Here is a 72,089-nt window from a genome sequence, read left to right on the forward strand (position 1 = left end):
AAGGGATTGGTTTCTTGGACAAGCAAAAAGCAAAATTGTACATCCCAATCTACTGCAGAGGTAGAGTATGTTGCTGCAGCACTAAATTGTTCTAATATTGTTTGGTTTAAGCAACTATTGCAAGGAATGAAGATGGAAATCAAAGAACTAGTTGTTATGTTCTGTGATAATACAAGTGCAATCAATATATCCAAGAATCCAATGATGCATTCTAAGACCAAGCATATTGCAATCAAATATCATTTTGTCAGAGAATTGGTGCAAGGCAAGGAGATCAGATTGGAATATGTCCACACAAAGGAACAAATTGCTGATATATTCACAAAGCCCTTGTCTAAGGACGCATTTTTATATCTTAGAGGTAAGTTAGGGGTTATTCCCCTATCTGAAGTTCACTAAAGGAAGCTTTAGTGATGCATCAACGCATACCAGATTGAAGATCTATCTGTTGATACAGTTAATCAAAAATCATTGCATATGAATTAGTACTATAGGTACATTGCAATTCACTTTACTTCTATTGTCTTTGGCATGTGTTGTCAAAGAGGGAGAGATTTACTGTCATATCCTTCTGAAATTTATGAGACTTAAAAAATCTGCTATGAAGCTCCTTAAAAGAAGGAGGCTAGTGAAAGAGGGAGAAGTCTGTTATCTTGTTTTCAAAATTTCATTCTGTTATGACATGTTGTGTTGCCATCAATGCCAAAGAGGGAGATTATTGGATAGTATTGTCCTTGATGTCACACAAAATTTCATATCAGTCTTTAATTTCAGTTAACCGAGTTCAAATAGTGATAACCGAGTCATCGAAGAAAATAAAATAGACAGTAATAACTGAGCTCACTCGGTCATCAAAGGAAAGATGGAAAAGTCAGTTTTCACCGAGCTCACTCGATCATTGAAGGAAAGATGGAGAAGTCAGTTTTCACTGAGCTCACTCAGTCATCGAAGGAAAGATGGAGAAGTTAGTTTTCATCGAGCTCACTCAGTCATCGAAGGACAGATGGAGAAGTATGTTTTCATCGAACTCACTCGGTCATCGAAGGAAAGATGGAGAAGTCAGTTTTCATTGAGCTCACTCGATCATCGAAGAAAAGATGGAGAAGTCAATTTTCACCGAGCTCACTCGTTCATCAAAGTTGATTCAGTTTCACCGAGCTCACTCAGTCATCATAGGGAACTCAGTGCTTACTAAGTTCACTCGACGATTGAAGGATTTCACCAAATTCTCTATATTAATCGAGCTTAGTCAGTTAACGCAGGAATTATTTTTGAACAGAGTTTACTATGCTGGGTCGGCCAATAAAGGGATTTGTTAAATCTTGCAATTCAGCTGACTGTTGGAATAATTATTTTCCAAGTTATTTGAGCCGACTTGATAATCTGAAATATATATATATATATATATAGAGTTATTCAAGTTGTAAAAGTGTGAAAAAAAAAGGTGCAAAAATAAGTGAAGAACAAGAGAAGCAAGGATGTGAAAGCAAATACTTGGATAAGAGGAGATTGAGCGAATCCTGATGAAGGATTAAAGGAGCTGTAAAGTTGTATTTGATTAGTAAGGATCCAATCAAGCTGAACAGAGATCTGTAATCAGCAAAAGATAAGTTGCATATTATTTAGGTCACTTCGTTGTTGCTTTATAACCTTTGTAGCAGTGAATCCAAATCTCTTATCAGAGTTGGTTTAATAGCCATTTTGTAAATCCTCTAACAAGGTGACAATTCAGTTGAATTGTTCTAAAGACCTCTAGCAAGGCCACTTCTAACAGAGTGTTTAAATCCTCTAACAGGGTCACACCTAATAGTGTGTTTTTGTAACCTTTAACAGGGTTGGCTCCTAATAGGGCTCACTTCAGAAGAGTGAAAAACAGTAACTAGTTACATTGGTGGTTTTTCCCATATTGGGTTTCTACGTTAAATCTGGTGTCTCTAGTGTTTGAGTTTGCTGAATTGTTTTGATATTAGTTCTTAATGATTGTTATTATTTGCTGCAATATCAAGTTTCAGTAATCTGTAAAATAGATCAAACTTTTAGACATCTAAGGGACTGTGAAATTTTTTTTGTAGTAACTGATTCACCCCCTCCCCCTCTCAGTTACTTCATTCTCATTTCCAACAATCTTTAGAACATAGCATTCCATATGCTACAATGTCAGATGTAAAGCCAAGTAAGTTGAAGAGTAAATTAGAGAGACTAGTGGAAGCTATGACTACCAAAACAAAAAGAGTCAAGCAACAAGCTACTAGAATAGGACAGAGACAAAAGACATTGTTGACAATTGTGGAATCCAGTGAAGAAGAAGAACAAGAAAAAGAAGTAGAAAAAGTAGAGAAAGTTATAATTTCTAAACAAATAGCAAGTAAAGAAAGGAAACCTTAGAATCCGAAGATTGAAAAGATAAATTTAGACATTGCTAATAAAGGAAACTTTGTTCAAATGAACAAATTTTATGATTTGTATAATGATATTGAGAAAGATCACATTGATATCTCTACTATGGGATATATAATTGCTAACAATATGAAACTTAAGGATATTGAAGGAACACTAAATTAGAAAGTACATGATAGACTTATGGAAAAGAAGACACCTACTTGAGAAGAAGACAAAGAACTTCAAAAGTCTATGATAAGGACAATATGCAAGGCTGATGATGAAGAAGTCAAAAGATTATTGAACAATCTGGCACCTTACTTGAGAAACAAGGTGAGACCATTTCTATTTATGATGAGTGAGACCATTTCTATTTATGATGGGTGAGAAGGATAAATTTAGAATTGAAACAACCACAACTATTAGTCAGACGATGACAGAGCCTAAGGTATCACCTACTCTAGCACCAAAAACCTCAGAAGTGTTAGTAAGTGGGAACATAATGCAAATTTATTAGACCAATGTTACTATTAACATTGATCATACTAACTCTTTTGAGAGTTTTGAATAGCCTAAATCTTAGGAAGAGGATATTCAAGATAAATTGAAACAAATTAAAGAGGAGAAGAGGCTATTAGAAGAAGAAAAGATAAAAATAGAAGAAGCCAAGAAGAAATAGAAGAGTTGAGGAAGAAAAGAAAAAGAAAATAGAGGAAGAAAGGAAGAAGAGAATAGTGTTGGAATACTTTACAATAACTAAGAGTGGGGGAGGTGGAATAGTTATCCAAGGTCTAGATGTATAAATAAAACATTTTATAGCTTTAGTGAACCCATAAAACATTTATCATCATCCTTGCATCCATAAGATTATGCAATCACTTAAATCTTGTAGGTTACTATTAAATCAAATTGTAGAAATGTAAACATGAAACATAACATATTCAACAATACAATTGCCACAATAATTAATGTGAAACCCCAATTTGGGAAAAACCACCAGTAACATGCTACTCTTTTTCACTCTTCCAAATTGATGCCCTATAAAAGGCCAACCGTGTTAAAGGTTACAATACACACTATTAAATGTGTCCCTGTTAAAAGATTTCAATGACCTTATTAGGAGTGAGCCTTGTTAAAGAGCTTTACACTATTAAATTGAAATGTCACCCAATTAAAGTATTTACAAATGACTATTAGGTCAACCTTAATCCAAAGGATTTATCCTAGACTAATATAATTATTAGAGAGTAACAATAACGCTTGATCTAATCAAAAATTCAACTACATCTATGAATTATAGATCTTTGTTTCAATCCTCCATTCTTCTTGGCCTTCGCAGATTTTAGCTTCGATAGCTTGTTCAACCCTCAAGCATTAATACCCTTAAGCCTTCTTTCTTAACATGCCAATGCAAACTCTTCTCTTAGGTTACTTGATGAAGGAAAAATCTTGACCCCTTTTCTTCCTTAGGTTCTCACACATGAAAAACCTTGCTTCTAGCCAACCATTCCTATAAATAGGAAATTAAGATCTTTTTGTTGCTCATTCTCCATCATCCAATTTAGGGTTAGGACAGATCAGGTAGGATACAATAAATCTACCCCATATTTCATATCTCCTCTAGAAACTTCTCCTTCAATCCTCTTTGAATTAGCCTTTAAATAATTTACCTTGAATTCTGTGCCCCTAGCTTGTCAATCTTATCTTCCACGTGGTTCACATAATTCAAGAAAACAAACTTTCCAACTTAGATCCATCATATTCATGATCTTTTAGATAATACAACCACTCAACATTAACTTTCTTTTGATGATCAACACATATTACGTTGCTCAACATCCTCTATAAAATCACTTAGCATGAACTAAAGTTTATTGGTGCTTGACATTAGCTAAACTTTACTTGACATCCATGGTTTTGCTTGACGTACACTAGAATATTTTTTTATTTAGTTCCAATTGATTTTCTACTTAGCTTACACTAACTTTTCTCTTCACCTACTATCCAGTTGGTCAAGCTTGGCAGACAAACTTTGTTTAACTTGTTCTTTTATACTTGATTAGTGTAACTAGCCTTTGTAACCATAATTAGATTATCAATAAATCATGTTATTATTGGAAATATAGAAGGAGTCATTAAGAGGGTGGGGCCAGGGGGGTGAATCAATTACTAGTAAAATAAATCCCAAATCCCTTAGATGTCAACCATAAAATTTAGACTAAGAAAATTAATTACTACTGATGCTTGGTAAACAAACAAAAATTGTTGTAACTCGATAAATGTAGAGAGTGAATTTCTTTTGTGAATCTTAAGATTTTATAATTAGTTACTTGCAAGAATGAAATAAATAACATGAACACATGAGACAACAAAATTTAATGTGGAAATCCAATTTGAGAAATATAACTAATGTAACTAGTTACTATTTTTAACTCTTCTGAAGTGACCCCTGTTAGGAGCCAACCCTATTAAAGGTTACAAAATATAGTGGTAGGTTTGAGCCTATTAGAGGATTTAATTACCCTACTTGGAGTGGCCTTGCTAGAGGTATTAAAACAATTCAATGAAATTGCCACCTTGTTAAAGGATTTATAACTGGCTATTAAACCAACTCTGTGAAGAGATTTTAGATCATTGCTACAATGGTTAGAGAGAAACAATAAAATGACATGATTGTGATGGAACTGATTGCTAAATCTAGATCTCTTTTCTTCTTAAGCTTGATCCTTCCTAATCAAATATTACTTTTCTACTCTACAAGGATACCTAATAATCCTTCAAGTTGGCTCCCTCTCTTTTTCTTTCAATTCAATCAATACTTGCATACACACTAGAAATCTCAACTTGACCTTTTATTTATACCTTCTAGATTGTTAAGTCAACCCAAATTCATATTATAATCACCAATATTCATCATCATAGTTAGCTAGAATCAATACATAAAGTAATTAGGCTTCATATGCCGAAATAAGAAAAATCCTTTGTAAGCCGACCTTGCTTAGTAGAAACTACCTTTGGAACAATTCTATATGTTAGCCAATAGAAGATTGATTAATACTATGAACTTTTAGAAATCCTTTAGCAACCAGGTGAACTTGGTGAATACTAACTCTATCCAACTTTCCCTTTTTTAACTGAGTGAGCTTAATTAACAATATTTTTTTCCTAAATTCCTTTGATGCCCAAGTGAGCTCAGTAGACACTATCATCTATTTAGAATAAACCTATGAATGCTCAGTAGACAAGGAAAACTATCTTCACTAACCAAGTGAGCTTGGTAAGCACTATTTGTCAATTGATATGAAATTTGTGTAACATCAAAGACAACACACAATTAATCAATTGTATCCAACAATGAACCTCTTTGGCATTGATAGCAACACAACATGTCATAGTATAATGAAATTTTGAGAAGAAGATTCCTTTTGATAGAAAGTTTCTTCCTCTTTGATCATACAAAAGAACTTCTTTATGTTGTATTCAAACTTCTCCTTCTACAAAATTTCAAATAGATAAAGATATGATACTAAACTTCTCCCTCTTTGACAACACATGCCAAAGACAACACATGCCAAATTTGTATTAATGTACCTTGAGTACTAGTTCATATGCAATATTCTCTTGACTATGTTGCATCAACTAATTAATCATTAGCTTTGTTCTTGTTGATGCATTGCTAAACTTTATTTAGTGAGCTTTAAATAGGGAAATGACCCCTAGCTTACCTCTTAGATACAAGAATGCATCCTTCAGTAATGTATTAGTGAATATTTCTATAATTTTTTCTTTTGTATGGACATATTCCAATCTAATTTATTTGTCCTGCACTAGTTCTCTGACAAAGTGGTATTTTATAGCAACATGCTTTGTTTCAGAATGCATCACTAGGTTCCTTGATATGTTAATTGCATTGGTGTTATCACAATACATGACTACTGGCTCTTTGATTTTGACCTTCATTCCTTCCAGCAATTATTTAAACCAAACAATGCTAGAATAATTTACTACTACTACTACATACTCTACTTCTACTATGAATTGTGATGTGCAATTTTGCTTCTTGCTTGTCCAAGATACCAACCTTTTACCAAGAAATAAAGCTACACCACTAGTTCTTTTTCTATCATCAAGATTTCCTACCCAATCAGCATCAGTAAGTACCTTTAGGTCTAGGGTTCCTCAAGTTTGTTTCATAAACCATAGTCTTCAGTACCTTTTAGATATTTGAAGATTCTTTTCATTGCCATCATATGATTTTCTTTGGGTTTAGCTAAGAATCTTGCCACTATCTCAATTGCTAAGGAAATATCAGGCATTGTGTGAACTACATACTGTAATTTTCCAATCATTGATCTGTATAAAGTCTGATCTACTTCTTTGGAGTCATCATCTTTGGTAAGCTTGAGTCCATTACACATAGGGGTACCAACTGGTTTAGAATCTTCCATATCAAACTTCTTGAGTACCTCTTTTATATACCTTGATTGGGTGATATAGATACCATTTTTGTTCTGTTGTATCTACAATCCAACAAAGAATTTTATTTCACCAAACATGGACATCTCAAACTCTTTGTTCATTTTTTCTAAAAGTGCTTTGCATATGTCATCATTTCTAGTAAATAGAGTATCATCCACAAATATCTCTACCAACACAGTTTTTTTATTTAGTCCTTCCTTGATGTATAGACTACTGTTATCATTCGTTCTCTAAAAACCAATCCGTATCATTTAGTTATGTAATCTTTCATACCAAGCTCTAAGATCTTGTTTGAGACCATAAAGTGTTTTGTGTAATTTATAGACCATGTTCCTTTCATTAGGATCAAAAAAACTTTTTGGCTATTCAATGCAGACTTCATGAAGAATTTCATTCAAGAATTCATATTTAACATCCATTTGATATACTTTGAATCCTCTATGAGCTGCATATGCAAGTAGGGTCCTGACACCTTCTAATCTTACAACAAGAGCAAAAGTCTCACCATAATCAATTCCTTCTTATTGAGAATAGCCTTTACACACTAACCCAGCTTTGTTTCTTGATACTTTTCCATCTTCATTCCACTTATTTTTGAATACCCATTTTGTTCCAATCACATTTTTATGTTTAGGCCTTTTTATGTTTAGGCCTAGGAATAAGAGTCCAAGTTTTGTTCTTTCCTATTTATTCTATTTCTTCATTCATTTCCTCGATCCAACTTTCATTTTCTAGAGCATCCTTAATACTTCTAGGTTCAAAATCAACAAGTAAACATGTACCTTTTAATTTTCTTCTTGTCATAGTACCTTCTAATTTATCTCCAATAATCTAATCATGTGAATGATGCCTTCTGACATACTTGGCCAATATAGGTTCTATGCCTTTTGAATGAATTTCATTGTCTTCATTTTGAATTTCAACTTTAGGCTCATGCCATTCAAACTTGATAGGCATTGACTTAGTAGCTTCAAAATGTGACTTGGGTCCCTATGACTCAATTTGTACTTCTCGCAACTCAATAACTATGGACAACTTAGGAGGTGAAGTCTCCTTGTTGTTAGATATGTGCTTAACAATGTATCAGGTTCAAAGAAAACAAATATTTTGTAATCTTTTTGTTCCTTTTTGCTTTCATCTTCAATCTCTTCTACAAATTGATCAATTCTCACATGTGCATTTTCTATAATTTAATGAGTAGACAAATTCAAACATTTATATGCCTTACTTCTGCAAGAATATTATAAGAGTATACCTTCATCACCTTCAACATCAAACCTTCCTTTTCTGAATCTTTTTTAGGTAACTTACATTGGGTTTGTAGACATACCATAATTCATAGGGAGTTTTATGGGAGTCCTTCTTCAATTGTACTTGGTTCAAACTATGAACTATAGTGTCGATGGCTTCCTTCCACTATATGATAGCAACATTCTTTTCAATCATTAGAGTCCTTGGACAATCCATGATGGATCTATTTCTTCTTTTAGCTATTCCATCCTACTCAATAGTGCCAGGGGCTACTACTTGCCTTTTGATTCCTCTTTCAATGTAGAAATTATTGAATTCATTAGAGATGAATTCGCAATCTCTATCTGATCTCAACCATTTCAATCTTTTTCCTATTTCTTTTTCTACTTTTTCTAGATACCATTTGAATTTCTCAAATGCTTCTATTTTTTCTCTAAGATACGTAACAATCATCATTCTAGAGTAGTCGTCAACAAAAAGAATAAAAAAAAATTCTCCACTATAACTTTCTATTCCAATTGGTCCACACAAATCAGTATGCATAATTTTAAAGACATCTTTAGATTGATAGTTTTTGCTCTTAAAACTAGTCTTCCCCATTTTACCAATCTGACAATTTTTTCATAATCCAACATCTAGGTTCTTCAAACTAGGGATACCTCTTACTTTTTTAAATTTCCTTATCTTGACCATATTATCAAAGTTTACATGACACAGTCTTCTGTGCCATAACTAACTTTCTTCCATTTGAGCAATAAAACATGAGGAATCACCAAGATCAAGATAAAATAGGTTACCTCTTGTTTGTTTGCCTGATCCAATTAGATTTCATTTATCATCTAGCAGTCTTTCCTTGCCATGCATGAATTTTACCTTGAATCCAATGTTGATTAGATGTGCCACACTTAGTAGGTTATATTTTAGTCCTTCAACCTAATATGCATTATCACATACAAGATCATTGGTTAATGATATGCAACTTTTCCCTTTTATGCAACAAGATTCATTGTTTCCAAACCTTACACTATCTCCATTATAGTGTTCTAAGTGTTCAAATTTTGTTTTGTCCCTAGTCATAAGTGCTATTTTATCTTCTTCTTCATTCGATTCATCTTTTACCACAATGTACACTGTTTCATCTTCATAGTTATCAAAATCTTTAGCCATAAAACAAGTCTTCTTACGTTTGTCTTTGAAGGATTTGTGACTATTGGATTCCTTCTTTCCTTTGTACTTGTGGTTATTCTTCTCATCCTTTCTTTCTCTATTTAGACACCTGGCAACAATATGAGCAATTTCTTCACATGAAAAACATATTAAAGGAACTTTATGTTCGTACTTTCCTCTAACTCTAGAATATTTATTTGTAAGTAAAGCTTCAACAACTTCAAGATCACTATCAGAACTTTCCTTTATTTCCTCTTCACTTTTTGACTAATTGTCCTTTATTTTCTTGCATTTTTCTTTGAGTGAAAGTTATGTTTCAAATGTCAAGGTTGTTTAGCTCAAAAGGTATCAATCTTCCTACTAAGGCATCCAAACTTAACTTGTGATTTGGGTCACATCTATTTTCTTGAAGAGTAGATACTCTAATTGCATAGATAGGAAGCAATGTTTTGAGAACTTTACTTACAACAACCTCTTCCTTGATTTCTCCTCTAAAAGCTCTAATTGCACTAGCTTTGATTCTTTCCACATATTTGGCAAAATTTTCATCTTCTCTCATTCTCATCTGATCAAATTTATCTCTAAGGCTTTCTTCTTTGGATGTCCTTACATTATCATCACCACAATAGATGTCCTTTAGCTTGTAGCACATATCAAAAGTAGTTTTACAGTCATTGATCTGATTAAATTCATCATAGCTAAGAGTAAATACAATATCAATCATCATGATGTTATGGCTCTATTTTTTTAGCAAGATCCCCAATAGATAATGTACCAATAGTAGTTTTGTATTCTTTATCAAGGTATTTACAACCTAAATCACTAATGGTGGCTAGAAGAAGTCTCATAAATCCTTTCCATGCTAAAAAATTGTCTCTATTTAGTGTTGGAATCTCTCTCTTGTAAGAATCATGATCTTTAGCTTAGGTCCTTGAAACCTTTTCTGCAAGCACCAAAGGCTCTAATACAAATTGTTGGAAATATAGGAGTAACTAATGTAGGAGCATCCAGTATTGTAAGGGCAATCCTATATCACCCAAAAAATATTCTTAGTTTCTATTTATAGCATTTTCATTTCTAGATACATATTTGGGTCAAATAAAGATTCCAGCTCTCATAGTTTCACTATTGGTTTTCTAGGTTAGAGTTTTTGAGCACCTTGTTATACATGTCAATGTAGAAAATGGGTTATTTTGTAATTGAGAAATAATTATGATGATTTAAAGAGTGTAGGTTTAATGGGTGAATACATTTTTAATTTAAAAGAATCCAAAAAAAGAATTAGGTCAAAAGGCTTTACGATTTGAAAGTTATTGCAGTTTTAAGTTGCCTGGAGACCTCCTAAGAGTGCTTTTGAGTCAAATTTTGAGGCATTAAATGACCTCATATGGGCCAAAAAATGAGGGAAAAGCTAAGCTGGTCCACAAGGCTATAAATCACTTTGAGAGATTTGCAAAAATGTAAATGGTTCGTCAATCGAAATCCCAGATCAAAAGTTAGGCTTCTAAGAAGTTGGACCACCATTTCTAGATTCTTCTAATTTTACATCAGCTTCTAATGTGATTTTAGAACCTTTTTTTTTGGTGGTGGATTCCAAATGGCATATTATAGAATGTATTCCTAATTCTAAACCTAATTGGAGTTTATTTAAGAACATTTCTAGCATTTTAAATGTAGTTCTTGGTGGAGTTTGAGAGAAAGTTCTGTAAGGAGGATTTTTCTCTAGGATCTGACCATTGTACTCCCATGGGGCACTTGGATCTATTTACATGTACTGAATGTAGTAGCATATTTTACTACTAATAATATTTCCCTTTTCCCTTGTTGTATTCATTTTAGTTGTAGTTTGTGTCTTCATCAAGTGGTATCAGAGTAGGTTTTCTTGAGTCTGTAAATAGAGTGCCGACTATTAGGCAATTTGCACCAAGACTATGTAGTTGTGGACTTGAGACAAGAATATTTCTCAATGAAGGGAGCATGGTGGAAGGGTTGGAGTTATTACTCCTGAGGTTAAAGCCCTCTAGAGACAAGTCCAAGCATTGCAGAAGGAGATGTATAGAGGGATGAATGTTGCTGCCAGTGATGAAAGTGAGGAAGAAAATGAAGAAGAAGGAAATATTGGGCTAGAAGGGGAAGGAGATAGAGAAGTCCTAAACTACGTAGAGGAGAGGCTTTTTAGGAACACTACTAAGCTTAGAAAAAGACCCAAAATTGACATGGATATGTTTTTCAGGAAGTTTAAACCCAAATGAGTTGATTGAATAGATAAATGAAGTAGAGGAATATTTTGAGTATGAGGATACTGGGGACCTAGATAGGGTTAAGTTTGTGAAGGCCAAAATGAAAGGTCATAGAAAAATCTTGTGGTAAGAGGTTCAAATAGAAAAAAATAGAAGAGGAAAGGAGAAAACCACAAGATGGGATTGCATGGTGGACAAACTAAAGAAGTAGTTCATTCTTGTTGATTATGAGCTTGATTTGTTCAAGAAAATGCAAGGGTTAAAGCAAGTAGGAAAATCTATCTAGGATTATATAGAGGAATTTGACCAAGTTCTTATTAAGGCAGGGCATGTAGAATCAAATAAGGAGAAGGTTGCTTGCTACCTTAGTGGGTTAAGACATAGCATTTAGGAGCAGTTAAGTCTAGTTAGAATGACCAGCATTAAAGAGGCATACCAGTTTTCCCTACAAGTTGAGGAGAACCTAAAAAAAGGTTTTGATGGAAGGTAAAGAGGGTGCAGTCAAGGAGGAAGGAGTGGTGGTACATCATTTGGAGGCCAAAATGAGAACCATAGGAAAAATGAAGATGTTAATACTAGCCAAAAATAGAGGAAGGAGGGTTTCAACCACTCCTATGATCAAAACATTGGAGATCATAGAGGAAGAGGTAGAGGACATGGACAAGGTTTCAAAAGAGGATACTTTTGTGGTACCTATTGTCATTGTAATGAAGAAGGTCATCATGCCTTTGAAAGCCTTCAACACCAAGGAAGGACATATAGGAGAGCTAATGGACAAGCAAGGGTTGCTCACATGGATAAGGATGCACATTAATCACATTCAGAGGATACAAAAAGAGGAGAGGTTCTAGTAAATGAAAGGGTCTTACTAAGTGGTGAGACTAAACCTAGACAAAGGAGGAGTTTGTTTCATACCAAGTGCAAGTGCAAGGGTAAATTTTGTGATGTAATTTTTTATGGTGGAAGCACTAACAACTTGGTGTTGTAAAGAAACTTAGGTGTGGAAATAGCTTCCTACACTAATCTCTTAAGAGAAGTATGATGCAAATCCTATTAAAATCTTTTATACTTGTAGATTCAAAATCATGTAAACAACAATATTACATCAAATCAAGCATAAAGAAAATAGATAGAGAAAGAAACACATAACACAAATATTTTTTGGTGGGGAAAAACCTTTCGGTAAAACAACCCCACCCCTCCAGAACCTATACAATGTATTATCTTCAACACAAGGTTACAATACACTTGCAATGCAAGTTCAACAGCGACAACAGAAGACTCTATTAGAAAATCATAGTACGAACAATACACTTTCTCTCATCTATCCTTTTTGTAACCCTAAAAATGCTTATAACATGCACTTCACTTTTAGGGTTTCTCCCAAAGATAACTGTATTAGGGTTTTACCATTCTCCAAGAAAATAGGAACCCTAAACAAAATTTTGGGCCGATACCCCTAACCCCACTATTGGGATAGAGTGTATAGTACTCATAATTATCAGTTGCCACATGTCTTCACCTATCATTGAATCTTCCTAACATAGCTCTTAAATGTCATAGGAATCCATCATAACCATTTTAGTGATGATCTCCTTATACACAATTCAAGATGCTAACACATCAACATTATTTGCAAAAAATACATTTTACAAAAAAGATAATAAGAATAGGAATTATCCAAGGTTGAGACACCTTATTCCTAACATTTTCCCACTTGTTGAACACCTTGTAAGAGCAACAAGAACATAACAGGAACTAATCGCTATCGGCAAAAAGGCCTATAGACTCCAAAAACCATCTAAACTTCTTAGTGCCCACTGGTTTCATTAATGCATCTGCAACATTCTTCACAGTATCTACCTTCTCCAAATTTACCTTTCCATCTTCCACCATATCTCTCACAAAGTGAAACTGCACATCAATGTGCTTCATTCTAGCATGGAAAGTTGGATTCTTTGCAAGGAAAATATCACTTTGACTATCACACCAAATAGTAATCTATTTTACATCAACACCAACATCAGAACACAATCTCTTAAGAAAAATGGCTTCCTTACAAGCATGAGTAGTAGCCATGTACTCAGCTTTTGTAGCAGACAAAGCAACCACAGGTTGTCACTTGCTCATCCAACTGATGGTACCACCAAACATAGTGAGCACATAAGGACTGGTGGATCTCCTACGGTCAATATCACCTGCCTAATTTGAATCCACAAATCCATGAATAAAAACTAAATGTGAAGATCCAGAAGAGTTACCATGATAACATATGGAGTAATCTGATGTACCCCTCAAATATCTGAATACTTGCTTAACTGCATCCCAATGTACCTGTCCAAGATTATCCATAAACCAACTCAGGAATCCCACTACTTGGGCAATGTCTGGTCTAGTACAGACCATAGAATAAGGTACTTTACTCATGTCCTCCATCTCAGTAGGAGATTTTGGACAATCATCTATAGATAACTTTGTTCCTACAGGAATAGGAACACATAGTGGTCTACAATATGCCATGTTGAACCTATCCAACACAGACTTCACATACTTACTCTGACTCAACCAAAGTTTTTTGTTAGACCTATCTCTACTGATCATGATACCCAAGATGTACCTAGCTGCCCCAAGATCTTTCATCTCAAACTATGCTGACAATTGAGATTTAAAATCAGAAATCATACCCTTACCCTTGCCAAAAAGAAACATATCATCAACATATAATGCAACAATAGGAAGGCGATTATTTTCAACTCTAAAATAAACACAATGATTTGATTTTGATCTTACAAATCCAATTGACAACAAAAAGGTGTCAAACTTAAGGTAACACATCCTAGGAGATTGCTTCAAACCATATAGAGATTTCTTTAATTTGCAAACAAAGGATTCTTTACCTTTAACAATGTAGCGCTTAGGCTATGACATATAAATCTCTTCCTCCAAATCACCATGAAGGAAAGTTGTCTTCACATCCATCTATTCTATCTCTAAATCATATGACGCAGCAAGAGATAACATAAATCTAATGGATGTCAACTTTGCAATAGGAGAGAATATTTCACCATAATCTATTCCCTCTATCTATGAAGACCCCTTTGCAACCAATCTAGCTTTGTACCTTTCAACACTGCCATCTGCATAGAATTTCTTCTTGAACACCCATTTATAGCCAATAGATTTTCTCCCTTTAGGAAAAGGTACAAGGTCCCAAGTTTTTTTTTTTCTCTAATGAAGCCATCTCATCATCCATAGCCTCAACCCAGGAACCTACACCTTCCATGCCCAAAGCCTCTTTCACAGATCTAGGCTCATCAGTGTTAGTAATCAAAGCAAAAGCACAACTGGAATCTAACATAGAATAACCAAACCTTTTTGGCTGGTTTATTTCTCTTGTGGATCTCCTCAAGGGCTTCAGTTGAGGTTGTTCTTCCCCTTCTTCTAAATTATCAGAGCTGGTAGAGTTCTCCTCATCATTAGACCAAACATGGTCTCTCTGTTCAGTCTTCTCAGGGGTAGGAGGGAACTAAACAACATCTTTTTCCTTTTCTTTTTCATCTGGTTGTAGCACAATAGGAGAAGATGTTATCTCTCTAAAAATAACATTTCTACTATACAACACCTTACTAGTCATAGGATCCAAAAGCTTGTATCCTTTCACACTAGCACTGTACTTGATGAAAATACATTTAATAACTTTATTTTCCAACTTAGATCTTTTCTCCTTTGGAACATGTACATAAGCTTCACAACCAAAAACAAAAAGATGTCTAATTGAAGGCTTCTTACCAGACCACACCTCCATGGGTGTCTTGCCAACAAGGGCTAATGTAGGAGATCTATTAACTAGATAGCAAGCAATGGCCATAGCTTCGGCCCAAAACCTTTGTTCTAAACTAGCTCCACTAAGCATACTCCTAGCCTTCTCCATCAGTGTCCTGTTCATTCTCTCTACAACTCCATTTTTCTTTGGGGTATAAGGAGTTTTCTTATACCTCTTGATACCTTATTCTTTATAGAATTGTTCAAACTCTGCCAAGCAAAACTCACCACCATTGTCAGTTCTCACACACTTAATCTTCTTACTAGTTTGATTCTCTACAAGGGCTTTAAATTCCTTGAATTGACTAAAGACTTGTGTCTTACTTATAAGGAAAAAAATCCATGTCCTTCTACTATAATCATCTATGAAAGATATAAAAAATACAGACCATGAGATTGAAGAAACTTTTACAGGACCAAATACATCAGAATGAATAAGATCCAAAACATTAGAAGATTTGTGAGACCTAGAGTAAAACTGAACACAATTTTGTTTACCATAGACATAGTGTTCATAGAAGTCAAAATCAAGATTTCAATCATTTAACCCCTCAATGAGATTTTTATTTTTTAGGTTTCCAAGACCCTTTTCACCAATGTGACCAAATCTCAAATGTCACAACATTGTCTTTTCTACAGGAAGCTTACCTTCCAAAGTGTTTGCATTGCCATCAAAACAAATAACCATAGTATGCTTCACTACTCGTTTAGATGGTGAGGATGAAGAACTATTACATAGAGGAATACATGCATCTAGCTGAAATAAGGTACCTCTCCTAGTACCCCTTGCAAGCACTATCAATCCTCTCATCATCTTGCATCCTTCTTTCGAAGAAACAACTTGCACACCTACATCATTTAGCATACTTAGAGATAATAGGTTTCATGCAAAACCTAGAATGTGCATAACTCCATTGATTCCCTTTACTTGTCCATCAAGAAATTTGATAGTGACCCTTCTGCGTCCAACTATCTTTAGGTGAGAATCATTACCCAAGTACACCTTTCGACCATCAAAATCTTCATATTTGAAGAACTAGTTTCGATGGGAGGTCATGTGAAAAGATGCACCTGAGTCAACTAACCACACATCATCAAATGCATGGGCTGCCAAAGCTATGATGAATGCATCACCATCTTCTTGAGATCTTTCTAATGTTGAATCTAAACCTTTCTTCTTCTTCTTCAGCTCTTTGCAATCTTTACGAAAGTGCCCAGGTTTATCACATATCCAATATTTTTTGTTGGACTTATTGGAAGTCTTTGACTTCCCATGGGATTTGAATCTACCCTTATTGTCAGAATTATTGTTATTTTTCTTCCCTGTTTTCGTGGATCTCCCATGAATAGTAAGGGCATCTTTTTTCAAAACAAAAGCCTTTCTCTGCATCTCCTCTGATAGCAGCAAAGACACCACAACATCCATTTTGAAAGTGACTAACATGCTTCTGGGAGCCATCATAAGATGGTCCCATGAATCTGGTAAAGAAAAGAAAAGTGTGTAGCAACAATCCTCCTCCTTTAACTTGACACCAGCTGATGTCAACTTTGTAGCCAGAAAATTAAATGTATTTAAATGATCTGTTAGGGATCCACCTTCCTCCATTCATAGAGAATATGACTTCTTCCTCAGGATCAACTTCATCACCAAAGATTTGGCCTGATACATGGCCCCAAGTCTTTCCCACGAACTATATGCGATTTTCTCATCTAGAACATTTAGAAGGACTACATCAGTTAAATAGAGTCTTATGAGACCCTTAGCTTTATGATCTTTGATATCCCAATCTGCTTAAGCTATAGTTTCTTGTCTCGTAGCATTTGAAGTCACTTCCCATAGGTCACAATCTTCCAACATTTCTTCCATCTTGAGTTTCCACAACTCAAAATTAGTGCCATTAAATTTTTCCACCTCCATTCTTCCATATGATGAACTCACCATTTCAATCTATAAATAAGATTTAGGATGTTCTACACAAGACTCCCACTCAACTTGATATTAGCTCAAAAAACCCTACCCAAAAACTAGGATCAAAAGTTGATCAAGCTCTGATAGTACTTGTAAGGAAACTTAGGTGCAGAAACAACTTTCTACACTAATCTCTTAAGAGAAGTATGATGCAAATCCTATTAAAATCTTTTACTCTTTTAAATTCAAAATTATATAAAAAATAGTATTACATCAAATCAAGCATAAAGAAAATAGATAGAGAAAGAAACACATAACACAAAGATTTGTCGGTGGGGAAAAACCTTTTGGTAAAACAACCCCACCCCTCCAGATCCTGCACAATGTATTATCTTCAATACAATGTTACAATACACTTGCAATGCAAGTTCAACAGTGACAATAGAAGACTCTAGTAGCAACTCACAATACCAACAATACACTTTCTCACATCTATCCTTTTCACAACCCTAAAAATTCTTATAACATGCACTTCACTTTTAGGGTTTCTCCCAAAGATAATAGTACTCATAATTATTAGTTGCCACATGTCTTCACCTTTCATTGAATCTTCCTAAAATAGCTCTTACATGTCATATGGATCCATCATAACTATTTTAGTGATGATCTCCTTATACAAAATTCAAGATGTCGACACATCAACATTATTTGCAAAAAATACATTTTACAAAACAAATAATAAGAATAGGAATTATCAAAGGTTGAGACACCTTATTCCTAATAGATGTCAGAAGAGATGGTTTCAAAGCTAAAGCTCAAGAGGGAGAAACAACCCCAACCCTATCAAAGTGGTTTAGTAAGGATGATCATAGTGAACAATATCTCATGAAGTTCAAGATTGTGAGTTACCATGATGAGGTTCTTTATGACATCATTCCAATGGATGTCTACCATTTATTCTTGGGAAGGTCATGGTAGTTTGATAAACATGCTATACATGATGGTCATGCAAATACATATTCTCCGACAAAGGATGAAGTTTTCCACAAACTAAAGCCCTCAATAAAGGAAGATGAAAAGGTATGCAATAGTGCTAGGGTATGTGTTATGTTTTGATTCCTAGAAAAAATAAGGAAGGAAGTAGTGAAATTCCATTTGAAGTTTTAGGCCTATTAAATGAGTATGGAGATGTCATCTCTAATGATGTTCTAGAAGGGTTGCCACCAATAAGAAAAATTAGTCATCAAATAGATTTAATCCATGGAGGAATTTTTTCTAACAAAGCTGCTCATATGATGACTCCTACTAAAATTGAGGAGCTAAATAGACAAGTTGAAGAGCTATTGAGGAAAGGTTTGATTTGAGAGAGCCTGAGTCCATGTGCAGTACTAGCAATGTTAGCACAAAAGAAGGATGAAGAGTGGAGAATGTGTACAAACTCTCATGTTGTAAATAGAATAACCATCAAGTATTAGTTCCCTTTGCCAAGAATGGATGATCTTATGGACTATTTGAATGGAGCTCAATACTTCATAAAGAAAGATCTCAAGAGTGGCTATCACCAGATACAAATATGAGAGGGAGATGAGTGGAATACTACATTCAAGACCAAGGAAGGTCTATATGAGTGGTTAGTCATGCCCTTTGGATTGAACAACATGCTAAGCACCTTCATGTAGCTTATGAATGAGGTACTAAAGAAATTCTTTGGAAATTTTTTTATTGTCTATCTAGATGATATTTTAATTTTTAGCAAGTCTTTGGATGAAAATTTATTGCACATTGTAGTGTCCTTGAAAGTTTGAGGGAAGAGAAATTATTGATTAATTTGAAGAAGTTATTAGAATTCTTTAGAATAATTGAGAGGGGTTTGAATCAGTTATCCAAGGTCCAATGATGTCCAATAAAACATTTTCTACAAATCATTAATAGTAAATAACTAAAATTATTATGTATGCAATTGAATCATTAAACAACCATGAAAATTAAACATGTATCACATCATAACACTAAGGATTTGATAACCCAGAAACCTGCCAAGAATAAGAAAGTAAAACTGGAGTGGGGATGATACCCACAAAATAACTGCGCAATTGATTTCAACCACTTCTGATGGTCTATCCTGTTAAAGGCCTGCCCTATTAAAGGCTATAGTACATTGTTAAATGTGACCTTGTTAAAGGATTTAAGAACATTCATTTTGGAATGTCACCTTGTTAAACGATTTACATAGAGCTGTTAGGCTCACCCAAGTTTTATGAGATTTACAGTCACCTTCACAAAAGAATATTTCATCCCTCTCTAAGGATCTCCTATCCTCCTCCTGAGGATCTCTTATCCTTCTCTTAAGGATCTCTTTATCCTTCTCTTGAGGATCTCTTTTTCCTTCTCCTAGGGATCTTCTATTCTTTTCCTGAGGCTTATCCACATAGTTGTTAAGCTAACCTAGCAATGTAGGGTTTCAGTATCTAATACAATGGTAAGAAAGTATTAGAAAGGTTTTGACCTGATATAGATTTACAAACCTTGTTGTGCCAATTTTAGATCACTCTTTTCTTTGCTTGGCTTCTCTTCCTTGCAGTGCTAACAGCTTGTTCACCCTTCAAGATCTGTCTCCTTGAGTTCTTCCATTCACTATGCCAATGCAATCTCTAGTCACTTGATCAACTTAGAGTCTTGATGCTCTATTATTACTCCTCTAGGCTTCTTTGCATGATCAAACTTATGAACAATTCCCTCTCTTGAATGCACACTTGATCTCTGACCTATAACTCCCTATAAAGAAGTTCAGTTCTTGATTTCCCACTCAAATCTTAATTTACTCTTGAGAAAATGGTATTGTTTTCCCTCCAAATTGTTTCTTCTGGAAACCTCATGATGAATCCATTAGCATTTGCCTTAGATTGGTTTGCATGGATTACATAGAATTCTATGACATTTACTCATCATTCGCAACTTCCAACTACTTCACAAAATTTGATGTAACAACCTTATCATTGCTGATTTGGTGAATCTTGTTTTAACAAATATTGCAGCAACTCGGCATTATTGGTTTACTGATGCTCGGTAGCTTCTATGTTACTCGACTATTATTTACTAATGCTTGGTACCTGAAGCATTTTGGTTTTGCTCGACACTTGAAAACTTACTTGGCATCCACTATCTTTTTCTACTACTCAGCACCTGAAGGATTCTATGTTACTCAGCATTTGAGTAATCACTCGACTTATACTGAAGTTGAACTTGCTTGGCTTCAACTAAGAATCTGTTTGGCTCTAACTAGCTTGCTTAGTTCTTTCTAATGAACTTAATTAATCCTTACATCTTTGATATATCTCAGTGTGTCCATCCTCTTAGAGTATGTTATCAATACATTATTTCATCAATGGCTTAGCTGATCCTTATACTTCATTACATCATCATAACTTCAACCTTTCTCTAGGTACTCTAGTTACATCTTATTGATTGCCACCTCCTTGTTAATCAACCAATTAATAGTATTTTGGATCACTAAAGCAATTGTCATTCCTGAAAGTAGCAAGTTTGACATCAATGAAAAAACAATGATTGAAAACATTCTTTATTAGTTCCATTATCCTTCATTCATTATCTTTTCAATCATTTCCAATAGAACTGTAGCTTTGTTAAAATGGAGTTAGTCTATTTGGAATTTGTTGTAATAGTTAAGGGTCTCAAAATGGATCTAGAGAAGGTAAAGTTCATCCTAGAATGGCCTACATCAAGGTCTGCTATTGAGGTGAGGTCACTCCATAGTCTTGTTAGTTTTCATAGGAGGTTCATTAGAAATTTCAGCGGCATATGTGCACCCTTGACTGAAACAATGAGGGGGGACAGAGGAGAGTTCAAGTGGACTACATGAGCTACAAGGAGTTTTGAATTGTTGAAGAAGAAGTTAATAAAGCAACTTTGTTGGTACTTTCTAATTTCAATAAAATGTTCTAAGTGGATTGCAATGCTAGTGGCAATGCTATTGGGGCTATATTGAGCAAATAAGGTAAGCCAATTGCCTATTTTAGTGAAAAACTAAATGATGCAAAGAAGTATTCTATTTATGATTAGGAGTTCTATGCAATAGTTCAAGCCTTAATGAAATGGAGGTATTATTTATTGCCAAAAGAATTTTTCTTGTATACTAATCATTAGGAATCGTAGTACCTAAATAGCCAAGGTAAATTGAATCAAAGACATTTAAAATGGGTAGAGTTCACCCAAAGCTATACATTTATGTTGAAACATAGAAGTGGAAGGTTTAATAGGGTAGCAGATCCAATGAGTAGGAGATAGTTGTTGTTAAAAGTAATGTAGGTTGAAGTTGTTGGGTTTGATGAAATCATGAATTTGTACCATAGGGATCTTGATTTTGCTGAAACATGGAAAGCTTGTAAATAAACTATTACTCTAGATAAGACTAGGTAACTAGGTTATTTGATTTAGGATGGTATGTTGTTCAAGGGAAGTCAATTATGTATTCCAAGGAGTTCTATGAGGGAGAACTTGATCAAGGAGAAACACAGTGGAGGAAAAGTAGGACAATTTGGTTGGGATAAGACTATTTCCATTATTAGAGAACATTACTTTTGGCCTCAATTTTCATAGGATGTGAAGAAGTTTGTATAGAGTTGTCAAGTATGTCAAGCAATCACAATACTAGACTTTATTAGCCATTCCCTATTTCATTGAAGCCTTGGGAGGACATAAGTATGGATTTTGTTAGTGGATTATTGAGGGAGAAAAGGGGTAATGACTCAGTATTTGTGGTGGTTGATAGGTTCTCCAAGATGGTTCATTTCATTCCATGCCATAAGAATCATCATGCAGTACATATTGTAGATTTGTTTTTCAAAGAAGTGGTCTCCCAAAGAGTGTTGTTTCTCACCTAGAGATACTAAATTTTTGGGATATTTTTGGAGTACTTTGTGCTAAAAGTTGAGGATGGAATTGAAGTTTATTTCTATGCATCATCCATAGGCTAATGCACAAATAAAAGTGGTGAATAGAAGTCTAGGAAATTTGCTGAGGTGTTTAGTGGGAGATAAACTAAAGTGATGGGATTTAATTCTACCACAAGAAAAATTTTCTTAAAATAATTTTGTAAATAGGAATACTGGTAGATCACCATTCCAAATTGTATATGGGAATAGTCCAAGGACTACACCAAAGTAGAGAATGATGGAGCAAGGGAAGAGGACAAGTGCTGAGGCAAAATAATTTGTTGAACATGTTAAGAATCTACATGAGGAGGTACATGCAAATATTCCTAAGATGTACCAATAGTATAAGGCTAGGGTAGATCAAAAGAGGAGACATAAAGAGTTCTAAGTAGGGAATCTAGTTATGGTATACTTAAGGAAGGAATGTTTTCCAGTGGGTACCTACAACAAGCTAAAGATGAAGAAATTTACGCCCTACAAAATTTTGAAGGAACGTGACTACGGAAATGCATATGAGGTGGATTTGCTAGATGGCATTCATATTTCTCCTATCCTAAGTATTATAGACTTAACAAAGTATCATGATGATGGTGCAGATGAGGGGTTGATGCTAGAGCCATGTCCAATTCCTACTTTGGTGAACGAAGAGATTGAAGACATTTTGGATAGTCGTGTGGGCTAGAGTACTAGAAATAAGTAATATAAAGAATACTTGATGAAGTGGAAAGGGAAACCAATGAAAGACTCAACTTGGATATCTACAATGGAGGTTGCCCATTTGGGTTTTCCTCTACCAGGCATAAAGTGATAGGGTCACTTTGCAATCTACCCTAGGTGTCTAATGCAAGAGCATCTAGTGGTGTAAGGATAATCTTGTATCACTCAAAAAATATGCTTAGTGTTAGTTTCTATTTAAAGTTTTTTCATTTCTGGATACCCATTTGGGTCAAATAAAGATTCCAACTCTCATACTTCCACTATTGGTTTTCTAGTTTAGAGTTTTTGAGCTCCTTGGGATATGTGTCAATCCAAAAAATGAGTTGTTTTGTAATTGAGCCATAATTATGATGATTTAGAGGGTGTAAGTTGGAGGGATCATTATATTTGTAATTCAAAACACTCTAGAAAAAGAATTAGGTCAAAAGGCTTTATGGTTTGAAAGCTATTATAGTTTTAAGTTGTCTAGAGACCTCCTAAGAGTGCTTCTAAGTTAGATTTGAGGCATTAAATTACCTTGTATATCTTGAAAAATGAGGAATAAGAAAAACTATTCCATAGGGCTATAGACCACTTTGAGAGCTTTCTGGAAATGTAAACAGTTCATCAATCAAAGTCCTAAATCAAAAGTTATGCCTCGCTGAAGTTGAACCACCATTTTTGGATTCTTCTATATTTACACTAGCTTCTGATGTGATTTCTAGAACCTTGTATTTTGACTGTGGATTCCAAATGGCATATTCTAGAATGTATTTCTAACTCTAAACCTAATTGGGGCTCTTTTAAGAACATTTTTAGCATTATAAAGGTAGTTCTCGGTGAAGTTTGAGAGAAGGTAGTATGAGGAGGATTTTTCTCTAGGATCTAACCATTGTAAGCCCATTGGGCATGTATTTGGGACTATTTATATCTATTGAATGTAGTAGCATATTTTACTAATAATAATATTTTCCCTTTCCCTTGTTGCATTCATTTTGGTTGTGGTTTGTGACATCATTAGTAACTAAGAGGGGGGATTAATCAGTTATTACTGAAATAAATCCCAGATGCCTTAGATGTCAACAATGAAATTTAGACTTAGAAAACTAATTACTGCTAATGCTCGGTAAACAATCAAAAACTTTTGTAACTTGGTAAATACAAAGAGTGAATTACTTTTGTGAAGCTTAAGATGTTATCATTAATTACTTGCAACCATGAAAGAAATAACATGAACACATGAGACACTAGGATCTAATGTGGAAACCTAATTTGAGAAAAACTATTAATGTAACTAGTTACTATATTTCACTCTTCTAAAGTGAGTCTTATTAGGAGCCAACCCTATTAAAGGTTACAAAACACACTGTTAGGTGTAACCCTATTACATGATTTAATCACCCTACTAGGAGTGGCCTTGCTAGAGGTCTTAAAACAATTCAATGAATTTTCCACCTTGTTAAAAGATTTACAATTGGATATTAAACCAACTTTGTTAAGAGATTTTAGATCACTGCTACAATGGTTAGAGAGTAATAATGAAGTGACCTAATTGTGATGCAATTCAATTGTTGAATCTAGATCAATTTATTGGTTAAACCTAATCTTTCCTGGTCGAATATTACTTTTTTCCTGTGCAAGGATACTTGTTGATCCTTTAAGTTTGCTCCCTCTCTTTTTCTTTTAATTCAATCAATACTTGCACACACACTAGAAATATCAACTTGACCTTTTATTTATATCTTCTAGATTGTCAAGTTGGCCCAAATTCAAATTACAATCACCAATATTCATCATCATAGTTGGCTAGAATCAATACATAAACTAATTAAGCTTCATATGCCAAAATAATAAACATCCTTTGTAAGCCAACCCTGCTTGGTAGAAACTAACTTTGGAATAATTATCTATGTTAGCCAATAGAAGCTTGTTTAATATTGCAAACGTGAAAAAATCCTTTTGCAACCAAGTGAAATCAGTGAATACTAACTCTATCCAACTTTCCCTTCATTAATTGAGTGAGCTTAGTTAACACTCTTTTCTACCTAGATTCCTTCAACACTCGAGTGAGCTCAATAGAAATTATCACCTATTCAGAGTAAACCTGTGAAAACTTGGTGTAGAAGGAAAGCTATCTTCACTAACCAAGTGAGCTTGATAACCATTGTCTATCAATTGATATGACATTAGTGTAACATCAAAGACAACACACAATTAATCAATTGTATCCAATAGTTATCACTATCTTAATTGATTCTTGTACTCCTTTACATAATCATAATTCAACCCTTGATCTCTATGCTATTGCTACATCTTTTGATCAAATCATCTTCATCAATGAAATAAGTGATAGTGCTTAAATCACATAAGTAGCTATCTTACTAGCAAATAGTAGGTTTGACAATAGTGAGAAAACAATGATTGAAACATATATATCATACTTGTATCAATCTATTCTCCACAGTCTCTTTCTTTAACAATCGTCCTCAATATATTCTCAACAATCTCCCTCTTTGATGGCCAAACTAATTAACCAAATTAACTAGGTTAAAATAGTAAGACCAACAAAATACCAAAAAAATAATTCCTTTTATTGAAATCTCTCCCTCTATCAACAACTTCCATCTTCTAAATAGGTTACCAAACTCTTCCTTATAACTCCCTTTGAATTCCTTCTTGTATCTCCCTCTTACTAGGTAGATGTTAGGATTTCTCTTTCTCTATTCTCCTAATTCCCATGATCAATAACTAATCTCTCTCTTTCTTGTATTTCCCTTGATCAAAAATTATCTCCCACTTTGATAATAATTCCAAAGACTTGTCATCTTAATATGCAGATATGAACTTCTATTTCTTTAGTTTCTTCCTTTCTCACCTTGCTTGTCACTAATTTGAACTTTCAACTCGTTGACTACCTTAGGAAACTCCTAAAATAAGATCCACTACATCAATTTATAACATATAAAAATTATCTTGTTTGATCTAGGGCACTCCTTTTGTTACTTAGATAAACCTTGATAAGAATACCATCCCTATTTTACCTCTTAGATACTCACGAGCATCCATAGGTAATGCTTTTGTGAAGATATTAGAACTTTGCTCTTTTCTGTTTACATATTCTATCTTCACCTCTTTATCTTGAATTAATACTCTCCAATAGTTATACTTGATTGCAATTGTCTTAGTCTTTTTGTGCATAACATGATTCTTTAATATTTTGAGAGAACTTTTATTATCAAAATCAAGTTTCACTAGTTCTCTAATATCTTCCTTCATACTTTTGAGTAACTATTTGATCCATATAATGTTTGTACAATTTATAGCAACGACTATTGGAAATATTCAAGATATGGCAGGTTACTGAGAGGGGAGGGGTGAATCAATAACCTTAAATCTTTTATTAATTTACCACACATCTATCTATGCTACTGCATGCATTAGTTCTGAAACATAATATAATCATTATACAAGTGAACATAATAATTTGGTGACCCAGAAACCTTCCAAATAGAAAGTAAAACTAGTGTGGGGATGATACCCACAAAACTTCAATATTGTAGTATAAAGTTGGCCTATTAAGGCTTACATTGACCACTTTTGGTGATCTGCCCTATTAAGAGCACAAAGGACTGCTAGGCCCACCTTGCTAGAGGATTTGCAAACTTACAATGAAGTATGCACTCTATTAGGAGATTTGCACAAAGACTATTAAATCTATCTTGTTAGAGGATTTGAAAATCTGATTCACCCTTTAGGATGAAACAATGGATTTTCTTGCAACTGATTACTGATAAGATCCCTTATGTACTGATCACCTCATGTGATGGATATTACTTTTCAGTCTTTGAATTGACCTTGCTATGTACCTTGAACTACTATTGATGATCTTTTGCATATACTTCACATTACTTCACAATTCTCTCTCATTACATGCATCGTACATTCATTGATTTTTCATATCTTACAATATATTTTACATATATACCTTTCAAAGTTACAAAATTACAAGTTTGGCCAAAATAAAAGTAAAAAAATACATTACTGAGTCAGCCCAGTAGTAACTAACTCAGGTTCATTGAACTGACTTGGTGACCTTTTGATACTCAACATCCACTGCATTACTCAGCATCATCATGCACTTGGTAGAAGTGAAGGCTTGTTCCATACTAATCACTCAATGTAGTTTTGAAATCGATAACCACTGGTGACTCAGTAGATGAAGTATCACTCAATAGATACTATTCACTAAGTTTACCTTACTTCACTCAATAAACACTGAATATTTCATTGCTTGGTAGACACTGAATCTTTCATGACACAAACTATCTACTCAGTAGATAATGTAAATCGCAGTAGATACTGAGAAGTTTGGTAAACAATTTCAGACTTCACATTGTCTATATTTGCTTTGTAGCCATTGTATGCTCAGTAAGTATACAGAATTGAGTAAGTGTTGTCACTAATGAAAAAATAATCATAATGCCAACAATCTCCCCCTTTGGCAATAGTTACAAAAACACTTATCAATCAAAACTTACATTCTAATTTATTCTGCTATTACATATCTTACATATCTCCCCCATACATACGGTATGCATAGCATTTATTTGTACAATGTCTTTCTTATTCCTTATTCATCTCATTTTCCTAATGAAAACAATCTTATCTCCCCTTGCCAACAATCTCATCACCCCCTTTTTGACAATAATGCCAAAGAATGTATATACAATAAATTTAAATTGAGGTACCAAAATGAGAAATAAAATTTGAGTGTACCTTGAGAATAAGAGACAATGTCTTATCCCAATTGTCTTGCAAAATCTTGTAGGTGGAGAGAGCCACTTGAACTTCTGCAAAAAGTTCAATCATATGATCTTCTATTGAAAAATTGCTATCATGAATCAATGTTTTTAAGTAGGCAATGTGTTTTTACATTTGATCCATGACTGGAAGAATCATATTTTGGATGCCAATCAGTGCAGACTAGATTTTGGCTTCTTCTCTGAGTAACTCTGTCTGCATTTCGAACAAAAAATTCACCTTTGTGTGATGAGATGAGCTTGAACTATGGTCAAGCTACAACCTTTGAGTGATATCTTTCATTTCCACATCTAATTTATTCAATTTTTCTTTGACTTCCTTTTTGAACTCGGTAACATCATAGAGCTTGCCAAAAAGTGATGTCAAATTTGTGAAAGCTTGCTCAAGATTGCTCAAAATTGAGGTTAATTCAACCTATTTTATTGCAATGTGCTAGGCAATGTGCTCAAGCACTTTGTTATCAAAATTGTTCTCTTCCTTTTTAATGAGTTTACCTTGCCCAAAGGTGTCCTCACTGAACTTATTTACAACCTCTTCTAATTGCAACAAAATATTTTGAGATGAATCAACATCAACACCAATAGCTTCAATAATTATGTTTTTAGCATTTTCTATTATAGTGTATTCTTTGTCTCTCTCTTCTATGAGTTGCTTCTACCTTGCCTTCTGCTCTAGAAGTTGACTAACCATTCTCATTTCCCTGGCTGAGGCATTGTCCAAGTCTATCTTTGGAAAAACAATTTCCATATCCAAGTCTATGTCCTCATCAATTTGTTTTCCAATAAACAAAAGTTTCAAAGGAGTCTTGAGTTTTACTTCTATGCTTACTTCCTTGGATTTTGAAATAGAAACAATAGTTGACAATGGATGGACTAGTAGAAAATGTTTGAATAGGTGCAACTAGAGGAGAGCCGAGAGAAGTATTGGTTGATTCCAAAATTGGTGTGCTTCCCAAAAATGATGTACAAATAGGTAGTGTACAGATTGGAATATTTACTATTTGAGTTGTAGACAAAATTGTAGAAAGAACTATAGAACTTACTATACATGTAATAGAGGAGGTAGACATAGTTGATGCTCCAATGACTGATTGCTCAAGTGTTAATGAAGAATGTTGTAGCTTAGTAGATGAAGTATTGGTTACCTCCATAGATGATGCTTAGAGTTGTGGGGAAGCAGGAGTAGATGATGATTCTGATGTGGTCAATCCTATTGAAGTTGTCTCCAACCCTGATGATGTTGTAGTCTTAGGTGGAGAGTGAGGAAGGGAAGAAATGACTTGAGTTGTAATCTTCATTGGATCATCTTCTTCACCTCTTCCTCCTTGTCTTTTTCTTCAGATTCTTCCTCCTTCTCCTCTTCTTCCTTCTCCTTCATCCATTCTTGCATGGCTTCATCAGTCACTGTGACCGAGGGAGTATTATCATCTTGCTCATCCTCTTGGTCACTATCATCATCCTTGATTTCTACGAGATCATCATTGGGATTTTCCAAATGATAGATGTTTTTCCACATGTTTTTTGCATCTCTTACGACATGCTCAATGTCCTTAATTAAATCAAACAAGTGTGGAATCTAATCATCATTCTTCCTTCATTGTTCTTCATTGCTGACTTCATTTTTGCCTCAATGAGACTCGATAGAAGATTCTTCAAGGATTTCTCATATATGTCCTTGGATGTTTGGGTGGATGACTCCCATCTTGATTGAAATTTTACTAATAGCTCTTTGGATATTTGAGGGGCAATCTGGTCTAGGGAGTACTTCCATTTTCCCATCTTAGTAAGTACCAGTTCCTCAATCTACATCTTCTCTACATCAGTTCTTGTTTCAAATTTTAGAACTTTGAAAATTGTAATGCCATCTCTCTCTTCCATCACTTCAATATTTCTTGGAAGGTCAGTTGGGGCTTGTTGAATACTACATCACCCTTATTCTTACCTTTACCTCTTCTTATGAAAACAACTATGGAGGCCTTGGGTGGCTTGGTAATGATTACCTTGCCCTTCTTCTTGACTAGTTCTTCTTTTTTTTTTATTTCTACCTCTTCATTTTCTAGTTCCTACTCCTCTTCTTCATCCTCACCTTTTCCCTCGATAATAATTAAAGGCTCAGTAGTAGTCTTCAAATTAGCAACCTTTCCCTTACCTTTACTAATTGCTTGGGGAAGTTTAATTTCCAATTCTATTCTGGCTTTACCCTCATCATATGTTCAAAAATTTGGTTGCTTGGGATCTACTAGTTCATTTACCAGTTCTTCAATAATATCCCTAGTTCCATCAATATTTACCTCATAAGGTAGAGGTTTTACCCATGCAACTCAGGGATTGACTGCCTAAATATATACTTTGTCACAGTCAACCATAAAACAAACATCATCTTTGTAATCTTCAACAAGTTTAGGAGGGATTTTGAACCTATTTTTCATTCTCTCCTTGAATTCCTCAAAATAGTTGTCCATTATACTATCAAAATTGACACCCACTTTTGCTATAAACTCATTAATCTAATATAGAATAGGGACATCCTTTCTCCATACAATAGAACCTTTGGAGGGAAAGAATTTTTGTACATAGAAGAATAAACATTTCAACAAGGAACCAAATTTATAGGGTTTATTCTTGAATGATCTAATACTATCCATGTTCTTGTTTAGTTATCTTAGAAATAGCTCAAACAAGTCATACTCCAAATTCTTCTTCACAACCTTAAATGCCAAGTCTACGGCCTCACACAACACACTGTTCAATCAGCTTGAACTATAGATTTTGTGAGCTATCATATGAATTCTATACCTAAGTTCAACATCAATAATAGTGCTAATCTTTAAGCCTCTACCATCCCACTCAGCTAGGGTTTTCTTTTGAAGTTCATCCTAACCTAGGGTTTTGGTGGTTTTTGCTTTTCTGAGTATGGGAAGCATAGTAATCTTGTGAATCATTTTCTTAGTGATCAATATGAGTTTCTCCAACCATAAATGACCATTGTAAACACATTTGAGAGTATACCTAATGCATTTTATTTGAAAGCTTCTTGGCATATGGGATATGTGGGTCAACCCTTTTGTCTCCATATGTTTGTGCTTGGGTTTTAGAGAGCCACTAATAGACATTTCTTCTAATGCACTATCCATTTCTAGGGTTCCTATTTCTTGAATAGAGCATTTGAAATGAGTTTGAATATCATTGATTAAAAGTACCTTTGGTGGAATTTGTGATTGTGCACCATTAGGGTCTAGTGCCTCTGCAACTACAGGAACTAAATTGAAGTTTGGTACTTTCCATTCTATGCCCTTGACCAACACTTATGATCCAAATTTTGCCTTACTAGTGCTTGTGCTTGTGGAAGCCATTGTTGCTTGGTAGGTGATGAAAATTAGCTCGAAATTGCTTTGAAATCACTTGAATGCACTTGAAAATCTTTTAGCACTAAGAATACAATGAAAATGAAGTTGAATTCTGCCCATTTTGATGAGGAGTTCACCATTAATGCTAGGTACCATGTTGTCATAATGCGTGACATACTATCACCCACTAACCTAACTTGGCATGAGTATCAACTTGGTAGATGAACAAAATTCCTTTTACTCTTGTCCTTGCTCTATAAAGTCTTTAACCACTTTTCTCGGTAGAGTTTGATGCACTCGATGAAAGATAACTTTTCTGTGATCTTGACATATCTGAATTACTGATTGGATCATTTGCTCTATTTCATTTGGAACTACTCTAGATATAGCTTGATGATACAGTTCCAAATCTTCCTTTATGAATCTAATTGGAAATGGTAGATTCACCCACTTCTTGAGTGATGTGGCCATCATTTGAACTGTTATGCTTGGTAGATTTAGGAATTCACTATTGTCTGACTTGCTTTTGAATGCTATCAGCTTTAGCTTTCTTTTCATCTTCAATTATTCCTATATTCATGCATTTTTTAGCTATATGACCGAGTTTTTTGCATGTATAACACCTTAGATTAGTGTCCTTCTTCCTTAGGTGATGTCTTGCAAAGTTTATACCAATGTGTCCATATTCTCCACAATAATGACATCTGCACTAGGTATTGTAGTCTCAGCCAAATATTGCTTTAACAAGTTTTTCAACTGTATTGAATGATTTGGATCTACATTAGAATGCCTTGTGACCACTCTTCTTGCATTTGTGACAATTACCTTCAAATTTTGGTTTCTCCTTGCATTCATTGGCTTTGTGACCATGTTGATTGTAGTTGTAGCATTTTCCATTGAATTTACCTTTTCCATTACTCTAGCATTTGTTTGATGTGTGACTAGTTTTTTCACAAGGACTGTATGAGGGTTTTTAATTCCTTTTTGCAGCTTCCTTATAAGATTCACCTTGTTCTTCATTATAGCCAAGTCCTACTTTATCTTTTTGCTTATGAAGATTCTACTCATTTTGCTGAGTCAGTTGATTCATGTCTTCTTGTGACTTCATCATTCTTTCACTAATTTTCTTTTTAGTATTTAAGTCACTATTTAATTTTTCAACAATTTTCTTTTCACATCTCAGTTCTCTTAGTATTCTTTCATTAATTTCCCTTTCACTATTTAGATCACTACTTATTCTTTCATTCTGTGCTTTGAGAATCCCAATTTCTTCATTTGCTCCAAAAATTTGATCCATGAGGTCTTCATGTTGATTGGATTGATTACTTCTTGCCTCCAAGTCTTCATTTGCCTTGGTTTTATGTTCCAAAAATTCACATAGCTTGATTGATTGGATTTCTTGTTCTCTTTTAAGTTTTCTCACTTCTTCCTATAGAGAGCCACTCTTTGCTAGGAGTTCCTTGATTGCCTCGTTAGCTTCATCTGAATTGCTTGATGGTAAATGGTCTTCAATCTTTTCTTCAACATACTAATGGTCATTCATTTGTCTTGCAAGTTCCTTCCTTCTTTTCAGGGATTGGGAAAGATGCTCTTTTGCTTCTTTGAGTTGAGCCATGGCCATCTCTAGATTAAGCTTTTCATTTTCAATTGCCTGTCATGTCTAAATATCTCCATTTTTCCTTTATATCTCTACTCAAGCTATCAAACTTTATCCTAAGAACCACAAAAGCTCTGATACAAATTGTTGGAAATATTCAAGATATGACAGGTCACTGAGAGGGGAGGGATGAATCAGTAACCTTAAATCTTTTATTAATTTTCCATACATCTATCTATGCTATTGCATGCATTAGTTCTGAAACATAAAACAATTATTACACAAGTGAACACAATAATTTGGTGACCAAGAAACCTTCCAAATAAAAAGAAAAATTGTGGTAGGGATGATACCCACAAAACTTCAATACTGCAATATAAAGTTGGCTTGTTAAGGCTTACATTGACCACTTCTAGTGATTTACCCTATTAGGAGCACAAAGGATTTCTAGGTCCACCTTGTTAGAGGATTTACATACATACAATGAAGTATGCACTCTGTTAGGAGATTTTTACAAAGACTATTAAATCTAGCTTGTTAGAGGATGTGAAAATATGATTCACTTGTTAGGATGAAATAGTGGATCTGCTTGCAACTGATTGCTAATAAGATCCCTTATGCACTAATCACCTCATGTGATGGATATTACTTATCAATATCTGAATTGACCTTGTTGTATACCTTGAATTATTGTTGATGATCTTTCACATATACTTCACATCACTTCATAATTCTCTCTCATTCCATGCATCATACATTCATTCATTTTTCATATCTTACAATACATCTTACACATATACCTTTCAAACTTACAAAATTGCACGGTCGGCCAAAATAAAAGTAAACAAATACATTATAGAGTTAGCCCAATAGTAAATAACTCAAGTTCACTGAACTGACTCAGTGACCTTTTGATACTCTGTGTCCATTGCATTACTTGACATTGTCATGCACTCAATAGAAGTGAAGGCTTAGTCCATACTAATCACTTGATGTAGTTCTAAACTTAGTAACCATTGGTGACTCGATAGATGAAGTGTCACTCGATAGATACTATTCACTGAATTTACCTTGCTTCACTCGATAAACACTGAATCTTTCATTGCTCAGTAGACACTGAATCTTTCATGACACAAACTATCTGCTCAGTAGATACTGTGAAGCATGGTAGATACTGAGAAGCTCAGTAAACACTACTAGACTTCACATTGTTTGTATTTTCTTGGTAGCCACTATCTACTTGGTGTAAACTATAGAATTGCTGAGTTTACAAGGTAACCACTTAATGCTCGGTAAGTATACAGAATTGAGTAAGTGTTGTCACTAATGACAAAATAATCATAATGCCAAAAACAACAACATCTTCAAATTTAGCAATAGATTATGAAGTGCAATTTTGTTTCTTGGTTGTCCATGTGACTAGCCTCTTGCCTAGGGAAAATACTCCTACACTTCTGCTCTTTCTATCATCAACATTTCCAGCCCAATCAAAATCAATATAGGCCCTTAATTCAATTTTTCCATTTTTCTTATGGTATAGACTATTTTTGATATCTCATTATTCTCTTTACCTCCATCAAATGATTCTCCCTGTGATTAGTAGAGAATCTTGCAACTATCCCTATAGATAATGAAATTCTAGGTTTTCTATGTACTACATATTATAATTTTCCAATCATAGACATGTATGATTTTTGATTCACCTTACCAAAATCATCATTCTTTGACAACTTGTGTGATGTCACCATAGGTGTACTTACTAATTTGGAATCCTCCAGTCCAAAAATTTTCAATATTTCCTTGACATATTTTGACTAAGTGATGTATATACAATATTTCATCTGATGTACTTGCAAACCCATAAAGAACTTGATCTCTCCAAACATAGACATCTCAAATTCTTCTTTTATTTCATTTGAAAAAGTCTTACATAAAGCATCTTGACCTCCAAATATGATATCATTAACAAAACATTTAGATAAAAAAATACATTTTTCTTTTGTTGTCTTCATGTATAGATTGTTGTTATCATCAATCCTCTCAAATCCATTCTTCATAAGATAATTATGAACTCTCTCATACCATGCTCTTGGTGCTTGTTTCAAACCATATAGAGCTTTGTGTGATCTACACACCATGTTCTTATTTTTAACATCAACAAAACCTTTTGGCTATTCTATGTAAAATTTTTCATCTAATATATCATTCAGAAATGTAGATTTAACATCCATTTGATAAACTTTGAAACCTTTATATGCATTGTAAGCAAGTAAAGTTCTTACTCCTTCTAATATAGCAATAGGAGAAAATGTCTCTCCATAGTCAACTCCTTCTTCTTGTGCATATCCTTTGCAAACTAATCTTTTCTAATTCCTTGTGACTTCACCATTTTCATCTAGCTTATTTTTGAGTAGTGAATACCCACTTGGTGTCAATCATATTTTTGTCTTCTGGTCTAGGAACTATAGTCCATGTTTTATTTTTCTCAATTTGTTCAATCTCTTCTTCCATGGATTTACTCTAATCCACATCTTCTAAGGTAACTCTCACTGATTTAGGTTCTTTCATGCTAAGTAAGCATGTATCATTTCTCAATTTGTTTCTTTTTATTGGTCTAGCATCTTTATTTCCAATAATTTGTGTAGTAGGATGATATCTCTTGAAATATTTAGATAATCTTGGTTCATCTCTAGTTTCTTTATTTTGTCTTCCAACTTAAGAGTCACTATGTACATATCTATTAGGTAGCTCAACATCTCTTTCATGTACACTAATCTCAAAATAAATATGTTCATCAACTTCATTTTATAACTCAACATTCATAGTATGTGACTCGACAGTCACTAAACCATTTTGTTGGTTTGTAGCTTAATTTGAAACATCTTCTTTAGTAGGCATACTTTCATAAGAGTATACAAATGACTTGTATTCTTCTAGTTATTTCATAGGTTCAACCTCATATATATTTTTATATTCATCAAAATTTACATTTGCACTCTCCACAACTTTGTTAGTGTTAGTATTTAAACATTTACAAGCTTTACTTCTTGTGGAATATCTTAGAGATATAACTTCTTCACTTTTTGCATCTAGTTTACCATTCCTAAAGTCTTTAAGAATGTAACATTTGCTTCCAAATACCTTAAAGTGTTTTACATTGGGTGAGTATCCATACCATAGTGCAAAAGCTATTGCATGAGTACCTTTCTTGAATTTAACCTCGTTCAAGGTATAGAAAACTATATTTATAGCTTCTCTCCATTATTTCAAAGTAATATGTTTCTCTATAATATTTTTCTACCATAGTCCATTATAGATATGTTCCTCCTTTTAGCTATTCCATTTTGTGAAGGGGTCTCATGTCCCTTTTCAAATAATTAAAAATAATCAAGAAGGTGAAGTTTCAAAAAAAGGGGGTTAATCTTTGGAACTGTTGGACTAATAAATAAAAATTATTATTAAAATATGTTTCATTAACCTCTCTTGGATGTGAGTTATGGTTATGCTCTCTTTTAAGGGGTTTGGAGGCATTTTGGGCTTATTCCAGAACTTGATTTTTGCTCATTTCTTTGTTGTTCTTCAGAGGCTGCCAAACCTATGGAGAAGGAGACCCAAGAATGGGAGTTTGTAGGTTTTCAGGAAGGCTAAGGATGGAATTTTGAAGAAATTCCATGTGCATGCTCATGCAGAGTTTGCCTTTGTGCTGAATAGTGCATATTTGTGGTTTTTCGGGTGTGTTTTTTGTAAGAGTTTGGTGTTTCCGGTTGAGTATTTCATATCAGTTTGGGTTGCTGCTATATTTAAAACTTATAGATATTAAAATAGATCTGAATATATGTATTTGGTCATGATTGTACTTCAGTGATAGATTATTAGTATTTTTGTGGTGTTTTCGGGCTATTCTATGTTGTTTTCGAGAGCTCGATGAGCATTGTTTTTATCCTTCATGTGGGAGCTGTTGTGTAAATGTTATATAGATCTAAAAATGTCATTTTTTAGGCTGTTATGCTGCTGAAATTTCTATAAAAATTTCCACTTTCAGATTTTCTAATAATATGTGAAGCTATGAAGTTTTTGGCACTATTTTCAGCATACCCGATTTGGGGTTTATTGAGAAATTGGTGGATCTTTGAAAGATTGGTTGTTTGATCTTAAAGATCTGATTTGAGGCTTGAAATATCATATAAAATTAGAAAAAGGAAATTTCAGTGGTATCAAAGCTATGATCTTTCCAACCTGAGGGTTTGTAGAAGTTTGCATGTCAGTTTTGACAACTACCCAAATCTTGCATGCCATAATTTATGGTTCCATGTTGCTTCTAATCAGCTGCATGTCAAAATCTATGGTTGCATGCTACTTCTAATCATTTTCATGTTAGTTCTTGGTGAATTTGGTGGTTGCATGTTGCTTCTAATCATCTGCATGTCAAAATCTATGGTTGCATGCTACTTCTAATCATTTGCGTGTTAGTTCTTGGTGTTTGAAGAAGTTATAACCTATTGGGGTTACACTCTACTTTATCTAGAATGGATAGGTATAGTACAAAGTCTTAGAGGACACGATCTTGGACATTCGATATCTAGAGTCAGAATAGTAGAAAGGATGCTTATTTAGACATTCGAGATAAACTTTGGAAAATAAGCCATGACATGTCTGAACAGTTGGTTGAGCACCACTGTATGATGAATGACATGTTGTCTGACCTAGCTAAGGTGGATAAGTTGACCAAATTTCTATTTGGTACATTTTCTCATAGGGCAGGTGACACAATTACCAAGAACTTGCATGAGTTTGAGAAACTAGCTTATAGTTAGGCAGAGGTCTCAGATTCTACTCTGCCACAAGAGGTAGTGAGAAAGGATATTACGCAGATTGATAGTAATGGTCAACTTGATACTCAAATTGAGACAATTGTATACAAGTCGTTAAAGGGTGATATCACAGGTATTCAGGATGGTATATTCATAATAGGTAGCGACTACAACATAGTGGGTTCAGATGATGATTATGAGGATGTTGTTGTGAATGATGGTGAGATACTTGGTAGAGATGAACAGACATTGAGCATTCATGACTTTGCTGAGAAAGAGTACCAGGCACAGTTAGATTCTTTGTCACATAAGGTTGAGGGTGGTAGTACTTCACACGATTTGTCCAGCTAGCTGAAAGTGAACAAAGATAGTATTATGACTTCATTATCTCATCATGACAGGTATGTGGAGTTAGTTGGTATTAGTCATGTTACTCAAGTGAGGATTTTTCTTGAGTTACCAGCTGATTCTATTGTATAGATATGGACTCAAGATTTTTATATTGGCATTTGGGATTCAGTTGACTGGAGATCGTTAACACTTTTTCATAGTAGTGTTTGTTTGGGTGCTATCATGGATTTGATTGGCAGATTGCACAGTGTTGTTTTTTATTGTACTAGCAGCTTGTCAGATGTTGGTATTAGTTTTTATACACTGATGTTGGGATTTTTTCATATATCCAATCGACCATACTTGCTAGAATGTGTTGATGATATTTTATATTTGGCAGTGTGTACAGATGAGTCCCAAGATCATATTGGCATTGATGACATCCAGGAGGATGCAATGGGCAGTTTTGAAGAATTAGTTTCCTTGGGTACAAAGGAGTTGGACAGTAGTTCTATAGTTTTTGATACTCTATTTGTTGATATGAGCTTTAGAGTTGATTCATAGGGTATGGATGGTAATATTCTAGAGACTAGTAACTTTGAGGATACTCCTTTAGACAGTGCATCAGAGGAGGTTTGTAGGAGATAGTCAAGCTAGTGCCATCATGTGTCTAATCGGTTGAGAGTTAGTGAGTGAGACATTGCTATCACTTGCCAACATTTTGATACCGCTCGTCAATTGTTAGCAATTTATGGATGGGGTTCTCCTACTAGTGATGAGCAGGGAGGTAGTTATCTTTCCTTGATAGAGTTCCACTCTTTATGGGAGGCTATCCAGATTCTGAGATAGGATTATATTTAGTTGGTAGCCGACAGAGATTATCTTATGGAGTGGGGTAGTACAACATATGATGCATTGTTGGCCAAGGAAGATGAGGTGAGTGAGATTACTTAGCAGCTTGAGGTGACCTCTAAGATTCTTGAGAGTACACAATTGGCTTTCAAGGAGTCGCAGTTTCATTTGGCTAAGATGACCATGGAGTTAGAGCAACTACAGTCTTTACTAGATTATGTACAGTCACAAGCTGTGGTGTCTGATGATTCGAGGATGTCCATGGTTGAGATTGTCAAAGATAGTGGAGATGGGGATGCATCCATCCTTGGTAGTAACATTGGCATATTGAGTTCATCCCCACTAGAGTCAAGTTCAGTTGAGTTGGGTGTTACAGCAGATTGTTGTGGTATGCCTGACATGGTGGTGACCTCTAGCACTAATGGCACGAAGACTAGAGATGTTGTATCAAAGATCATGTGTGATGTTGGTGAGCTAATAGTTGGCATGGTTCATGCTAGTAATACTACTCCCTTGGCGATGTCTTTAGAGGTAGTAGTCAGTTCCAACTTGGTTAGTGATCGATTGCAGTTAGTTACATCTGGATTGCGATCTGAGCCATTGACTAAGATTGGTGCATTCTATCAACATTACATTGTGAGGTATTCTCATAAATTTACCTTTGATGACCATGTTGATGAGATGATGATACAGAGATGTACTTTATTTCCTAGTGCTTATCATCAGTTATGGGATAGTTTGACACCTCAGGATGAGAGTTGTGATGGGCATGACATGGCGATAGGTTCTGTAGTTGACAGCTTGATAATACATGACTTAGAGCAGGATTTTGGGAGTGATGCTTCAGCAGTTGTTGTTATTGATTCTACTCCTTTGGCTATGACATCTCCTGACTTAGCTGGTGGTCAGTCACAGTGGGCTGTATCACTTGTTCATGGAAAATGTGGTTTGGGTTCTATTTCTTGCTATTTATCTTGTAATGTCTTTTCACCATCAGCAGTGCATGGGAGTTATGGTTATGAGACAATGGCTGGTGATTTGTAAAGTTGTGTTGACTACAAGAGTTGTACAGTATGTGGGTTCTCCATACTTGGTACAGTTTCATTCGGGAGCATTCACCATTGTTGCAGAGTTGGATTGTACATTCTGTATAGGCCAGTGGGATGTGTCGATAGTATTTACTATGTTGGCAGTTTGATTTGTCCACTTTACTTGGGTTCTAATGTTCTAAGAGTTTGTGTCTCATGGGTTTCTGACTGTGGTAGTGGTGATTTTTGAGTTTGGTTGAGCTGTAATTGTCAGTTTGGTTATGGATTCCTCTTGGTTATATTGTAGAGGATATTGTAGGAGCCTGTGTTAATTGATAGTAGTATAGTTCATGACTACATTTAGGATCTAGGTGGATTGATTGGTTTATCATTCAGCCATTTCTTGAGGACAAGCAATATTTGGGAGGGGAGGACTTGTCATGTCCCTTTTCAAATAATTAAAAATAATAATTTTTGCCAAGGCAGGCAGGCCCAAGAAGGTGAAGTTTCAGAAAAAGAGGGTTAATATTTGTAACCATTGGACTAATAAATGAAAATTATTATTAAAATATGTTTCATTAACCTCTCTTGGATGTGAGTTAGGGTTATGCCCTCTTTTAAGGGGTTTGGAGGCATTTTGGGCTTATTTCAAAACTTGATTTTTGCTCATTTCTTTGTTGTTCTTCAGAGGCTGCCAAACCTGTGGAGAAGGAGACCTAAGAATGGGAGTTTGTAGGTTTCTAGGAAGGCTAAATATGAGATTTTGAAGCCATTCAGTGTGCATGCTCATACAGAGTTTTCCTTTGTGCTAAACAGTGCAGATTTGTGGTTTTTCGGGTGTGTTTCTTTGTAAGAGTTTGGTGTTTCCAGTTGAGTATTTCATATCAGTTTGGGTTGCTGCTGTATTTCAGACTTCCAGATGTTAAAATAGAGCTGAATATATTTATTTGTCATGATTATACTTTTGTAATAGATTATTAGTATTTTTGTGGTGTTTTCGGGCTATTCTATGTTGTTTTACAGAGTTTTCCTTTGTGCTAAACAGTGCAGATTTGTGGTTTTTCGGGTGTGTTTCTTTGTAAGAGTTTGGTGTTTCCAGTTGAGTATTTCATATCAGTTTGGGTTGCTGCTGTATTTCAGACTTCTAGATGTTAAAATAGAGCTGAATATATTTATTTTGTCATGATTATACTTCTGTAATAGATTATTAGTATTTTTGTGGTGTTTTCAGGCTATTCTATGTTGTTTTCGGGCTATTCTATGTTGTTTTCGAGAGTGCGATGAGCATTGTTTTTATCCTCCGTGTGGGAGCTGTTGTGTAAATGTTATATAGATCTGAAAATGTCATTTTTTAGGCTGTTATTCTGCTAAAATTTCTATAAAAATTTCCACTTTTAGATTTACTAATAATATGTGAAGCTATGAAGTTTTCAGCACTATTTTCGGCATACCTGATTTGGGGTTTATTGAGAAATTGGTGGATCTTTGAAAGATTGGTTGTTTGATCTTAAAGATCTGATTTGAGGCTTGAAATATCATATAAAATCAGAAAAGGGACATTTCAAGGGGTTCTAGGCGTAGATTTCTATCTTTTAATTCCTCTATCATTATAGAAAATTTCAAAATTATTTGATGTAAATTATCCTCCTCTTTTAGATCTCAAACACTGCATACTTTGACCCATTTCCTTCTCAACTCTTGCTAAGTACCACTTAAAAATTTGGAAAGCATCAACTTTCTATTTTAGAAACATAACTATCATCATTCTAGAATAGCCATCAACAAGCAATATAATTTACTTATCTCCTATTAGCTTTGCACTTCAATTGGTCCACACAAATTAGTATGAACAATCTCTAGCATTCCTTTAGTGGTATGAGTTTTACTCTTAAAACTTGACCTTTTCATTTTTCCTAATTGATATTTTTTGCACATTATATTATCAAGATTCTTCAACTTAGGCCATAACATAACATAAACTATAGCATTTTACATGACATAACCTACGATACCATAGCCATATATCATCAAATTTTACAAATAGGCAAGTAGCATCCTTGATATCAAGATAGAATAGATTACTCCAAGTTTGATCACCCTTTCCAATTAGTTTCCCAATAGTGTCATATATCTTAGCAATCTTGTTTTTAAAATCAACCTTCCATCCAAAATTTTTTAGTTGTAACACACTCAAGAGATTATAGTTAAGTCCTTTAACATAGTAATCAAAGTCACATAAAATCTTATTTTTGATTTTGATAGAACCTTTTCCTTTTATCAAACATGGTGAATCATTACAAAATTTTACACTATTTTCATCATAACAAATCCAGGTAATGAGCTTACTTTTGTCTCCAATCATGTGATGTGAAGATCCACTATCAATGTGATGTAGTGCAATGTAAGAGTATCCACAAAGGTGACATCCTAACCCCTAGCAATACAACCACAAAGTAGAAACACAACAAGAAAAAATAATAATGCAATATCTGATACCAACTCTAAATAATTTGTTCATAAATATAACCAATTACATGCAATATGCCTAGTTGTTAGGCCTTCTAGATTAGGGCCAAATACAAATAATAATCACAAAATAAAATTAGTTCTAAAAAATCTAACAATATCCAACTTACAACCAATCTTAGCTAGTCTAGATACACAATTGGATAAGAACATTAAGAAGAATCCCCACTTGTACCCATAGGTCCACCAAGAGATCCTCTAGTTCCTAAGCCGCAACTCTAGCTCCTCAAATTTACATCTATCCTTTAGTCCATGCCAAAACACAATAAATAAAAGACTCAAAAAGATCCCTACTTATAGAAATATAAGCCACAAGTCATCCCAAAACACAAATTAAATACAAATACTTAAATTAAATGCTACAAGTAAACTTGCAACAACAATTAAATGTCTAGAAATTGATATCTGAGTAAAATCATGATATCTCCTACGTATAATTGAATGAGAACTAAAGCTTTGAACCAGAGATAAAAATATAGGTCCTAAAAAATTTATTAAATGTGCAAAAATTGATTCCCCAAGAAAAAGTGTGCATTTAGGTAAAAGCACAAACCTGTGTCACCTTTTATAAAAGAAAAGTGATATCAAAATTTAAAGTCTTCAACTTTAATGACATAAAAGTGGCATTTGTGCTTAGAATTTGAAGATGATGTAAACTAATGAAATGTGTAAAATTAGATGAAGTTTATGTCTATAATTTTTTTTTTTTTAAATCGAGTGAAAATTATATCTATTTTTTTTTTAAATGCTGAAAATATAGAGTTTTTTTCCGGTCAAACAAATATATGTAAATGTTCATATTTTGGTTTGATTTTGGAATATGTTAGAGTTGACATGTATTCCTAGTGCACCAAAAGACAAAAATTGAAATTTGGCTAGTATTTTTCAAGTTATATTTGGTCAAAGTCAAAGTTACTATCTAGAAATTGATAGATTTTTCTCCCATCAAATCTTTCCATCAAATCTACATATTTTTTAAAACAACTTACATATTCTTGAAGAAGTCTCTCTCATCTACCGCAGCATTAAAAAATAATAATTTTTGAACATGATTTACTATTTTTTTCTTATTTTTGAATAGACCTCTTGCTGAATCTTAAAATACCTACTTGTATTATTTTCAAATTATAACATATTATCCTTAATCAAAATAATAATAAAATTACATGATCATAATCTTGGCTCTGAGACCTACAAAACATTATTTTTAGTTTTTTTAAAAGCTTCAATTTAGTAATTCAAATTGGCCTTCAAAGTGAGAAGTTTGTAGAAGTTCTTATTTTTGATTGTGTGGCTACCACCTAGGATGCCACAAAGGTAGTTCTGGCTGAAACTATTTTGGACTTAATAGTTCCTGCTAGAAGGGTTACGACCAAAACACCCAAGCTTATAAAATTTTTATCAATCAATTTTTGGCTATTTTTTATGATATTTTGAGTTATTTGATACATGGGGATTATGGCTGGAACTATTTTGGCTAGAAGTGTTTCAATTGTAACCTTGCATGCCATGTCAATAGGGAAACTTGCCACATATGTATGGCTAGAATGTGTTCGGCCATAACCGTTATAGCTAGAACTATTTCAGCCATAACCCTTCCAAATATCAAAAATCATGACACAAGTTTTTTCTTTCACCCATCTATGCTAAAAGTCACAAATAATACATTGTCACACAAAACTACCAGAAATTGATACTTTGGGATAATTTCCATATCTCCCAACCTATAATAAATTAGAACTTATGCTCTTGATATAAGGAATTAATATATGCCCTCTTTAATATTTTAAGTGCATAAAATCTAATTAATTAAGGATAATTAGTTATATTCTTTGTAACAGGCACCCAAAAACTAGAGAAAACACAGTTTCAGCAACAAGGTTCAAACAACTAAAGCTTCAACTTAATCCATCCAATCTCTATGCAATCATGAGGAATGGTTCCAAAATGTGTCTCAAACACATCCTTAACCATGAGAACATGTCTCCATAAAATCCAAGCTTGATACTCCTCAACACTTAACTAAAATTCCTCCAAACATGCAAGATTGAATGCAAACCCAAGATGCTCCTACATCAAACTCCCTAGGTAGATAGAAAAGTGTTTCCCACACTTTGATGCCCAAAGAAATAAAAAAAACAATATTCATCTTCCCCAAGGGCTTCCACTCCAATAGGGACAAGAAAACCAATCTGCAAATCATCCACATCTGCATCATTCTATCAAACACTAGAATCTCAACCACCCAATCATCATGTTCACGCCTAGGAACAAACTGAACATAAGGTTTCATTAGAAAACCTTCATCCACATCAACAACTAGTGAATCCACACTAGTAGCAAAAAAATCCTTATTATTAGCAATATGTAGATCAACACATGTCAAACTCACAACACCAACAATCTCATTGCTCACAACAAGATTCTCTGCAACATACAACTCATCACCAACAACAACCAGATCATCTATGATCAAGTGTTCTTAAATTTTCATAATAGATCCAACTAACTGATCATGAAAAACAATGTCTATCCTAGCATCAACAAGGTTAGGAATATCTTTAGGAACAACCTCTAGTTGTTCTACAAGTTCTATATTAGAACTAACAAATTAATCAACAAAACTAACCTCTTCCACCTTAACCTTGTCATGTCATCTTCTCTAATGAATAAGTCTCTTAACTAGCCAAACAACTCTCTTTGGATTAGTATAATCTAGCTCCACAAACATGTACAAAATGCATTCCTCATCCTATCCTTATCTTCATCAGTTGAACTAGTTTCAAACTAACCAACCACTTTCTTAGTTTGATTAACCAAACTAACTTCAAACCAAGTAGACATCTTAGAAAAATTCTTCTCCACCACATCATGGAGATTTGCAATCATCTTAGGGTCCAGTCCTCTTAGAGCCATCTCCCAAGTTCTTCATAAACCCTCTATAACAAATCCTTCCCATGCTCCTTGTGACAACCTTGAATTTTTTGCATGTCATATCACAACTTTTTGCCCCACATGAACAATTAGGAACTACATCACAAGTCCAAGATGATGGATCTACAATTCACAAACTCTCTATTATCATGCCTTAACAAGATCAATCTTCTATATTTGCATCCATTTATCCATCTACAAGCCCTCTATAAGTGCAAGCTAGAACCATGATTTTTCACCTTGTAACCAAGATATCTAGCACTCCAGAAGGAAAATCCACCACTAGATTAAGATCAAACAAAATCTACTTCTCCAACCAAGTCCTGGTGCAAACTACCTCAACTTTAGCAATTTGTGTACACACTCAAGAACAACCTTTGCTCTGATACCACCTAATGCAATGCAAGGTAGGAGTATCCCCAAAGGAGATATCCTAGCCCCTAGCTATACAACCACACAATGAAAACACAATAGCAAGAAACAATAATGCAAGATCTGATACCAACTCACAATAATTTGTTCATAAATATAATTGATTACATGCAATATGTCCAGTTGTAAGGCCTTTTGGGTTAGCGCCAAATACAAAATGTAATTACAAAATACAATCAGTTCTACAAGATCTAACAAGATCCAACTTACAACCAATCTTAACTAGTTTAGATACTCAATTAGATAATAACACCAAGAAGAATCCACACTTGTACCTGTAGCTCCACCAAGGGATCCTCTACTTCCTAAGTCACAGCTCTAGCTCCTTAAATTTGCATCTATCCTTCCTTCCATCCCCAAAATCAATGATTAAAAGCTTCCAAAAGGCCCCTAATTATACTAATCTAAGCCACAAGCTGACCTAGAACATAAATTAAATAAAAATGGATAAATTAAATGCCACAAATCAGCCTACAACAACAATTAAATGTCTAGAAATTGATATTTGAGTAAAATCATAATATCTCCTAGCTCCAATTAAACTAGAACTCTAGCTTTGAAATGTAGGTAGAAATGTAGGTCTTATATAACTCCTTAAATTCACAAATTTTGATTCCTCAAATGAAAGTGTTCATCCATCTTGAAAGTCACACACAAAAAACTATCATGCAAAATTGCCAAAAATTGATACTCTAGGAGGATTTCCATATTTTCCATCCTATAATAAATTAGAACTTTTTCTCATGAAAAAAGGAAGTAAAATAGGCCTCCTTTGATCTCTCAAGTGTTTACCTTCTCTTTCTTTAATGATACTTAGTTATATGCTCTATAGCAGGCACCCAAAAACTTAGAAAACATAGTTTCAACAACAACATTCAAGCAACTCAACCTTCAACTTAATCCATCCAATCTTTATGCAATAATGAGGAATGGTTTTCCAATGTTTCTCCAACACATCCCTAACCATGAAAAAATAGGTCCAACAAAATAAAAGCTTGATTCTCCTCAACACTTAACCAAAATCTATCAAAACATGCAGGATTGCAAGAAAACCCAAGATGCTCCTACATTAGACTCCCTAGGTAAATAGAAAAGTATGGCCCACACTTTGATGCCCAAAGAAAGAGAAACAACCATCTTCATCTTCACCAAAGGCTTCCACTCCAATAGGGACAAGAAAAGAAATATGTACATCATCCACATCTTCATCATTCTATCAAACACTAGAATCTCAACCACCCAATTAGCATGTTCACACCTAGGAACAAACTGAACATAATGTTTCATCAACAAACCCTCATCCACATCAATAAATAATGAATCCACAAAAAAAAAATAAAAAATCCATATCAACAACTATATGTATATCAACACATGCCAAACTCACAACACCAACAACCTCATTGCTCATAATAAGATGCTCTACAACATACAACTAATCACCAACAACAACTAGATAATACATGACCAAGTTCTCTACAATTTCCATGTCAGATTCACCCAAATGATCATGAAAACCAATGTTTATCCTAGCATCAACAAGGTTATAAATATTTTAAACAACAATCTCCATCTATTCTACAAGTTTTGTATTTGAATACACAAATTTATCAACAAAACCAACCTCTTCCATCTCAAGCTTGTCATGCTATCTTCTCTCATGAACAAGTCTCTTAACTGGCCAAAAAACTCCCTTCTAGATTGGTAGACTCCAACTTGACAAACATATACAAAATTAATTCCTCATCCTATCCTTATCTTGATCAGCTGAACTAGTTTCAAACTAAGCAACCACCTTCTTAGTTTGATTAGCCAAACTAGCTTCAAATTGAGTAGACATCTTAGAAAAATTCCTGTACACCACATCATGGATATTTGCAATCATCTTAGGTTCAATCCTGTCAGAGCCATCTCCCAAGATCTTTGTAAACCCTCTACAACAAATTTTTCCCACACTCCTTATGACAACCTCAAACTATTTGGAAGTTATATCACAACCTACCACCTTGCATGAATAATGAGGAACCACATCACAAGTCTAGGATCATAGATCTACAATCCACAAGTTCTCAACTATCATGCCCTAACAAGATCAGTCTTCCATCTTTGCATCCATCAATCCATCTGCAAGCCCTCTACAATTTTAGTTGAGAGCCATAATCTTCCACCTTGAAATGAAGAGATCTAGGACTCTAGAAAGAAAATCTATCCCTAGATCAAGATCAAATCAGATCTACTTCTCCAACCAAGTCCTAGTGCAAACTGCCTCAACTTTGGTGATCTATCTACACACTCAGGAACAAACTCTACTCTAATATCACCAAATATAGCACAAGATAGGAGTATCCCAAATGGAGATGTCCTATCCCCAAGCTATACAACCACATACTCGAAACACAATAGAAATAAATAATAATACAAGATTTGATACCAATTCACAATAATTTATTCATAAATACAACTAATTACATACAATATGCTTGACTATAAGACCTTCTAGGTTAGGGCCAAATATAAATACTAATTAAAAAATACAATTATTTCTACAAGATCTAACAAGATCCAACTTATAGCCAATCTTATCTAGTCTAGATACACAACTAGATAAGAACACTAAGAAGAATCCACACTTGTACCCATAGATCCACGAAGTGATCCTCTAGTTCCTAAGTTGCAGCTCTAGCTCCTTAAATTTGCATTTATCCTTCATTCCATCATTAAAATAAATTACTAAAGGACTCCACAAGACACCTACTTATACCAATATAAGCCACAAGTTGGCCTAGAACATAAAATAAATATAATACATAAATTAAATGTCCAAAAAATGATATCCAAGTAAAATCATGATATCACCTAGCTCTAATTGAATTAGAACCCAAAATTCAAACCATAGGTATAAATATATTTCCTCTACAATAATTTAAATTTTTAAAGGCTGATTCACCAAGGAAAAGTGTGCATCCATCCTGAAAGTCACACACAATAGACTATCATGCAAAACTACCAAAAATTAATACTCTGGGAGAATTACCATATCTCCCAACTTGTAATGAATTAGAATTTTTTATCTTTATTAAATTAATTAATCTAGGCCCTCTTCAACACATAAAATTTTCATCATCTCATTCATTAACTATAATTAGTTATATGCTTGACAATAGGCACCTAGAAACCAGAAAAAAATAGTTTCAGCAACAAGGTTCAAACAACTCAAACTTCAACTTAATCCAACCAATCTATACAAAACCATGAGGAAAGGTTCCCAAATATGTCTCCAACACATCCATAATCATGAAAAAATAGCTCCACCAAAATCCAACCTTGATGCTCCTCAACACTTAACCAAAATCCATCCAAACATGCAGGATTGCAAGCAAATCCAAGATGCTCCTGCATCACAATGATACATTTTTCATTCTTGTTAACACAAGTCACAAGCGTAGTTGCCTCATCTTAATCATATTTTTCCTTGATTTCAAAATACACCACTTCATCATCATGTTCATCATATTAATCTTTTGTTTCCTCTTCAGCAATGTAAGATGAGCTTTTTGTTTTTTCTTTGTAGTTCTTCATCTCTAGGCATCTAGCATCAATATGATGAAACTCAATGCAATTGAAACAAATGATAGGTAATTTACCTTTGAAATTTCCTTTACCTTTGTCGAATATTCTTTCTAATAGTTCTTAAAGGTTTTCTACATCCTCCTCATTTGTATCATTGTTACTGGACACATACTTTATCTTTTTTGCCATTTTCTTATTGTTAGGTTCCTTCAATGACACTTTAGCTTTGAAAGAAGATTCAATATTCTTAGATTTTTAATTATCAATGTTAAGTAGTTAAAAAATAGTGATTCTACCCACTAGACCTCCAAGTCATAGATTATTCCCTGGTATATAGCATAGTTCTTGAATTGCAAAAAATCCAATAGCATATATAGGAAATAGTTTTCTTGAAATTTTTTTTACTACAGTATCATCATTTATTTTACCAGTGGCTCATCTTATTGCATTAAGAACTTCTTTTATCCTTCCACATATTTAGCAATATTTTTTCCTTCTTCCATTCTCATATCATCAAAATTACCTCTAATACTTTTAGCTTTGGCTCTCAAAACATTAGTGTCTCTTCCATAGATGGTGGTTAAGGCATCCAAAACTTTCTCTCCACTATCAAGACCTCTGATATCATCAAACTCAACATAGCTTATGGAAAAGATAATCTCCAACATTTCCTAGTTAGGTTCTTTCTTCTTTTTCATATCCTTGGTAGTTGGGGCTCTAGTAGGATCAACATGCTTAGTAGTACTAGTAGATTGTGCATGACCTCCAAGTCCTCCAAGGTGTAGCTTCATCAAACTTTTCCATTCAAGAAAGTCGTCTCTATTAAGCTTGGGTACTTCTCTTTTTGACATCTTGATCTTTGTGCTTCTAGTACCTTCAAACTAGTCCTCTTAAGTAGATGACTCTTACACCAATTGTTGGTATACTTTAGAATAACTTGGGGGGGGGGGGGGGGTGAATTAGTTATCCAAGGTCTTGATGTATAAATAACACTTTTTATAGCTTTAGTGAACCCATAAAACATTTTACATAATATCTTCATCCTTAAGATTATGCAATCACTTAAATCTTGTATGTTATTGTTAAATGAACTTGCAAAAATATAAACATGAAACATAATAGATTCATCAACACAATTGACACAATGATTTATGTGGAAACCCAATTTGGGAATAACCACCAGTAACATGCTACTCATTTTCACTCTTTTGAAGTGATAGCCTATAAAAAGCCAACCCTGTTAAATTTTACAATACAAACTATTAAATGTGACCCTATTAAAGGATTTCAATCACCTTGTTAGGAGTAAGCCATGTTAGAGGACTTTAGACCATTCACTTGGAATGCCACTTAGATAAAGAATTTACAAATGACTATTAGGTAAACCTTAATCCAAAGGATTTACCCTATAATGATATGATTATTAGAGTGTAACAGTTAGGCTTGATCTGATAATGACTTACAACTCCATTTGTAAATTTTAGATCTCTATTTCAATCCTCCATTTTCTTTGGCCTTCACACATTTCAGCTCTGATAATTTCACCCTTAAAGCATTCATACCCTTAATCCTTCTTTCTTAATATTCCAATGCAAATTATTCTCTTAGGTCACTTGATGAAGCATAACCCTTGACTTCTTGTCTTCCTTAGGTTCTTGCACATGAAAACCCTTGCTTCTAACTAGCCATTCCTATAAATAGGAAATTAAGATCTTTTTATTGCTCATTCTCCATCATCCAATTTAGAGTTAGGATACAATGAATCTACCTCATATTTCATATCTCTCCTAGAAACTTCTCCTTCAATCCTCTTTGAATTCATGTTAAAATGGTTTACCTTGAGTTTTGAGCCACCATCTCATCAATATTATCTTCCACCTAATTTAGACAATCCAAGAAAATAAACTTGTCAGCTTAGATCCATCAAATTTAGAATCTTTCAAATAATGCAACCACTCAACATTAACTTTCTTCTGATGGTTAGGACATACGATGTTGCTCAACATCCTCTATAAAATCACTCAGCATGAACTAAAATTTACTAGTGCTTGGCATTAGATAAACTTTACTTAGCATCCACTATTTTTCTCAGCATACACTAGAATAGACTTTTACTTGGTTCCAACTAATTTTCTACTGGACTTGCATTGACTTTGCTCGATACGCACTATTCATTTGGTCAAGTTTTGTAAAGAATTTTTTTTTTAACTTATTTTTGTATACTTTCTTAGTGTAACCAGCCTTTGTAACCTTAAGTAGATTATGAATACATCATGTTATCACTATCTTAACTAATTCTTGTACTCCTTTAGATAATCATAACTCAACCTTTCCTCTAGGTCCTATTATTACATCTTTTGATCAAACCCTCCTCATCAATTAAATAAGTGATTTTACTTAAATCATATAAGTATTTGTCTTACCAAAAAATAACAAGTTTGACATCAATGGTAAAATAATGATTGAAACATATTGATCATACTTCTATCAATCTATCCTCTGTAGTCTCTTTGTTCAACAATCTTCCTCAATCTATTCTCAACAAATAGAGGAGGAAGAAAAGAAAGAGAAAGAAAGAAAAGAAAAGGAAGATGAAGAAAAAGAAGAGAGAAGAGTCAAAGAGGTAGCAAAAAAGAAAAAAGGGAAGATGAATCTAAACCATTTAGTTCATTTACTCCATTTTTCTTGTTAGCCAAACAAGTGATGATGATGATCAAACTGACTTGATCTCATCTCTCTCAAAAATTATTGAGAATAATAGAACAGTAAAGAGCCTAAAAAATACCTTAATGGAGGTAATTAACAAATTACACAGTAGTTGGGAAGTCAAGCATACAGAGGAAGATCTAGAACAAAGGGTACAAGTAGTGTTGAAATTTTTTGATGAAGAATTTACAAATTTTTTTAATGCTGTAGAGTCAAAAGACTAGATTTCACATGATGCTAATCTATTTAGCACCATTTGTTAGGACATCACGAATGATTTGCTAAGTATTGAAACTTGTATCAAGAAACATTAAAAATGTCAACAAGATGGAAAGGTGTTGTACATCAAGTCTACCTTATCTCATAAGTTGACAAAGGATTTTGATAGTAAGATTGAAGGAAAGTTGAGTGAGCTAGAAGCTCTAACAACATAAACACATCAAGCTTCCAAAAAAGTTGATGACTTGGAAGGACAAGTAGCTAGTGTTCATAGTGATATCGTGAAATTGTAACTTTGGAAAGAACAAACTTTGAAGAGATTATCAAATTTTAAAGAGTCTATTTCTCTAAAGATATCTATTATTGAGAGACAATTGGAGTGTATCAATGTCAAGGGAACCTACTCAAACTTCTTATACTCTGATCCTAATGCATTTGAGATTACATCATATGCCCTATGTGTGATTCTCGCCTCTACTAAAACAACCAAGTATACATGGATAAAAGGTTAAAATAGTCTTAAGGCAATTTTTGATGACTATATGAAGATATTATCAACTTAAGGAAGATGATTACAATTTTTTTTTTATAGTAGATGGATAGTTTTTGACATTCTAACCTCTTTCATTGATGTCAAAGGTGGAGAAGATGCATAAGAAAATTGTAAATATGGTAAGGTATGAAATCATATTGAAAGGGGGAGCATATGTAAGATGGACAAGTTGTAAATGATGAGTAGTTTGTTGTTGTTGTATTGTTTTCGACTAAGTTTTTGATACTTAGCCAAATTTCCCTACTTTGTTTCCATCAATGCCAAAGGGGAGATTGCTGACAATTGGATAATGAAGATATATAATTATCATCATTTATGGAAACACATGGTGTAAATTCTTGTAGAAAACCTTAGAAATAAGGATACATAACTTTTGCTACTCAAAAAATTGTCTAAGTATGAATTTGATTACAACACTATATTTATTTGTATGTAACTTATTAGTGATTTCATATTATGACTAGTGAATTTAGATATATATAATATAAATGTTTATGATTATTTTTATAGCCTTAGACAATAATATAGATTGTGTGGCAAATAGATATTCAGGTTTTATTAGTGAAACAAGACAACAAAATTAAAGGGAAGGAATTATTTTGTTTACAAAATAATTACTTGAGCAATTAGGGCCAACAACTTAGATTTTTTCTCTAAGTTGGAAAAGTATATTATGTTCTTAGCCAACCTAGAAGGAATTTTTGAAATGGCATGGTATTTATGAAGACTACATCTTGTGAGTTCAAAGCATTTTTGTGCATTTTGTGTTTTGTATTATGACAAATGATATACATAATTTTTGTGAAGTGACATGTGAAAACTATTTGAGAACCTAATTTGGTGATCTAAGATCTAGCTAAGGTTATAGATCATTCAAGAAAGAAGTTACCAAACTTATATACCAGAGGACTATTTACTTATTTAGGCAGTGATCTCTTCTCATAATTAGAAGTGCATGTTTGGGCAGTGGGTTCATCTTGCATCTACTATACTACAACTCCTAATAGGGTTGGAATCTCCTAACAAGGATTCAAAGTCTCCTAATAGGGACTCTTTATAGTAAATTTTTCATTGACTCCTAATAGGGTCCATTCTCTAACAAGGAACATATATATTTGTATATTATCTAGTGGGTATCATCTCCACTGGGGTTTAACTTTCTCAAGGTTTCCTTGGTTAACAAAATATGGCATTATGAGTTATCTTTGTGCATGGTTACTATTACAATGTAGCATTAATTTTTTGTTTTCTTATGCATGGTTCAAATTAATAAATAATATTTAGTTAGAAACTAAACTTTGTAGATTACTAATTCAACCCCCTAATAATTCCTATTTCTAAGAACTATAATGGTATAAGTGGGATAAATTTAACCTTCTAGTTAGATAATCAACTAGGATTCATATAATAATAATAAAAATATCTTGATTTTTAGGTATTTGTACTTATGTACATTAATTTCACCAATAATGAATGATTCACTAGGACTTTATAGAATTTTCATACTCTTGGAAAAAATTGCCAATAAAATTAATTTTTTTCCTCCTCAAAAATATTAATTCACCAATAGAAATTAATTTTCCCTTGAAATAATGTTTAATTTGCCAAAATTTTAAAATGATACAAGGAAATTTCTAGAATATTTGAGATCTAATAGAGGAGGAGAATTTATAACAGTAAATGAGTTTGAGATGTTTTGTAATGATAGAGGAATCAAAAGACAAACATTTACCTGTAAGACCTCTCCACAAAATAGAATTGCTGAAAGGAGGAAGAGATCTATAATGGACTATGATAAGACACTCATGATGGAGAAAAATGTTTCTTTGAAATACTGGAGAGATCTTCTAAGTACAATAGTCTATACCTTGAATCGTGTGCAAGTCAAGAAAGGTTCTCATTCAACACCTTTTGAACTATGGTATGGATACTCACCCAATGTAAAATATCTTAAGGTATTTTGAAGCAAGTTCTATATTCTCAAATATTTCATGAATGATAATATAAATACAAAAATTGAAGAAGGTATATTCGTTGGCTATTCCACAAGAGGTAAAGCTTATAAGTGTTTAAATACTAACACTGACAAAGTTGTGGAAAGTGCAAATGTGAAATTTGATGAATATCTAGAAATACATGAGGTGAACCTATGAAGGAACTAGAGGAATAAAAATCATTTATATACTTTTATAAAGGTATTCCTATTGATGAAGATGTTGTAAATCAAGTTGCAAATCAACAAGTTTTAGTGACTATTGAATCATATACTATGAATGTCAAGTTGCATTCAGGAACCGAGCTACAATCTAGCACTAAGTTATAACATGAAGTTGAGACACATTTTAATTTTGAGATTAGTGTACATGAAATATATGTTGAATTAACTTATAGAGAAGTAAATAATGATTCAAAAGTTGATATACTAAATGAGGAAAATGGAGCAAAACCAAGATTCTCTAAGTATGTCAAAAGTCATCACCCTGCTACACAAATTATTGGAGATAAAAATGCAAGAACAATCTAAAGAAATAGGTTGAGAAATGATAAATATTTTCTTAGAATTCATAAACCTAAGTCACTAAAAGATTCCCTACAAGATGTGGATTGGAGTAATGTCATGAAAGAAGAGATTGAATAGATTTCAAAAAGAATAATACATGGACTTTAGTTTCTAGACTAGAAGATAAAAATGTGATTAGAATTAGGTGGGTATATAGCAACAAGTTAGATGAAATTTGTGAAGTCACAAGGAATAAGGTAAGATTAGTTTGCAAAGAATATACACAAGAAGAGGGGATAGACTATGGAGAAATATTTGCTCCTGTTGCAAGATTGGAAGGAGTAAGAACTCTACTTGCTTACTCTACATAGAAAGGGTTCAATGTTTATCAAATGGATGTTAAATCTACATTTTTGAATGACATATTGGAAAAAGAGGTTTATATAGAAAAACTAGATGGATTTTTTGATGCTAAAAAAAAAACATGGAATATACACTATACAATGCTTGATATGTTTGAAGAAAACACCAAGAGCATGGTATGAAAGGCTTCATAGTTATATTGTGAAGATTGGATTTGAAAGGATTGATGATAATAGAAATCTATACTTAAAGATAGAGAAATGAAAAGGTATTTTACTATCTACTTTTATTTTTTATGGTATCATATTTGGAGGTCAGGATACTTTATGTAAAGCTTTTGCAAATGAAATGAAGAAACAATTTGAGATGTCTATGTTAGGAGAGATCTACCTATTTTTGGATTTTCATGTACATTATATGAAATATGGTATATGCATCACTTACTCCAAATTTGTAAAGGAGATACTAAATTTTTTTGGATTGGAAGATTCCAAGCTAGTAAGCACACCTCTGGTGACATGACACAAATTATCAAAGAATGATGATTTAGTTGAAGTTAATCAAACATTTTACATTTCTATAATTTGTAAATTGCAATATGTAATATATAGTAGACCTAATATTTCATTATCTATTGCGATAGTTGCAAGATTCTCTACTAGTCCCATGGAGAATCATTTGATGGCTATTAAGAGAATAATGATATGGGTATGTGCAGGATCATGGTGTGCCAAAAAGTGGTGATCTGAAAAATATGTAGTTCTGAAATGCCTCAAAGAATTTCAAAATCTATTCCCACTTTTTTCCCACCCATCCTGATACTAAATGAAAACAATTAATACCTTTATAATTCCTACTATATATTTCAATACCAACCTTATATGGTCATCTTTAAAACATCCTGAAAATGTGTTTTTGGCAGGTTCTTATGTGTTTTTTACTTCAAGCATGTAGCTGACGACTTTTTTTTAACCAAAATTTGATGCAATGAAAAGGGTTTCTTAAGAATGTTCTTAACTTTTTATAAATGTAAGTTTTTTCAAATTATGAGTTCAATAAGTAATTATTACTTATTTTCTACTGGAGTTAGCTACAAAGTGTTGATTGACATACTGGTTGAAAAATAGCTATAACTTTCAAACCGTATAAGATTTGTGAAATCCAAAAGATGCATCACATTCTATGCTTTGACTAGTATAAGAAAAAAAAAACAAAATTTAATTTTGATTTTTTTTGAACTAGTTAAGGTGGTCAGACACGGGATTTTTTCAATTCTGAAAATAGTATAGTAGAAAATTCATAATTGATTATTTATTTGGAATAAAAATTTCTAAAAATATGCATCACATCCAAGCATGACTCTACTTTTTATATCTAAAATTATATTTAAAAATATTATCATTTGATTATGATTAAGGTGGTCAGACATACACCTACTTTTTATTTTTGCCCTGAAATTTTTGTAGCACTGCATTAAAATCCAAACTTTTGACCAATCAAATAATTTTTTCTCCAGATAAGGCCTTGAATTTTAGAAACTAGATTCAATTTTCTACAAATTATTTTCTTACAACTTTTTGATATAAAGTCTAGAACCACTTTAAAATTATGTGTCAAGTTGACATAACCCTGATTTGCTGGTTTTTCACTGCCACTTAAGGCCATAGTTTGGTACACCATGATCCTGCACATACCCATATACCTAAAAGGTACACAAGACTATGGTTTATACTATAGTAAAAATGAAAAATTTGAGTTGAGAGCCCACATTGACGCTGATTGGGCTTGAAATATTGATGATAGAAAGAGAACTAGTGGAGGAGCATTTTTATTAGAAAAAATGCTAGTTACATGGACTAGCAAGAAACAAAACTGCATATCTCAATCTACTATTTAAGTTGAATATGTTGTTTCTTGTTGGAAATATTATGAAAGGCTAAGTTACTGAGAGGGGAGGGGTGAATTGGTAACTTATAAAACTTTTCCTTAATTAGCAATTAATCCTTCACATGAATTCTAATCTAATTGCATGGATGAGAAACTGAAAACTTTAAAGCATACATAACACTTTTGACACACAATTTGGTGATCTAGAAACATTCCACATAGAAAGTAAAACTAGGTTGGGGATGATACCCACAAGCTTTAGTACTGCAATATAAAAATGGCAAGTTAAGGCTTATAATGATCATTTCTGATAATCTTCCCTGTTAGGAGCATTAAGGACTGCTAGGTCCACCTTTCAAAAGTATTTATAAACATATAATGAAGTATACACCTGATAAAGAGATTTACAAAAGACTGTTAGGTCTACCTTGTTAAAGGATTTAACTGATCCACCTGTTAAGATGACACAATAGCTGATCTTTGATCTATAACTTGGTTTGCTATGTGAGATTTCTCCGAGTGTATAAATCACCTTGTTGTGATAGATAAATATTTGCTAAGCCTTATACTATTATAGCCTTTATAATTCACTCTTCTACTCTTCTCTTATTATTTCATTAGTTTTTTGCATTCTTTGGATGTGATACAATACATTACATATTTATCTATCCAATTACAAAATTACAGAGTCTACCATAATACAAGTTTACAAAAATATTACAAAGTCAATGAAAGTGTAGAAATTTGGGTTCTACAGATTGACTTAATGAGGTTCTAATAATTGGCATACACTATCAATGCTTGGCACAATCATGCACTCAACAGACATAGAAGCTTGATCCATTCTAATCACTTTGAAGTAGTTTTGAACTCAGTCTACACTAGTGACTTGGTGAATAATATGAAACTCAGCATATTAATAGAATCACTTCATTCACACTACATAGCTGAGTCAATTCTATAACTATGAGCTTGGTATTAACTGATTCACTTCGTTAACACTGAGTAGCTTGATTAACACTAGACTAGCATCACATAAACTACAAACTCGATAAGCACTGCACAACTCAGTTTGTACTAGTAAAATTAGTATACACTTAGATGCTTAGTTTACACTATTGATTATCACCATAGTAGTAATTGCTTGGTACAAATTGAAATCTATCCAAAAGACTCGATAGCAACTATAGAACTTAGTAGAAACTAAAATACTAACCATACATTATACTCAAAATATACTTACAATTTGAAGAAGTGTATGTCACTAATAACAACTATGACTAGAATATCAACAATCTCTCCCTTTGGAATTATTAACAAAAAACATTTATCAGTCAAAACTAAATTCAAGAATGTTCAAGAACATCTTTATCCATCACATTATGTCTCCAACTCAGTAGAGTATACTATTTTTGTTGTTAATCAAAATTGGTTTTGTAAGAGATGTATTTTCTACATGGTAATGCTCCCCCATACATAATATACAATATACTACACATCTAATATGTACATTTAAATAAATCTTCTCCCTTTTTATACAATATACATTTACTTTACAATCTTTCAATCTTCTTTCAATTTTCTCCCCCTTTCTCCTTACATCTTCTCACATCTTCTCCCCCTTTTTGACAAATTAATGCCAAAGTTTATGCAATATATGTTCTTTACATAGTAATGTGAAAATGTGACAAGAAATTCGAATGTATCTTGAGGATAAGTGCTAAAGTCTTGTGCCAATTCTTTGCAAGACCTTGCATGTGTGCAATACAATCTGAACTTCTGCTACCAATTCAATCATATGGTTTACAATGGAGAAGTTATTGTCATGGATGAGAATTTTAAATGTGAAATATGCTTTTGTAGTGCATCCATGTTTAGGATAATCATATCCTAAATATCTATTAATGTTGATCTAATTCTTTCCTCTTCTTTCAACAATTTTGCCTACATATTTATCTAAATTTTGATCTTATTGAAGTAGGCGGAGCTTGAACTTTGGTCAAGCTGCAATTTTTGTGCACTTTCCTTAAGATCCTCATCAATCTTTGATAATTTATCTCTTATTTCTTTTGTGAAAATTGATGTATCACATAGTTTACCAAAAATTAAAGATAAAGTGATGCAAGAGGTCTCTAGAGAGCCTAAGATAGTAGATAATTCTACTTGATGAATGAAAATTTGTTGAGAAATAACTTCTAAAAATTTATTCTCAAACTTTTTCTTGGTTTTCTGTAATAATTTTTCCTATCCATCCAAATCTTTGTTATATTTCTAGACTATGTTTGCCAACAGATACAAAATTGTTTGAGAAGTATCAACCTCTATGCCTAGAGCCTCTGCTAGAATATTATTAGCATCCTGAATGATCTTAAATTCCTTATTTCTTTCCTCTCTAAGTTGTTTCTTGGCTATCTTTTGAAGTAGTTCACCAAATATTTGCATCTGAATTAGATTTAGATTTGAGATGTCCCATTTAGGAATGACAATCTCCTCATCAAGATCTATATCCTCTTCCTTCTCTTTGCCTTTTCCCAAAATTTTTGTGCTTAGCTGAGGCTTGGTATCAACTTTCCTTGCACTTATTACTTGCATACTAGGAATGGAAACAATTGTTGAAATGGTAGGACTTCCTAAAAAAGCAGATATTTTCACTAATTGAAATACTAGTAGTAGAAATACCCGATGCATCCAAAACTAACGTAGATGGAAAAAATTTTTGCTCAATAGATAAAGTTCTTGGCACTATTATCAATGAAGTACCAAGCTAGATAGGTGTAGAGACTGGTTGAGTACTAGTGCCTTTAGTGCTGGTCATAATCAATCCTGATGAAGCTTTCTTCAGGCTTGGTATTTTCATTAATTTTCTAGGAGAATGAGGAAGTGAGGCTATGACCACTTTAGCAATCTTTTCTAGGTTTATCTCCTCAACATCTTACACATCTTCCTTAGTAGCTTCCTACTCCTACCCCTATTCCTCTTCGTCATCTTTCTCCTGATCATCATCATCATCCTTGTCACTTACACTAACTACAAAATTCCTCTACTTGTGAAGAAGATAGACATTCTTCCATGTGTTTGTAGCATTCTTCATAACATATTCATTATCTTTCAATATTATAAGACAAGTGTTGAATCTTAAAGTTAACTTTTCTTCATTTTTCTTCATAGATTGTTTCACCACCTTGTCATCCAAATTTGGCATGAGTTTCCTTAAGGTCTGCTCATATATATCTTTTGCAGTTTGCATGGCATGCTCTGATGTTGGCTTAGTCTTGTCCATTAAAGCATTAGGAATCTACTAAGTAAGCTAGTCAGGTGAGTACTTCAACTTACCCATCTTGGATATTAATGTATCTTCAATTTTCTTCTACTCAGTAGTAGTTCTAGCCTCATATTTTAGTGCCTTGAAATTTGTAATGCTAGATCCTAGTTCTAACTCTTTTATCCTTTCCTCAAAGGTGGGTGGAGACCTTTTTAATATTATGTCTCCTCCTTCTTTGTCTACTTTCTTCCTTGGTGACCTCCTTGTGAACACGATAGTAGATGTCTTAGCAAACTTAGTAATGATTACCTTACCTTTCTTGTTTAGTAACTCTTATTCCACTAGCTTTTTTTCATCTTTTTTTTCTTCATCCTCTCCTTTTCCTTCAATTAATAGAAGAGTGGAACTAGTTTTCAGTTTGGCAATCCTCTTCTTGCCCTTGTTAACTGCTTGAGGGAGTTTGATTTTTAGTTCTATCCTAGGCTTTGCCTCATCAAAAATGCCAAAGTAAGTAGCCTTAGGATAAAAAATCTCATTTATTAATGCCTCAATTATGTCTTTAGTTTCATTAATGTTTACCTCATATCTAGATATTTTACCCATCCAATTCTTTCCCTAACTACTTGAATGTACACGTTGTCACTATCAACCATGAAACAAACATCATCTTTGTAATATTCAACTAATTTCATTGAAATCCTAAATTTTTTATTCATTTTCTCCTTAAATGCATCAAAATAGTTTTCCATAATACTTACATAATTCTCTCCCATTTCAACAATGTCTTCATTAATCTGATAAAGGACTTGTACATATTTTCTCCAAACTATAGTACCTTTTAGAATTTTTGAACATAGAAAAATAAACATGTCAAGAGTGAAATAAAATTACATTGATATTTTTGGAAGTTTTGATTCTCTCAATGTTTTTTTTGAACTAATTTAGTAGTAGCTCAACAAGATCAAGAGATAGATTATTCTTTACCACCTTATATGCTAAATCAACTACTTCACAAGATACACTATTCAATCTTCTTGAACTATAAATTTTGTGGGTGATGACATGAATTTCAAACTTCAATTCTATGCTAGTGAAAGAAATTATCTTCATTCCCCTTCCATCCCACTTGGAAAATATTTTCTTCTCCAGTTCAACTCAACCTAGTGTTTTAGTCATTTTAGCTTTTGCCAACATTGGGAGACCAGTGATCTTATGGATCATCTTCTTGGTTATGAAAAATAGTTGATCTAACCATAGCTAACCATTGTACACATTATTGAGTATAAACCTTATCCATTTTACTTGTAAATCTTGTGTCATGTGAGGAATTTGTGTTAAACCTTTTTCCTCGAGATGTTGATGCTTAATTTTCAACACACCATCAACACATAACTCCTTCAAACATTCATCCATGTATAGTGTTTTGATATCTTCAATAAGTACATTTGAAATGTGAATAGATATCATTAATTAAAAAAAACTTTGAAGGGATTTGTAGCTACACTCCACTCATATCTAGGGTTTCTACATTAGTAGGAGTTAACTTGAAATCTAGTGCCTTCCATTCCACACCTCAAACCAACATGTCTAAACCTCTTTTTGTGTTTCTATTAGTGGATGCCATCATTTCTTGGTAAATTTTGAGAGAATACAAAAAAAATTGGTAATAATTATCTCAAATTTCTTGAATGCTCTAAAGATTGCTCTGTGCAAATAGCTATCAAAAATCCATGGTGAGAAATAACTTTGATTTTCCCTTTTTAACAGTTTTTTCCATAAATGCATGGTATGATTGTTCACTCAAGTGATAGAATATCATCCACTTCACTCACATTGAATACTTATTAGTCTTCCATAACTTAGTAACCACACAAAATTTAGTTACTCCCAACCTTGCTTGGTACAGTTTGCAATCCAACCTCGCTTGGTAAGAATAGTAACTATATAGTGACTTCCATGTCTTACTTGGTGTATCCCTTTGCATCTTGAATGCTAATATGGATCTTTCATCCTATCAACTGGAACTAATATTAGATGTCTTCTTCAATATCCTAGTTCTAGTTATCCTATGAGAAATTAAGTGGAAATGGTGGAGTCATCCGTTCTTGAGTGACTTGATCCTAATTTCTTGGACTTGCATTCTCATAAGATTTTGGAACCCATTGTTGCCTCATCTTCTTTATGATGTTATCATCTTTTTCCTTCTTTTTATCTTTAATTCTTCCATTATTCATATAGTTCTTGGCAAGATGAACAAGTTTTGTACAAATGAACCATCTTCTGGAAGTATCACTTTTCCTCAAGTGATGTTTTTCACAATTCATTCCAGTCTGTCTGAATTATCTGCAATAATGACATCTACAGAAAGTGTTGTAGTCCCAACCAAAGATAAATTTTACAATCTATTTTGCTAGATTCAATATTTTAGTTTTTCATTCTAATGACTTGTGCCCATGCTTCTTACATTTGTGATATTTTCCTTCAAATTTAGGTTTCTCTTTGCATTTATTTTCCCTTTGATCTTGCTGATTACAATTGTAGCATTTTCCATTGAATTTTTCTTTCTCATTTCTCTGACATTTATTTGATGTATGAGCTATCTTACCACAGTGACTATAAGTAGGTTTATGATTCTTTTTAGCTCCTTGCTTGGATGATGCACCTTCTTCTATATATCTGATTCCTACTTTTCCTTTTTGTCTATAATGACTTTGTTCATTCAATTGATTCATGTCTACATGAAATTTTATCATCCTTTCATTAGTTTTCCTTTCAGTATTTAGATCATTAGAATCTTTCATTCTCTGATGCTAGATTCATGATTTCTTCATTTGCATTGGTGTGTTGATCAATGAAGTTTTCTTGCTAAAGGGATAGGTGCTAAATTTCATTATTTTTTCCTTCTATCATTTCTTTTATATAGTTTTCCTCTTCCATGACTTCACATAATCTTACTAACTAAATTTCTTGCTTGCTTCTTAGTTTTCTTACTTCTTCTTGAAAAGTACTATTCATTTCCAATAATTCTTTGACTACTTCATCAGCTTCATTTGAATTTCTTGAATGGATGTCATTAATTCTTTCTTCAATGTAGAGTGGATCATTCATCTAGATTGCAAGATATTTTCTTCTTTTTAGGGATTGAAAGAGTTTCTCTTTTTCTTTCTTGAGTTGTCCAATAGCTAATTCCAAATCTAGCTTCTCATTGTCAATAGCATTGTCAAGTTTGAATACCTCTATAATCTTTGATCTTTTCTCAAGTTGTTAAACTTTTCTCTGAGAAACACAATTCTTTGATACCAATTGTTGGAAATATTATGTTGTTACTAAGAGATGAGGGGTGAATCAATAGCTTATTAAATTTTTTCTTAATTAGCAATCAATCCTTAATGTAAATTATGATCTAATTACATGCATGAGAAAATAAAAATATTAAAGCATACATAACACTTTTGACACACAATTTGGTGACCTAGAAACCTTCCAAATAGAAAGTAAAACTAGGGTGGGGATAATACCTACATGCTTTAGTACTATAGCATAAATTTGGCCTGTTATGGCTTACAATGATCACTTCTAAAGATCTTCCCTGTTAGGAGCATTAAGGACTGCTAGATCCACCTTACAAAAGGATTTACAAACATATAATGAAGTATGCACTCAGTAAAGAGATTTACACAAAACTATTAGGTCTGCCTTGTTAAAGGATTTAACTAATCCACCTATTAGGATGAAGTAAAAGTTGATGTCTTATTTGTAACTTGGTTTGCTAAGTGAGATGCCTCTAAGTGTACAAATCCCTTTGCTATGATAGATAAATCTTTGCTGCTCATATTGTTGTAGCCTTTTTAATTTTCTCTTTTTCTCTTCTTTGATTATTGCATTTCTTTTTTTCATCTTTTGGATGTAATAGAATACATTACACACACAGATATATATATATATATATATATATATATATATATATATATATATATATATATATATGTATATATATATAAATGTATATATGTATATATATATATGTATATATATATATATGTATATACATTTATGTATATATATATATATGTATGTATATATATGTATGTATATATGTATATACATATATATATATGTATGTACATACATATATATATATATATATACATATATACATACATATATATATATATACATACATATATATATATACATATATATACATATATATATACATATATATATATATATATACATATATATATATGTATGTATATATATATATATATCCAATTACAAAATTACAAAGTTGGCCACAATACAAGTTTACACAAATATTATGAAGTCATCCAAAGTGTAGAAAATCGAGTTCTAAAGATTGACTTGGTGAGGTCTTGATACTCAACATCCACTATCAATGCTTGGCATCATCATGTACTTGGTAGACATAAAAGCTTAGTCCATACTGATCACTTCCACGTAGTCTTGAACTTGGTCTATAGTAGTGACTCAACAAATACTGTAAAACTTGGCATATGAATTGAAACATTTGATTCACATTGCATAGCTTAGTCCATGCTATCACTAAAAGCTTAGTATAAATTGGGTCACTTGGTTAACATTAAATAGCATAGTTAAGACTAGACTTGTATCACATCAACTACGAACTCAATAAGCACTACACGACTCAATTTGCACTAGTAAACTTGGCATACACTGAGATGCTTAGTTTACATCGTTGATTATCACCATAGTAGTAACTACTCAATGCAAACTGAAATCTATCCAAAGGACTTGATAGCAATTGTAGAACTTGATAGCAACTAAAATGCTTGGTTAACATTGTTAACTATACAATATGCTCAGTAGATACTTACAATCTAAATAAATGTATGTCACTAATAATAAACATGACTAGAATGTCAATAGTTTCTATAGTAAATTATACATATACTATATGGATCAAACAACTACTCAAAGGTATGATGGAGGGAATCATTGAACCTATCATACTTTATTTGGATAATACAAGTGCTATAAATATATCAAAGAATCTCATGATGTCTACAATGACTAAGGACATTTTAGTCAAATATTGTTACTTGAGAGAGTTAGTTCAAGATAAAAAGGTGAAGATGGAATATATGAATACAAAAGAGAAAATAGATGATATCTTCACAAAAGCATTACCTAAGGATTCTCATGTGTATATAAGAGGTAAAATTGGGGTGATACCCCTATCCAAGGATATTTAAGAAGCATGTGAAGTGTCTTGCATCAACTAGGATGATTGAAATATGTCACACACTAATGCAATGGATCTTACTTTAGGAGCTACCTAAAGTAATCAAACAATTGGAGTTGTAGATCAATTACAAGCTAGGTGACAGAGGGAAAAATTGAAAATATTCATATCGACATAATGAGATGAAAAGTCATTGGAATTTTTGTCAAGGAGGGAGATATTGTATAGAAAGGGAGAAATATAGAAAATAAGAAACATGGAATATCTACTCAAAGGGAGATAGTGTACTTGATGGTTAAAAGGCATACATCTACCTAGTAAGAGGGAGATAGTTTTGACAATGATATAAGGATAGAGATAGATACCTAAAAATGATGTAATCAAGAGGGAGTCATAAGGATGACTTAATTTTCTATTGATCAAAATAGAATTTTTTAACCATTATAGAAGATGAAAGCTACTGATAGAGGGAGAGATTTCAATACAAGATTTTTTTAAAAAAGTATTATTGTTGGTAGTATTGCTTTGTTATCATTGACGAAGAGGAAGATTGTTGAAAATATATTGATATAAGTATGACAATGTGTTTCAATCATTATTTTTTTACTGATGTCAAACTTGCTAATTGCTGGTAAGATGACTACCTAGTTGATTTGAGTATTATCAGTTGTTTGATTCGGGAAGATGATTTGATCAAATGAGATAGAAAAAAAACCTAGAGAAAAGGTTGATTTATGGTATGAAAAATGAGTAAAAAGATCAATTAAGACATGGATGATATAGTGCATTGATTATCTACTTAAGGTTGTGTAGTTTGGATACACTAAAAAAATCTAGAAGAAAAAGTAAGAAGAATTGAGTCTGTCAAGCTTGACCGAGTGGATAGTAGATACTAAGAAAAGTTAGTGCAAGCCAAGCATAAAATCAGTTGGAGCTAAGAAAAGTAAAATTGTATTGTATGTTGAGTGATATAGTGTAAGTTGAGTGATGTTTAGTTGATGCCAAGCACTAGTAAACTATAGTATTTTTTGAGTTATCCAGTGGATAATGAGTGGAAGAATAGTATGGAATTTGAGTGCCAACATATTAATGTTGAGTGCTGGTTTTCATGTTAAATCATGGATTTGACAAATTTGATGTTGAGATCAGATTGAAAAGATCATTATTGAGGGAGATTTTCAAAACTAGATTGAAAGAGGGAGTTTGTTGAAGAAGACTATGTGTTTCAATCATTTTTTTACTATTTTTCGGTAAGACAATGGATTATATGATTTAAGTAATATCACTTATTTGATTGATGAAGAGGATTTGATCAAAAGATGTAACAATAGGACCTAGAGGAAAGGTTGAGTTATGATTTTGCAATGAAATATAAGAATTCATTAAGATAGTGATAACATGATGTATTCATAATCAACTTAAGGTTACAAAGGTTGGTTACATTAAGAAAGTTTAGAAGAACAAGTTACACAAAGTTTGTCTACCAAGATTGATTGAGTGGATAGTAGGTGTTGAGAAAAGATAGAGCAAGATTAGCAAAAAATTAGTTGGAGCCAAGTAAAAGTTAATTCTAGTGTATGTCAAGTAGAATATTGGATGCCAAGTAAATTTTAGTTGATGTCAAGAACCTATAAACTTTAGTTCATGCTGAGTAATTTCATCATGGATGCCAAAAAATGTAGTATGTACTGAGCATTAGAAGCTTGATAATGTCGAGCTACTAAATTATTTAATATATCATGAATTTGATGGATCTAAGCCAACAAGTTTTCTTTCTTGGATTATGTGAACTAGGTGGAAGATAAGGTTGATGAGTTAATTGTATGGAATTCAAGGTAAACCATTTTTAAGCAAATTCAATGAGGATTCTAGGAGAAGTTTCTAGAAAAGATATGAGATATGGGATAGATATATTGTATCATACCTAATCAATCTTAACCCTAAATTGGATGATGGGGAATGAGGGGGAAAAGATCTTAATTTCTTATTTATAGGAATAGTTGGTCATGAAGAAAGTTTATCATGTGCAAAAACCTAAGGAAAACAAGGAGTTGAGGGTTTTACATCATCAAGTGACATAAGAGAAGGGTGTGCAATGGCATGCTAAGAAAGATGGCTAAAGGAGATGAATTCCAAGCAAAATTGAGGACTGAGTAGTAATTTATAATCTACAAATGAAGTTGTAAGTTGTATTAGATAAAACCCTTACTATTACTTTCTAGTAATTGTATCATTCTAGGGTAAATTATTTTGATTAAGGTTGACCTAACAGTCATTTGTAAATCCTTTAACTAGGTGACATTCCAAGTGAATGGTCTAAAGTCCTCTAATAGGGCTCACTCCTAATAGGGTGATTGAAATCCTTTAACAAGGTCATATTTAATAGTGTGTATTGCAACCTTTAATAGGGTTTTCCTTTCACAGGGCATCACTTTAGAAGAGCGAAAAGAGTAGCATGTTACTAGTGGCTTTTTCCAAATTGGGTTTCTACATAAATTATTGTCTCATGTATGTTGATGACTCTGTTATGTTTCATGCTTTACATTTTTAGAAGTTGATTTGATAGTAACCTACAAGTTTTAAGTGATTGCATAATCTTATGGATGCACACATGATCAATAATATTTTATGGGTTCACTAAGTTATGAAAAGTTTTATTTATACATTTGGACCTTGGATAACTAATTCACCCCCATCTCTTTTATTTGAAAGAATTCCAACATTTGAGTTGACTATTTTGTGCATCATGTGGAAGATAACTATGATGAGTTGGTGGCACAGAATTCATGGTAAATTGTTTTGAGGCAAATTCAAAGAGAATTAAAGGAGAAGTTTCTAAAAGGGATGAAAATTAAAAGATGGGTAGATTCATTGAATCCTACCTAATATTACCTAGTCCTAAATGGATGATAGAGGATGAATGACAAAATATCTCAATTTCCTATTTATAGAGATAGCTGGTTATAAGTTTGGTTGACCAATGTTTGAGAATCTAAGTTAGACTAGAGGTGTAGAAGGTATTGCCTCATTTAGAGACTAAAAAGAAGAGACTTTTATTGGCAAGGAAAGAAAGAAGGCTTAAGAGTTATATGAATTCTTGTAGGGTGAACATGCTATCAGAGCTAAAGTGTTTGAAAGTGAAGTAAAATGGAGGACTAAGACAAAGATCTATAATCTACAAGTGAGTTGTAAATGGTTATCATATCAAGACTTACAATTTTTTTCTAATCATTGTACCATTCTAGGGTAAATCCTTTGGATTAAGGTTAAGATAATAGTCATTTATAAATCCTTTAGTTGGGTGATATTCCAAGTGAATGATCTAAAGTCCTCTAACAAATCTCACTCATAACAAGATGATTGAAATCCTCTAACCAGGTCACATTTAGCAGTGTGTATTGCAACCCTTAAAATGGATGATCTTTCACAAGCCATTACTTTAGAAGAGTGCGAGTGAGTGGCACATTACTAGTGGTTTTTCCCAAATTGAGTTTCCATGTTAAATCATTGTGTAAAATGTCTTATTGAATATGTTATGTTTCATGCTTACATTTTGCAAAGTTGTTTTGAGAGTAATCTACAAGTTTAAGTGATTGTATGATATAATGGATCCATGCATGATGAATATGTTTTATGGATATGGGTTCACTAAGCTATGAAAAGTTTTAGTTTTACATCTAGACCTTGGATAATGCATTCACCCCCCTGCCCCCCCTCTCTCATTTATTCTAAAGAATTCCAACACACGTGATGAGGAAAAAAATGTCATAAAATTCTTAATAAATCAATTTTAAAAAAAAATTATACTGGGAGACAACATCTTAGCTATATAAACCTTCCTTGGAGATTCAATTGTTCCAAGGATGATTTCCTCTAGTTCCTTTGGCTTCTTGTCTTTGAATTCCAACTAAACTATTTTATGACTGTCAAATGTTAGAATCTGATAAGATTAATAACCCAGAAAACTAGTGCAAAGAGTAAATATCTAAACTATGAATGCAAATGATAAAAAATCAAAATAGCATCATAGAGTTAGTCTCCAAGAGAGTAATGCAAATGTTGGAAGCAAAATAGCATTAAGAGGATGCAAAAATAAGAGATGCAAATACAAGCCAGGTAGCATGCTTATATAGGCTAGGAAGAGGGAGGAGGTGGCAACACCAACCAATGAGGAGCAACCATCTATTGGACTAAAGATAGCAAAGTATCTTCCCAAGATAGCTAATGGATGCTCACATGTAGGAAGGTGACACCTCACAACCATTCACCTAATAAGACATGCTTTATTAACCTAAGCAAGATTATTAAAAGTGTAGGAAAAACCTATCAAAATAGGAAAAATAAAAAACTACACTAACATCAAAGACACTTTCTAACACTATCAACCCCTTGGGTACCTTATTTTTCTTGATTTGTAGGATGTCTTGTCGAAAAAATTATGTCCTTCCCATCTACAGTCTCAACTAAAGCACTACAATCCAATTCTTGTCCATGAGATTTATCTTCTCTCTTAAGGAACTTCAATATATCCTCATCATCATCAAAAAATTACCAATTTTCTACATTTTAAGGGATAGAGGACCTTGTCTCTAATTGAAATTTAGATACTCCCACAAAAGATATATCATCTAGTTTGATAGCAACATTAGCCAATAGATCTTCCATTTTATTATTTGTCATATCCATTCAAGTAATTAAAATGCATCAATGGCTTCAATTTCATCCCATATGACATTTATGTGTTGTTTTAACCTTTTATTTTCTAATGCATATGCTTTCCTAATCTGAGACACCACTAACTTAGAATCACCAATCACATGTAATTTTTTAATACAATGTTTAGTATCTACTTTCAATCCCAATAGGAGTGCCTCATACTCAACTATGCTATTTGTACATATAAAATTTAGAGTAAAAGAATATATAAAAAATTTCTTCTTCAGGGAGAGAACCACTATTCCAACCCTTGCTCCCTCGTTGGAACTAGCACCATAAAAATATATAGTCATGTAAACCATTTGAATCAAAACACTTATTTATCTCTTGTATAATCAATGTATAGGGTTTATCCCTTTTTGGAATAATTTCCTTGAAGCTCTGAAGGCATTTATACTAGTATCCAAGAAATATATAGCATCATTGTCTATGTTTTCTTCTATCAAATGGGTTACTATAGGCTCTATATTCACCTTGTTGGATTTATCACCAATGTAAAAAGTGGCAAAGGAAAAGTCACATTGAAAAATAACATCAATAGTAGCACTCCACTTTCTTGAAAACAAAATAACATATTGAGGAGGAATGTCTACTATTAAAACACTCATGATAAGATCACTCTTAGGATATGCAACTAAATTATATGGCAATGCACTAATGGTATTAATGACAAGGACCTCTCTAGAATCTAAAGCATGACATCTTCCCTTCTTAGTATCTACTTTCAAACCAAGATACTCTATGATCTTGAAATGAATAATAGTATTTTTAGCACACCAGAGTTAATCATTCAAATTTTTACAGTTTTATCATTTATAATTGGGCTCAGAAAGAAAGGATCAATGTTTTCAATATAAGCTACTAAAAAATTGTCTAGATTTATAGGTGGAATCTAGGATACTACCCCTTATTCATCCTCCTTAATTTTGGGTAAATTTTGGACCTTATCTTCCAAGGGCTAATTGTTCTTCAGAGTACTAAGCTCTCTAATCCCCCTAGCCATAATAAAGTCGTATTTCTATGTTTCTATACCAAACATTTTAGACAAAGGAGGCTTCATAGTAATTTTTGATAGCATGTTCATCATATAAATAGAAATATATGGAGGAACTTGGATTTGCATGGATTTACCTTCATAAGATTGACCAGCAAGACTACCAACTTGTTTATCTATATTTGGTTTAGATTTCTTATTTTCTTTACTTCTATCTTCTTATTTGTACCTTGGAAATAGATACCATTTTTGGGCTCCCACTTCTTATTTTTAATTGTAAGAATTTTCCTTAGGAAAAAATTCACCCAAGATCAAGGAACTCAAGCACAAGGAAAATAGTAGACTAAGAGAGTATGATCAGAATATTGATATGATATTCAATTCAATATTGAATTGATGTACATACACACTAGAGCTATCTGTATATAAAGGCCTCTAAGATGCATCTAGAATGTCTAGGAGTTAGCAATATGACAAGCCTCACAACTAAGCACATGTCCATTAGGAATGGGTTGTCCTC

The sequence above is a fragment of the Cupressus sempervirens genome, chromosome 4 (genome assembly GCF_028749045.1).
Source record: "Cupressus sempervirens isolate cs-2001-9-10 chromosome 4, ASM2874904v1, whole genome shotgun sequence".
Lineage (NCBI taxonomy): Eukaryota > Viridiplantae > Streptophyta > Pinopsida > Cupressales > Cupressaceae > Cupressus > Cupressus sempervirens.